The sequence below is a fragment of the Tetrao urogallus genome, assembly GCF_951394365.1.
Source record: "Tetrao urogallus genome assembly, chromosome: 2".
Taxonomy (NCBI): Eukaryota; Metazoa; Chordata; class Aves; order Galliformes; family Phasianidae; genus Tetrao; species Tetrao urogallus.
This window is the reverse complement of record NC_136814.1, coordinates 26,167,254-26,239,342: the sequence shown is the minus strand read 5'-3', so window position 1 is coordinate 26,239,342 and position 72,089 is coordinate 26,167,254. Positions and strand designations below refer to the sequence as shown.

At 40.2% G+C, this 72,089-nt stretch overlaps 3 protein-coding genes across 4 annotated transcripts; 1 reads left to right on the top strand and 2 right to left on the bottom strand.

Moving 5' to 3' along the window:
* Positions 1-26,641: 26,641 nt before the first annotated feature.
* CRIPT (CXXC repeat containing interactor of PDZ3 domain) lies at positions 26,642-30,348 on the bottom strand (the record flags this gene model as incomplete). The annotated part of the gene is made up of 4 exons (XM_079550299.1): positions 26,642-26,706; positions 28,509-28,612; positions 29,363-29,417; positions 30,174-30,348. 4 exons carry the CDS (start codon positions 30,346-30,348, stop codon positions 26,642-26,644), a joined length of 399 nt encoding a protein of 132 aa, XP_079406425.1.
* Positions 30,349-30,560: 212 nt separating this feature from the next.
* On the top strand, positions 30,561-49,220 carry PIGF (phosphatidylinositol glycan anchor biosynthesis class F; the record flags this gene model as incomplete). Its single annotated transcript, XM_079532463.1, has 5 exons — positions 30,561-30,788; positions 32,491-32,582; positions 33,397-33,513; positions 37,784-37,892; positions 48,664-49,220. 5 exons carry the CDS (start codon positions 30,561-30,563, stop codon positions 48,775-48,777), a joined length of 660 nt encoding a protein of 219 aa, XP_079388589.1. The 3' UTR covers positions 48,778-49,220.
* A 21-nt stretch (positions 49,221-49,241) lies between these two features.
* On the bottom strand, positions 49,242-64,734 carry RHOQ (ras homolog family member Q; the record flags this gene model as incomplete). Of its 2 annotated transcripts, none has more annotated exons than XM_079532461.1 (5): positions 49,242-49,397; positions 50,107-50,202; positions 50,803-50,967; positions 64,399-64,457; positions 64,593-64,734. In XM_079532461.1, the coding sequence occupies 5 exons, from the start codon at positions 64,732-64,734 to the stop codon at positions 49,242-49,244; spliced, it is 618 nt and encodes a 205-aa protein (XP_079388587.1). The 2 variants fall into 2 exon arrangements, with proteins under 2 accessions (XP_079388587.1, XP_079388588.1); XM_079532462.1 differs by having other exon boundaries at positions 49,361-49,393.
* Positions 64,735-72,089: the final 7,355 nt, after the last annotated feature.

Sequence of the window (72,089 nt, the reverse complement as noted above, 5' to 3'; positions counted from 1 at the left end):
ATGCTGTCTCTTGTCTGATCTTTTGCCTTTTACTCCCACAACGACAGCTGAGGTGGAACATTCCCAAACCATCCAGGCTGGAGGAAGAAAATCAGCACGGACTGGGACCCCAAAGGGGGAGGTGTTAGAGAAAGTGTAGATGAGTGGAACAGGGGGTTTCTGTTGCTTCAAAGAGATTAATGGAGTACAGAGCAGGAGAGGTGTGTGGGATTGCTGACAGAGCAGCTTTGCTACTGTATGTTCAGCCTGAAGCTGCTGCAAAAAAAATGAGGTTACCAGTGGAGTCCAGTGGGACAAAAGACAGAGTATGCTGTGATTTAACAGCCATAAAGACCTGGAGAACCAGAGAATCTAAAGCCCAATATTTTATTTATGTATCGTTAATGACAAGCATTCAACATTCATGAGGCAGCACCCCAAAATCATAAAAGTTTGTTGTTAATCCTTTGGGTTTTTATTTTTTACTTTGCCTTTTAGAATGTGTAATTTTTCTTTACCATTACACAAATAGGTGTGACACTAAATGATTCCAAGACTTAGATTGAGGAAACTGACATCACCTTATTGTTGTCAGTTACATGACAAGATTATATGCTTTTAGAATAATGATGAAAGTTTCAGATCATTTCCATTTTATTTAGTTCCACTTTTTTCATGGAATTGTTTGAGTTACATGGCATGAACCATATTAAATCATGTCTGGAAGGAGATTTGTAGATGTAGAAATGAAACTTGCAGATCACACAACCAGTACATTCTTCTCACACAATGGCAAAGTTCTCACAACAGCCTACTCACGTTTAGATGAAGAGAGTCTTTGATACTACTGAAATCTAATGAATTCTTAATCAAAGCACCACAATGCCTTTCACTGAATGAAGGCAGTCAGGTGACATAAAGACTGACACTCTTAAATCCACAGCTTGCATATGAGTTCTAGACACACTATATACTTACAGTTTTCAGTTGCATGTGAGAGCTTGTGACTTTCTGGGCCTTCTTTCATGTGTAAAAACATGAAGGACTGCTTGTTCTTCTAATGATCCATTTAACTAAGACAAAGGAAACCCTTTTATCCTGCTCAGAAGATACAAGCTTTGAACTTCAAATGTATTCCATTTTCCCAGTTAGGCAGACATCTTGGGAATGATCAGGACACATCTGAATTAGGGATCTGTGCCATTCAGATGCCCCAGGTTGTCCAAGGCATCTTTGTTGGTCTGGCAGGTATACTAAACTTACAGATGTGAGCACTTCTGCAGCAGCAATTGAGGCCGGTCAGGACATAAAAACAACTAGATGCTTATGAATCATCCCACATATAACGTTCAAAGCTGTACCTAAACAAGATAGCTGACAAAATCCATACATTTTGCGTAGTTCACCAGCTCCTGTATTGTATATGCAAGCAATGATTTTTAGAAGAGCTGCTGATTTTACACACAAACATCTCAGGGACCGTGCCTTATTCTGGAGCCAGCAGTGATCAGTTGCCTCTCTGTCCTTTATGTTTTTCTCATTAATAGTTCATGAAATCTTGCAAAGGTGATAGAAAGCACAGACAGAAACCAGAGACTGAAGTAATGAATGCCATACCACGGAGCAGACATCAGAAGTGCTATGCGACAGAGCAAGATTACTTAGGAGACATAAGCAGTGATGCAGGATTGGTAAATCCTTAGGCAACAACTCCAGTTTCTTTTCTGGGATGTTCCATGCCAGTGCCAGGAGGAATCCTCATAATCCCTGCTTACCAACAGCATAGCCCCGGAAACTCTGTCCCTGCTCTGGGACTGCTCAGAGAAACAGTGCCTCCTATGGATGCTACTACTTGATGAGAAAAATTCCTATAATAATTCAAAACAATAGAAAAACTCCTCTTGACTTAGCAGAAAAAAAGATTTAATCCTTGGAGAAGCCAAAGAGTAGCACTGTATTTCAGGACTAAGCAGCTCTTATCCCAAGGGACTAGAAAACACTTCAGCTCCTCAGTGGTCCAGAAGTGGATGCTCAGGCAGAGCTCTCTGTTTGCTTGAAATACCTGATGGAAATAACCAGCATCTGACCTAAAAACAGTATTTAAAATTGGGAAGTTACTCCTGAACTTTGAATACATCTCTCTTGACTATAACTAATGACGAGAGCGGACAATCTGAAGTAAAGTGGACATGCAGCTACAGAGAAATCAGCGGTCATGAACGTTCACACTGCTTGTATAGTCACATGCCTATTCAAAAGTCTTAAACTCCTTGAATGCAAACACTTACCAAACAGTCTGGGGGTATAAAGTGTGGGGGATGTGATATAGACATCTGTCATTGTGGTAACACAAGTTAACTACTTTGCTCTGCCTTCAGCTTTCTGATGATAGAAATGGAAAACAATTTTCATTTTCCCAACTGGATTCTGAGTTTATTGTCCTGGGAACATTCCTTGCAGATGACAGCTAAAAAGAGAATAAAGTATCCTAACAGATGTAATTCTGGTTCTTTTACTATTTATCCCTCCTGTCAATTTGGAAGCCTCTTTATTTGGTTTATTAAATGCTACAGCTTACGATTTAAAATACCATAAAGCAGGACAGAAAAAACTACATGTTTAACCACTACATTACCCTTCTTTCTTCATCTGTTATCTGACAAGGTCACTACAGAGTGTAGGCACTTATAATGTTCAAGACACAATGCAGCAATAGATTATTCTCCTTTTAGTAACAGCTGTAAAATCTGCAGGATGACGAAAAACTATGAACACCTCATAAAATGGGGTAAGAGGATGTGATACTGGATTCTGTATGTATATTCTATGTTGGAGGCACAGTTTCTGTAACTGGAGATATATAAGCAAATTAATGGGAGCATATGAAATGCTACACTATTTTGGCTCCATTGCCTCTTCCTCTTACCAAATGATGGTCACCATTAGAAATCTTTTTTCCTCTTCCACTCCTTATCAGAGAGAAAGCTAATTACTATCTTTGTATATCTGTGCAGCTGGAGAACTTCTCAAGCATTTGCTTCAATAAAGTGTAAACTTCTGTCCTTGGGGTCCCTACATGCCGTAATTCAGTGAGGAATGCATCTTTCACAGGACTTTACATTTTGTATTGGTCTGTACATCAAAAATATATGCGATACAAATATTTAAATAGTTTCAGTGTATGTAGTTTTTACTTTCTCTTTATGGAAATGAGAAATTACACTGATCAATGCCCGTGTGATAATAAGAGCTTTGACGTGACTGATCTCAAATCTTCTTTTAAGCATACCCTAAGGGGGAACCATAGAGTGAGCATGCAAGCTTTCAGCCACATTAAAAATCCAACATGTGCTAAAGTTAAAATCAGAACCTAGTACTTTGTCTTCAGTGCTCTGAAGGATGAAGGTCACAGAGTCTCACCCATTTTGGTATCCCCTATAAAAGACCCTCACTGGTAATGCTAATGGCACAGCTTTGGGCTCCCTCCTACTTCCAGCCTTCTCTGTTCTCCCATCTCTGCTATTACTGCCACATGCTGTGTGGACATGAGAGGACAAGAGTGAAAGCTACAATATGCTGTTTTCAAACTCAGAACTAAGAGAATGATCCTTTTCTAAGTAACCATCAGTTCTTAAGGATAATAAAAGTTTGCACAGAATTCTCAGAAACATTTGCCTTCACCTTCATCTGAGCCACACTAGTGCCAGCGTTCTAGTTCATTTATATTTCTGAATTCTTCAGTCGTATTCTAACAAGGAGATAAATGGCAGGAAAGTGTGTTTGCTCTTTTTAGTTGAAGTAGGTAAGTGCACAGACACAGTAGATCAAAGCTTCTTTCCAGACGATTAATAAAATACAGTCAATGAAACAAGGAAGATTTGCAGTGCAAAACTAAACTTGACAGTCCAAGATCATTTCCAGGCATTTCTCAAAAATATATTTATTTCTGTTATTTATAAACTATGGATTTAAATCTTCACATTGTAAAAATGAGGACAGTTAATCGGCTTGAACATCATGGATACTGGTAAATATTCAGAGAGAGCTCAAAACAATTTAAAAATAATCCTTGAGAATTTAGTAAGGACTGCAAAAAGAAAAGCAGTGATTTATACAGAACAGTCTGGCACCCTTCTACAGTCCTGCTGTTAATTACTTGATTTCTGTGCTTTGCCAGTTACGACATTCCAGACATATGCAACAGGATACAAAATGCACAAAAAATGAACTAAACTAACAATGTTAAAAATGACCCTGAAAGAAATTCTACAGGAGAAAAAGCAACAGCCTTTCCATTTGATCCTTCCTTCCAGAGAAGGCCTCAGGCCACCTCTTTACCAGAAGCCTTAACCCCACAGAACCTGTATGGTTTGATATTGGCTGACACCAGTGTCATGAGAGTACATTCTGTTTATTTGCCAGGGGCTGAATTGAAGTGGATAATTGGTGTCTCTCAAGAAGATGTTTCTGTTCAGGTAAAAGAAAGGCTAGATGTTCCTGGCTAACATCAAATGTGTATACAAATACATGCCAGTTGACAGCAACAAAAGGTATCTTCTTTCTGGAGCATACCAGATGTTTTCAACCAGCTTTGGAAATCTTACAGATTTTTGGAACAAGGGGAAGGCTTAAGCTCAAGAGTTCCCCTTTGCAAACTGTTATCCACCAGACCTTAATGTTTGAAGTAAGGAACTAAGCTGATCTCACCAACGTAAGAGCCAGAAGAACAAAATCCTCAAAGGGCATATCTATTTACAATCACAAACACAAACTCAGATGAGGTATAAAATATGGTTTTGATTAGAGTGCAGCTGTAGCACTGTGGTCTAGCTCCCATACTCAGCATCTTAGATGGATTCTGCAGTTTGCACTCAAGTGCAAAATACAACTGCTTGTACTTCTGATAATAACAAAGCTAACTGTATGAACCCCGAGGTTCAGTCACTCCAGCACAACTAAAATAGGTATTTCCTACAAAGTTAGCACGATCTGTATGTAAGTAGAGATTAAATGCACTCTATGTATGACACAATGCAGAGCACAGGCACACCTTCCTTTTCTGTTAGCTTGGATTACCTTTGTTCTGGTGAGGAGTGCAGTGATCCAGAATGGAAGTGAGAAATGCAGAGAGATGCAGCAAGGTCCTTGACCAAGGAAGGTATTCGCTGGCTGCTAGTCAGGCACAGGGGGGTTCCAGCCTCCACCAGCATTTGCACATCCGGAGGCAGTCAAGGAATGCAAGTTCTACAAAAAAAAAAGAGGTAGATATATTGCTAAACTGATGGGAAAGGTCACATCTCTGTCACTTTGCCTGTGTCAAGTAGATACAGTTTTTCCTGAAATTTGACAGCATTAATGAGGCTTAGAGATCTGTAGCTGGAAGGCATTTCCTGGTATCCTTCAGTCCACTCCCTAGTACTGACACAGAATGAAGCATATCAAGCTATTCCTGACAGATGCTTATTTCATAACAGCTTCCAGTGAAAGTGATTGCACTATTACCACAGGCAGCATCCTCTCACAATATTTCACATCTAACTCTTCTAGCTAGAATTTTTTTCTAATGGCTAATCTAAGTCTCCCATTACAAATTCAGATAATTTGTTCTTAATTTCTTACCTGCACTGGGCACAGACAATAGTTGAATCAACTTTATAACAACTGAAAACATTCTTAGCAGTTTGCTGTATTTTTTCTTCAGCTTCCTCTTCTTTTCCCCTTTTTTTTTTTTAGCCTAGTTTCCTTCTTTTCTTTCTCAGAGTGCAAGTTTTCTGACATTTCTACTGCTTTTCTCTCCACTTTCTAGTTTTTCATCCTTTTTGAAACACGGGACACAAAACAGGGCACTCTATTCTACCAGCAGAAGAAAAATCCAACACCAAACAGACCAGAAAAATGACCTCCTTTGGCTTAAGTACAGCCCTATTATTAACATTTCCCAGAACATCATCTACCTGTTTTGCAGTCCTGCCACAGAACTGACTCATATTCAGTTATGATCCATGTAACCCCAGGTTTACTTCTACAGAAAAGACTGCATGAAAATTTTGAGCTCACTCTGAAGGGCAGACAAGGGTAGATCAAGTTGTCCTGTGACAGCTGTGAAGAAAGAGAGCCTCAGGGCCTGTATTTGCCAGCCACAACCAGACTGGACACAGCTTTAAAAATCTGCACCAAAAGCTGGGAGACATCAGTCCCCAGAGAAAGTCTTGATCCTGCCACCTGGTTTATAAGTAAATTCTTGCACTTATCAGACTACTTAATATTACAGAAGTGCTGAAACAAATGTAAATGGAGCCCATGAGCAGAGAGAAGTGAGGAACAGAGATAACAAGCATATGCACATCATTTTATCCACTTAAAGACACTGGTGTGAAAACTGTCATGCCTATGACCTTAACCCTAAGCATGATGAATAGAAAACAGCAAAAGCCACTAACTGTATGTTTTCCTTTAGGTGTCTTCTTCTCACTTCACTTCTGCCTCCAACTTAGTACAGGTCTCGTCCCATCTAACTGTTCTCAATCTAGCATAACCTCTAAGCTTGCCTTTTAGGCCTCCTCTACAATCCAGGAGTGGAAGAACTACCTAACGAACTCTAGATTCATTCCACTTCAAATTAAAAGTCTTAGATACATGGAGTGAATCACCTTCTGAAAGCACTGTCTCTCCATTGACTAGCAAAGAGTGTAAAGACCAACCAGATGTCTAATTCTCTGACAGCCATAGAAAGGCAATCACAATTACTTCCTTAATGGTGGCTCAGGCTCTCTAATCCAGCTGATTGCTTTTCTAAGAAGGCACTTGTAATCTGTTTTGTGCATAGCCAAACTCAATATATGTATGAGGATCCACAAAGTTTAATTTAAATGCTGAATATCCTCTCTGTTCTTTGTCTTCCACACATCCTCTGCTTCTATCTCTAGTTGACTATGGCAGATTGTCTTTTCCCAGCCATTCCTGGCAATACATCAACAACCAGCAGCTGGGTCACATTCATGGACTCACAAGAACAAGAAAAGCTATCAGTTAAAAATGATATTACCTCTCCCTGGCTTTCATTTGGCCTGGCATAAACTGACAATGGGGTATAATTTTTTTTCCCTGACTACATTTCTCATAGCACGTAGAAGGAAGTGTAATTTGCTCTCACAGCATTATTTCCCTTTCACACTTGGTTAACCATACTGCATTTCACGCACATCTTTTCAGTCAGCTGCTGCAAGTCATGATCTCAAGATATCAGAAGCCAAAGACTATGCTGCCTCAGCTTTTTTAGAAGCCATAGGACTCTATGCTAAAACTACAAACCTTTCACTGATTTTATTAAAATATAGTCTTCGTAGCAAGCTATATTCATGAAATACAAAATATTGACAGAAAATCTCTGTTGGTATATTTCTGAAGAACAGAATATCTGAATTGATATAATAGTTCCAGTGCAATTTCATCAGACGACAAGGGACTGAAAGGCATAGAATCACAGAATCATAGAATCACCACAGTTGGAAAAGACCTCCAAGATCATCTAATCCAATTGTCCACCTACCACCAATATTTCTCCACTAAATCATGTCCTTTAGTACAACATCTAAACAGACCCACGAGCTGAGACTCAACACTCTTTTGGAAAAGAAATTTTTCCCACTATCCAACCTGAACCATCCCTGGCACAACTTGAAGCCATTCCTTCTAGTCCTAAGCCACAAGCATGTACAGGCATATCCTGCTCTTGTATATTTGTATGCTGTAACTGGAAAAATTTAATTCGATGGAATTAATTAGATGATTGTTCCCTGGACCAGTGTTGGTGGTTTTGCTTCTTGGTGGGTTTTTTTTTTTATTTATTTCTGTTTTGTTTTGGGTTTCTTTTGCAGCTGAAACCTCTTTTTGAGCTCAGTAATGTTGGTATACATTTTCAAACACTAGATGGTGCCAAGGGTCCACACATAACGAAAAACAGACTGAAGAAGCAAAGATATTTAATTTAACGGCAATTTTAGTGTAATTGGTTGTTTGTCTATTCAGTGAATTAGTTTTAAGTCTACTATTAAAATGTCTTGTTGCCTTGGAAATGACAGGAAAAATTCTATTCAAGATGACAGTAACTCATGTAAGCTCATGAGAAATTAGGTGCTGGAGCATGTAAAGAGAACAGCAGTTCAGAAGCAAAGTTTCAGTACAGGTATATTACCTGCATAGGCAGGTCCAGATTCATTTGGTCCAAAGCCTTTTCTCTGATAGCGTTCAATACAAAGTGATTCAAAGGAATTTCTAAGAGCCTCATGGCATGCGAATAGTGAGACTCCTACACTTGGTCTTAGCCTGGGTTCTAACACCTACAAATTGGTTCTAGCAGATGAAGCCAAACTTTCCAAAAGGGTGTTTCCTATAGGTGTCTTCTCTTCAAAAGGGCATTTCTGATTCACAAATTGGATATTCCTGCTAGATATATAAATACTATATAGTTGATCTATTTTATGAGGTTAAAAAAAAACCCCAAATGTTGCAAATTTCTTAGTAACAGATTCAAAAAATCTTCTGTTTCCCAGTTAGTATTTCCTTGAGTAAAGAATGTTATTTTTGCTTATCTGTCAGTGTTACTGATCTCAGTATATATGAACAAATTCTTTAATTAGATAAACAAATTTATAATAGTTTTAAATTAGAAATGCATAATGTCTACCATGTACTACTTTAGAACAGTATTTGGGAATATAGGTGTCACACCTTCCTGAAGGACTTCCTAAGAAACTCCTGTCTGTGAGATAATCACATCCATAGTTTGCAGGAAGTCTGCTATTAAGTTACCAGCAAAAAAAGGGCAGAGTGAAGGAATATACGACACCTAATTAGCATTTCTATTCTGATACACTTTTGTTTCAAGTTACTGATGCTCTTTTCCCAATATGTATATGTCTGCATACTGTTAGATTTCTGTGGAAAGAGGAATTTACGCCTGCCAAGGATATGCAAGAGGGTGCAATTGCCTTTCTCTGGGTTTCTGCAGAAGAGCTCACTCAGTTCATGGAGTTATTTGCCAATACATGTGCTGGATCCTGTCCACGCTACCAGAGGGGTTATCAGAAGGAACAGCTACATGTCACTATAGCTGGACAGAGAGTCTGTTTTATGGACGTCTGCACAGTGCTGTGTCTCAGTGTCTTTTGTGGGAGCAGTATATATGTAAATAAATCAATTTACTTTTAGAAGATCGGTCTTCTGCAAGACTACAGATATCTCTTACAGTTGCCTCTAAAGCACATTCACGAAGAGCAAGGCCGAGTCCACAGTTAACAGAAATGATGTGGTGTAGCCCATCTTAAAGGAGAATGGGCAAACACAATGCACTGTGTCTCCACTGCTTCTGTATCCTGCATTTACTAGAACTATGCTACCTCAGCAAACTCATGTACTGGAGCTTTAGTGGGAAGGTGCACAGGATAGACAATACTGAGAGGAAAACAACAGAACCCAAGCTGAAATCTCAGCCTGCGTGCGTCCTCATTTCCAACAGCTGTGTGTGTAGTTCATGTAACTAACATTGTGCAATGATGGCACCAGACATCCAGGGAAGACCCAAGTACATATGCAAGTGCTGTCGACTACAATTCATGCCATCTGAGAATGAGCACAAGTTGGAGTGTAGAACTCCCTTTGTGGGCTAAGTGCATCTTGTTGCCCAGACACTGAGCAGTCCTGCCTTAAGCATTCCTTTACAGACAGAGCCTCATTTCCTAGCCAAAGACTGATTAGCTTCACAAGGCCGACTTCATTTTCCTTACAAAACCACCTACACAGCATCAACTGAAGCCCAAAAGCAGGAATCTTCAAATTAAACAGTACTGATGCAGTGTTCAGTAAGAAAGATATCCCGTGTCCCCCCCCCCCCTTCCTCCCCAGCAAGAAAAACATCAAACAAGCAGTTTTATTTACAAGTAACCCTTCTTAACTAGAAACAAGAGAAAATGAAAAATAACAGCACTGATAAGCCTGGAGAGCATATAATGACGACAATCACATCGCTCCCAATTTAAGACCAGAAATATATTCACCCTAAATCTCAAAAAGCTGTCAGGGCTGACTGAGATAAGCAGCTACTGCTCACAGCTCAAAGTTCAGGCTGAAAAGTGATGAGCTGATGGCTGCTTGAGCATCCTGTAAAGAGGTTGCTCTTCTAGACTTGGCAATCAGCTTGCTAAGACAAAGGAAACACATGATAATTTTCCATCTTCTAGACAGAGCTAATATGGAGTAATAAAAAATTGCCCTGGGTATCAGAACTGCATTTCCCAACTGTTTCTTCCTTTTTCCCAATTAAAACCAAATTTATAATCATACCATATATTTTAGCTTTAATAACATAAGCTTTATATACATGCTGACCTAAGAAAGGGTGATTAAGTAGAAGTAAGTAAGAGTTAAGCTCAGAATAAGAAATTGATTCAGATCACAGCTCATTTACCAGTTTATGACCATTAATGAATTTTATAAGCTATGTCTGACTTTGTCACTTGGAAATAAACCTCTTAGTACTTACCTGTTTCATAGTGGAGCTGTGGTGTCTAATCTATTAAACTCTGAAATGCGCTGAGAGCTCCAGAAGAGGTCAGGAACAAATAAGATACATCTGAAAGTGCAGAAAATGATCTGAACAAAAAACAGATTTCGATAAATTAATATGGGGAAAATATATTTTCACTCTATTAGAATGAATGGCATTTTGCCTGGAATATGAGTCATAGGAGAACTTTATATTCTAAGTGTAAGACATCGCTAGGCAGGACAGAAAGAGGAACAGTAATCCGAAGGATAAATTGCAGAAATAAATAAGTAGAAATATACTGAAGTGATGGCAATAATGCATGAAGATCTACCCTACAACAAAAGGTAAATTGTATCTTATTACTTTGAAAGCCATTCAAGCTAGAATGCTCAATGATTCTGCTGAGAGAATTTCAAGGCATGGAATATAACACGTGAGAGCTTATGACAATATGTCTCAGTCTGGGAGACCTGGCTCTGGAAAGAATTTTCAGCAGAGGTTGGATGAATCACAGCCTGAGCTCTCATGAGTCACTGCAAAACCTTCATTAACTCCTGTAGACCCAAATAAACATTTGCAATACCAACAGCAATTTGCAGAGAACAATGATGGAATAGCAATAATAGCCTCGTCCAAACCAAAGCTTTGAAGGAAGTGAAATGTGAGAAAAAACAGAGACTCAGAATCCATGAGGAGACTTGCACCAGCCAAGGCATTATACAAAAAAGGCATTCTGATCCTGCCATGGCACAAAGGCTGACAGCGGGTAAGTATTTTAGCTGAAAAGTAATGATTGAAAAGAGAGAGCTGCAAGCGGAGAGAGAAAGTCCAGTCATAGCAAAAGATCCTTGCTGCGCTGTGGAATTCCTCTGATTTAAATCAAACACAAGATTGTACCAACAGAACTAACAGCAAAAAGGATCTTGTGGCTTGTGAAGTCTTTGGTGCTGCAAGAGATCAAAAGGCCAGCACATTCAGCTGTGCTCTACACTGAGAACTGTGGAAAGGCACACAAAAGTCTCTGGTGCATTCCCTTGGGTGCTGCTCATCAGCACAGGTCTGCTGGCTGCACAACTCCAGCCCAGATCCAGCTTTGAAGAGCTGTGCACAGACAACACTGGAAGGAGCAGCAAGGCCAGCTGTAGGGAGGCTCTCTTCACTCAGCAGACTCTCAAAGGCAGTGAGCCCAACAAAAGCCTAAATACTGCTATACAGCACATTTAACTAGAGCTGTGCAGAAATGCTTTGAGTGCATCCAAAAAGACACCACCAAATCTGACAGTTGCTACAGGTTAAAGTGCTGCTTCTGTACTGCTACCATATTTTCTACACTGTGATAATTTGTTCATGATCTAGGACTCACCAAAGTTCCATGTATATCCCTCAGAGAGATACGAGCATCTTTTTGAGCCCTGAGTTTTATCTATTCCTCTTCTGGCATGCTAGCAGTGATGACATTTATGGCAACATATTAGCTTTCACTTGCTTGAAGCATTCCACTTGTTTAGAGGTTGAAAATCCATTTGTTTGCTATTGAAACATTATTCATTACTTTTATAATGGACCTCACAGAATTGGTGTTGCCATTTCCATCTTTTGTGTAACCATGTCTGCTCCTGTGGTGGCTGGAAGAGAACTCTGGCTAACAAGTAAGACTGCAGCTGAATCTATACAAGTGAGTAGTGGTATCATGAACAAGGATATAAGGGTCATAAGAAAGGTAACCAGAGATGGGCTTGAATGAAAGACTCGTGAAGAAGAATCCCAAGAGCAAAATGGGTGGGTTGATTTCCCTAGCAGCAGAGGAGGTAAGCAGATGACTAAGCCTCAGGGGAGAACATTGCAGTCAAAGGGTAAGGGAACATATCAGAAGCAATAGAGAGGGAAAGAAACTTGAAGAAAATGTGAGGCATATTTGGCCATCAGGCTTTTGAAAACACAGCAAGAAAAGTCTCAGATGCAGGGTACTCTGGATGGAATGAGAGATATGTTGGAGGCAAGGACTGGGATTAACAATTCCGTGTTATCTAAATCTCACCTGCTCTGGAACCACACTACAATTACAAAAATCTCCACAACTAATTCTTCAAAAGTAAGGACATAGGAAATACAAAAGCATGTCAGCTTGAAATAAGGAAAGCTATGAATAACATATCCAAGTGACACTGGGACAAAGCAGATACAGTGCCAAAGTACAAATACTACACTTTATCTTTACTGCTTGCCAAATGCAGCCCTGTGCAGTGTCATTAACAGAAGCCAGTCTTAATAAATGTCATTTATGTAGAGTATTCACAGACTCTGATTCAACATAGTTATTGCTAACATTACAGCAGTTCTGCTTCAAGTCATTTTCTATTGAATGTGCTTCAGACTGCCAACAGATCTGCAGATATTACTTCCACAGAACTCATGGAGAATTATTTCTTGCAACAATGACCTGGTCAGAAGTGGTATCTAGTACTTCCTAGTACTTTTTACACAGCCTAAAAAACCTACACTTTTTAAACAGCCTAAAAATATGCTTGATGATTTAATTTAGGTTCGGCTTGCTACTATATTTAAAATCTACTCACTTATGCTTTCAACAACAGAAAATTCCTCCACACACTTTGACGCACTCTGCCTACATTGTTTCTGAATAAGGCACACATGCCTTCAGAGTTTGGGGTTGGCAATACATTAAGCTTATTACCCTGGATCTCACTCTAGGCTGTCAGCTTTATTTAGATTCCATTCCGTTTTTCAGCTTGATTTATCTGACTTGGTTCAGTGCCCAGCAAAGTTAATGGAAAGTTTCTATTGACCTGAAAGGAAGTTAAATTAAGGCACGTTCGTCTGTTTAGTTGTGACATTAAAATTATTTTTCCCTTTATGTTCTTCACATTTAAAATGAGTTAGCAAACTGTCACAGAGTCCTGAATTGTTTTCTGAATAGAGAGAAGTGAAAAAGAATACTGCTCAAGAAGTTCTGCTCCAGCTCTCATTTAAATGAGCAGAAACTGTTTCATTTCAGCAGTGGAAATTGAGCTGGAGCTGAATATCACAGTTAGGTTTATTTTTATTCCAGGATTTATTCCAAAAAGTGAAAATCTAATATGAAAAACAGATGGTTCTGCCCTTTCTGGGTTTTTATTAAGTTGAAGAGAAGGTAGGATCTCAGAGCTGTTCACAGTTGCATGAATTTCCTCACATGCAATTTGTTGGCTTCAATTTCCAGAGGTCTATGAAACTATCAGCTTTCATCTTAAAAAAGGACACTGAACAAAAGGTAAAATGTTGGTTAACTGCTTTGAATGCTGCAGAGCAAGGTGGAAAAACCTAAGTCCTAAGACCTCAAAAAGAAGAAGGCCAGGTCCCTGCCCCCAAAGTGACTTGTGATGAAATGTTACGATTTTTAAATCAGCTTCATACTTTGGAAGTCTGCTTCACTTTGAACTCTTGGGTAATGCTAACGCCTTTGTCTCATGCCTTTGTGCTGGATAATTTACGCTCTGTGCCACGACATTTCCAAAGACTCGGCAGAATCAGTACTCCCATCATGCCAGAGGCTGTCCAAAAAAAAAACCAGTCTCAAATTTTAAAAGGGGGAAAGACATACAGAATGTTAGCAAAATTAATTTTATCATGAAATAACATGAAAATTGATTGAGAAATTCTGTTTAAACAAAAACATCACAGTCTGCCTTGATTCTTGCATAAATATCATGCAGCAGATATGATATGATTTTGTGAAAAAATGTATACGAAGGAATCAGGATATTTTTTTCTAGAAGGAAACCTGTGTCAGATATAAAATACAGTGTAGTTTAAACAAACATTTCTCTATGTGAACGTTTCTGCATGTATGAATAGGTATTTGAAATTCCAAAGCTCAGTAAGTGGTATAGGTGTGATTACTTATCGCCTCACATCATTCTGTATATGATATATTGCTCATCTGCTGTATCCGAATTTCTTCAACAGAGATTATTGGAAGAGCAGTTTCATAGTATACTGCTCATAAAAATGTCTAAATACTTTATTAGCTCTATATACCTGGATGTCTGATACTATTTTGCTATGCATCACAAAACTGCATTCACAGGAATGAATTTTGGTGCTGCCTGGGCAGTTGCAGTGCACTCTAATCCTCAGTGGGCATGCAAACTGTCCCACCAAATCAGGAGGTCACAGATAAAATTTCTAGGAACTTATTGCACGTTTCTTCTCATGCTTTATCACTCTGATTAACACTTAAGTTAGCAAGTCAGGCTAAAATATTTTATCTCATCTTTGCTAAGTAGGCATGGATACAATATTAGCAGTAAAAGGAACTACTGTTTATGGTACCTGGCCTGTTTTGTGATTAAGTGATATTCATTAATATGTGTGGCTTCAAAGTTCAGAAGAGGTAACAGACAACATATTAGAAATCCATTCCCAGAGCCTACTGCCAGCTGATTTCATTGGCTAGCTGACAACAGAAACATGCACCAAGTGGGGCATTACTATCTAAATATCCATCCGTTACATGCTTTCATTTTCTGTACATCTCTCCCTGTCCCTTCCAAAAAGCACTTGTTTTTAATTTCTCAAGCCAAATGGGGAATGAGAGGGGGATGAGAGGAAAATTCACAGAGGGTTTGAAAGTTCGGTATGAAGACTCCCCTGAGATCCTCATTTAAACCTGCACTAGGTGCCTGCGTTTCAACCATGGGGTAATTACAAAATCATCTTATGAGGCACTTCTGTCACGTGCTACCAGCCTGCAGGAGCCATTACAGGGGAAAAAACATCACATGCACGTCTAATGTGAGATGAATCACACCCTGGAAATAGATTTTTTCTCTCCACTGATGGTGAGTGGAGACATGGATCTGTTGGAGTGTGTCCATATGAGGGCCACAAAAATGCTCCAAGGGATGGAACACCTCCCCTAAAAGGACAGGCTGAGAGAGTTGGAACTGTTCAGCATAGAGAAGAGAACACTCCTGGGCGACCCAAGTATCTGAAGGGAAGCTGTAAGAAAGAAGGGGACAGATTCTTTGGAACGATATGTTGTGATTGGACATGGGAAAATGGTTTCAAACTAATAGAGGTGTGATTTAGACTGGATATAAGGAAGGTTTTTTTATAATAAGGGTGGTGAAGCACTGGAACAGGCTGCCCAGTGAGGTGGTGCATGCTGTGTCCCTGAAGATATTCAAGGTCAGACTGAACAAGGCTCTGAGGAACCTGATGTAATGTGCCCCTGATCAGTGCAAGGAAGTTGGACTAGACAACCTCTAAGGGTCTCTTCCAACTCATATGATTCTACAATTCTGATTCTATGAGGGGAACACAAGGTGATTAACTCAAACTTGGCATCTAACTTTTAGTTGGTGTATGATGAATCACCACAAGGGAAAAGGGGAAATAGCAAGAACACAGTAGTCTAGTGAATGTATAGGGAGCCTAAGCTGACTAGCCCATGTATATATCTTTATGACATTGATATTTATATTTGCTCAGACAAATCCCACCTTTCTAAACAGGCCTGGCTTCCTCTCCAGTTGACCAGCCGGTCTACAGTTCTTAAAGCAGGCTCTTGTCTCAGCTGGGTTTCTGTTACATGTGACTCACAGTGCAGCTTCCATCTCTTGAATAAGGTTTCTCCTTGCTCAGCCTCCAGGCTTCATAAACATGAAAGTCAGCTAAAGGGTCTTTAGACTAACCACAAAGGTACTTGTCCATTTTCTTGAAAAGTTCCAATGAAGACAATTTTACAGCATGCCTATACAAATTATTTTAGCACCTTACATGGCAGAATGATGAAAACCAATCAGCTTAATTCACAGCAAGGAGCATATATGCATGACATGAACTATTTTACTATTTTAAGGATGAAGACCAGCCGAGCACTACATTTTGCTAATAATCATTCATGCATTGGAAAATAGTTAAAATCTCTACATGTAACCTTCTCTTTATTAAGTGAACAAACTCATTCCTCTAGCTTTGCTTTGTGTTCTCTAAAATCTGCCATCAGAATTTTCCATCTGAGTGTTTAAAAGGATCAAATAGAGCATAACAATTACATGTTTAAAATAATTAAACAAAATCAAATTAAAATACAACAACTCTGCCCATTCAGCCTAGAATGATGCTATTTAGTTGTCTCATATGTATTTTGTAAGATACTTTGCTCCCACAAACATTCTGTATTGCTGATAGGTGGTTATTTTCTGTATATATGCTACTGTTTCTTCCTTTCTTGCCAAGCTAACTATTCCCTTAAACAAGAAAATTGGACTGGTTCATCTAATGACAGATTACTCTGGGGGCTTGTGGGTGGACTGTTATCAGTGTCTTATGTCACATACATTGATTCTTCAGTGTTTTATTCCAAAACTTCTCCATGGCACAAAGTTAGGCTGATGAGTCTATAATTTGTGACTTTTCTTTGCAGCTGGATAACTACCATTTCTTTTTTCCAAACCTTGCAGGTATCCTTGCAGCGACTAATTTCAGCTAATTGTTTGAGTAAAATGAAAGTCAATAATGCCACACGTAATGCATACAGCAAAATCAGTGAGCAATTGTAGATAATCTGCTGTTGGACACAGAACAGTCACTCCTCTACATAAAGGTAGTATCTCTATCCAAAGTCAGACAAACTTAATCCAAGTTTTATACTCACTGGATTAATCTTGAAATCCTTCTACAACTGAGACTCCCATTACATTCGTTTGTTTTTTTTTTCCTTAGCTGCACACTTTGTGCTGCTTACCTAAACCTTTCCCTTTTTATAGCTCCAACGCTTACTCCACGTTAATCTATAGCAGCTTGTATCATTTGCCATGTGCAAAAATACAACTGCCTGCTTTCTGCTTTAACAAAAATCCTGCTGTGTAGGATGTAGATCCTCAATGTAGACCTATATGAACCGTGTCTCAAAGATGACTTATTTAATCATCTGAACCTTTAATTATGATTTAGTTTCAACACGTGAAAATTCCTGAGTTGAACAATTACTTTTATCTTCTCCTCTATTTCCACATTTTTGTAATTTCACCCAAAAAGTTTTCTTCTCATTCATTAGTAATGTAGCGTTCATTTGCAGCAGAATGTAGTCTCTACATTGTCTTCTTTTTGCTAATCAGTAAGACAACTTTTTGATTTAGACAAGCCCTCATTCAACAAAACTGGTATTTCTTGGTGTTTATTTATTTTTTATTCCTGACTAGTGTTATGCTACATTTAGCTGCACACTGGAATTCAATGATAGCACTAAACATGAAGAATTTAAAAGTAATGTTTTATTACTTATTAAAATGAGATTAAATTCCTAGCTAAAGAAATAAAGAGTTGATACTACAGTAGTGTTGTTCCTTTGAGAAATGAAAATCTGGCAGATAGCTCTGCTGTGTCTCCTAAGCTGCAGAAGAGCTCAGCTGCCAAGTGCATAAATGAAGGTCTTCCTCTATCCCAAGTTCTGTGAATGCCTTCTCCTACCCACAGCAGGCAAGAGTCTTCTACGGACAACAGGAACAGTGCAAACAATCTGCAATTTGCTTACACCCCTAACAAAAACAATCACAGTGATGTCAAAATATAGACACATTTTTGTCGAAAATTAGAGCTTACATTGTTATACTTTATGTAGTTATCGGCAGTTGTTTCATAACATAGTTTTTCATACCATGGAAATGCTGTCTTTTCTAACCCTATTTTCCCATCAGACTGTTTGAAAGAACACTTGCCATCATCTACAGGCTGAGACTGGCAGGAGGGCGTTCAATGTGAAAGGTGCTTAATTGAGGAGCTGGCACCTTAGCCTGAACTGAAATAGCCTCATAAGCATGCTGCAAATATTTTCCTATTGCCCAGACTTCTCAGCAGGGAGGGACTTGGCAGAGAGCTAAGGCCTGTGTGAAGGGTAGATTCTGTGATCTATGTAGTTAAGAGCTAACACCAAGCACACTTATTTTACTGGCAGCTGCTGATGGCCCTGCTGGTCACTTGCTACTTTTGCCAGATTAGTTTTGTAAGCAAAGCAAGGAATACCTACATCTGAAAGCAAAACAAAACAAACAGAAAAATCAAATTACAGCTCTGCACAATATAGAGACAAAAACAAAAATAAATTTGTCTGTGATCCTTTTGTATTTCTGCTGTGCTCTGAACTGCAACTCATAGATATTAGGGACTGCTTTATAATTGTGATAGCATGCCTGATACCGCAATAGAAAATGGATCATGTTGGTAAAATACGATCTCTTTGTTTCGGCTCACAGATGTCTCAAGGAAAAAGCAGACCTTTACACATACTGACTTCAGAAGATCATAACTACATTTATAAACTAGATGGATTAAAACAAACGGGTGCTGGCTTACCTGCAGACTGGGCTAGTGAGGAAAAGAAACTGGGTTCAAGCACAGCTGAATCACATAGTGTGACATGTGGTTCATTGGCTTATGGTAACAGTACCAGGTGTTCCTAATGCCTTTTTAAAATGGAGCATACCTGCAGTGCAGCAGAACCACCTCAGCATTGCTTCACAAGTAGTGGCAGTAGTAATGGGGTTTACAAGATCCCGATTTTCTTCCTGTAGTTTAAGAGCAGCTTACCAAGCAGTGCTCTTACAATTACTGAGGCTCTGAAACATACTGGTTTTCCCCCAGGTTGTAAAATCGCTATACATACTTCCCAATATCTAATCACAGTGCTTGGTGTTAATATCATGAATAGCTGCACAGACTGCTGTTTTGCCCTTGTTTCCTTCTGAGAGAGTTCAGGTGACATTCTGAGTCAGCCCTTAAGGCTGATTCTGCTAATGACACTGATACAATGACCTTGGTGAAATCATTTGCAGCTGGCTCTGCAAGAAACTTTGGTGCTCCAGTACTTCCTTGTTAGGTTAAATCGTGTGCAATGGTACTTGAGGTGGGCACTGCAGTTCTCCTGCACAAAAGCCTGTGTGTTGTTGGGTGCTGAGGGATGGAGATCCTCAAAAGCAACAAGCTGTCTGAGAAGCTACCTCAGCAGGATAAAGGTCTTCCCCGTTAAGGGTTGCTAAGTATCTAATTCTTGAGATAAAAAAGGGGAACTTGTCTTCAGTCAGGCTTTCCCTATGAATTCCATTCTAGAGATAAAAAAATCTACAGATAAGACAAAAACTATTCTTATAGAAAACACAGTGCACGATTTAGAGGTGTCTTGATTAACTGACTCTTTACTACTGATTATGGAAAATAGCAGTTCATTTCAGAGCTGACAGATACAAGTATTTAATTCATAGCTACACAACAAAGAACAGACAAGGTGTTTTCTCACTCTTTGTGCACAGTGCCTACCTGGAGTATGAATGACCCATTCATTCCCACCTAAGAAATCAGACAAACCAACTTATCTTAAGCAACAACTAACAAAGACCGCATAAGATAAACTTAAAAACAGATCTCCAAAGGTACTCCAGCATTTAGATGAGATTTTCACTCAAATAACCACATTTGATCTTCTGGACAGCCACAAGACTCAGGACTGATGCAATGTGTTTTTACTCCATCCTTCCTCCTTTCTGTCTGGCACAACTGGAGAGCAGGATGAAATTCCTAAGTGGTATGGTGAAATACATGCCACACTGCTACCACAAATAGCCCTTTGGTAGTCTGGTGAGCTGCCCTTTGGAATTCATACAGCACTGGAAAAAGAGTAAGACAATTACTTGCCCATTTCCAAAAGTCACTAGCAGAAATACATACAGTCATAGAATATCCTGAGCTGGAAGGGACCTGGATGGTCACACGTGCCTCAGGAGTAGTCTGGTTAGCTGTGTCAGCTGCTGTGGCCAGTGAGGCCACAGGGGACATGGCTTTCTGCTGGGAGGGTGCCATGACCAAACTGCTGGAAGTGACAAGTGACAGTGCCTTACTTGTGTGCCCTCCCAGGTGATCCGTGATGCAAACTGCTGTGCCACACCGTGACTACTGCACCACACCCTGCTTGTTCCACCTGCTTGCAGCATTCCCAGTCACTACAGGTCCCTAGGGATGCTTTGTACTTTCAGATATAGCTGTGTGCTCCTCAATGCAGTACAATCCTACTGACTCATTTTTTTTATAAAATGTCCTACAACAACCTGGATATGCCTTAAACTTTGGTAGAACTGTAAGAATATATCATAACCTGTAGGTGTCCAAATGACAGTAAGTTAAACTGACTTTGTTTTATATATGTAATGTTTAATAAATATTACATTCCCTGCCTAAATTTAACCAGCACTGAAAATTGAACAGTTATAAAAAAAAAATCTTTATACAAATTAAAGAACCGTATAGCTCAAAGTATTAAGTTAATTAAATAATTAAGTTAAAAAATAATTAAGTAATTATTTACTGGTGGTAAAACTTGCATGCACACAAGTGAATATATACATACAGTCTTATGGAAAACTGAACACACAGGAAAAAAAAACTATACAAAAACTATGCTCTATTTGATTTCTGAATTATTCAACTCCTGTATCAAACTCTTATCATATTCTGCCCTGGACACTTGGTAGATTATATAATAATAATACAACAAAGACACAGACACAAGTTACCTCCTGCTGTAAGGGAAAATTAATGCTTAACAAGTGCTCAAGGAGAGAAGCGTGCATTTGTGCATCACACTCTTTTACTGTTGCTAGTATTACAATTCCCTCCCTCGATTAAGCATTGACTTTTCATTACCAGTACAAAGGCAGGAATAAAGCAAGAGCATATGGAAGTTGATGGTAGAGTAGTTGTTATAAAATTTCATTTCACAGCTCGTACACAACAGTTAAGCTTGAGTAAGCTATAGATTCATCTCCAAACAAGTCTTTTGTCATATACAGGTTTATATGGAAAAGGATCTGAAACTTTTATTAAATTGTTTAAATATATCAACCTTTCAAAACCTTTTCCCTGGCACCCAGCTGCTGTATTTCTGGAAATGAACAAACCAAACAAGAACAAAAAAAAAACCAAGAATTGTTGGCTAGATGCCAGATCCCTAGCAGCCATGAAAGCCTTTTATCACACACAGCCCAGTGACACTGATGTATTTGTGATCAGGAGTATACACATCAGAACAATAAGTGTTTGTGACAATCTGGGATGTACAGAAACAAAATTCTCACTTTTACGTCAGCAAAAGCAGTAACAGAAAACTAAGGATTGATTTTCTGTAAAATAGCCCAATAACCACATTATAGTTACATGTGAATAGACCCATTAACCAATAGAAAATTGCAACTATGAGTTCTACGTTTGCGTATGAACTGAAACAGTTAAGCAATAGCTATATTTAATCGTAACTACAATGAGGCAGAAAAAAAATGTCTACATTTCTTTTCCCAATACCACCTGGCAGACAGGCATATAGTAAGTGCATTTGCTGGAAGCACTTATGTTTTGCTCTGAAAAACAGCCTTAATGAATTGCTAACATTGCCAAGTTCAGTCTGCGTCTTTCAGTGCAAAGAGAAAGGCTAAGGAAGGAAGAAGCAGTTTCTTGAGCTTTTCTACTATTTGAAATCTAGTCTGGAAATGCCTGCTTAATTGGGTAGATTGACTGTCACTTCCACGATACCTGAAAGCTCAACTTGCTATTTACTCAATTTCAGAAATGTCTCAATGAACCATGTCAGAAAATAATCTTCATCAGCAATATCCACACGGAGAAGACTGCCCTCAGCTTTTCCCTTCAGCTTTTTTTACAGGATTTCAAACAAATTCGTCAAGGCCCCTCCACTACATCCGCTCTTGTTGCCCTGACGTGGGTGAAATGAGCCCTCCTTATCCACAGAGAATTCAAGTCTTCTGCTGATGTTAGACAGAGATGATGAACATGTGTATGCCTCATGCAAATTTTGTTAAATGAACTGCAGCTTCCATCCATAAAAGTTAATGAAAAAATCAGGTTCTGATGAAGTTCAGATGATAACTTCTATAAAAGCAGAAGTCTGGGAGGAACAAAATTACTTTAAAGCCAACTGCTTTTCACAATGAGGCACATTTATAATCCTCACTAACATAAACATTTGGCTCTTATTTGCAAGGGCTGCCCTCATGCCTAATCAGATTGTCCATCCAGTTCTACCATTGGGGATGGCAAAAATAGTTTTGTTTAGTGGCAAACCTCAGCTGCAGTGTGGCAACGGTGTTCATTCTCTAATGATATTCCAGGTCAGTTTTCCTGTTATCAGTATACAGTTTTGCACCTTGCAACCTAAATCAGTGACCTGGTAAGACAGAGGAAGCAAGAGACACAACCACAATCCCATGCTGAACAACTGCTCACTGAAAAGATAGTTTAGTAACATCTATTGAGCAATCAGTGGGCACAAAGGCACTGGAAACAAAATTTCTTCATGTAAACAATTAACAAATCTCTTTCAATTAACCAAATGCTGCTTGCATACCTTAGAGGCACTAAAAAGCTGTACTGAAAGACATTCAGAAGCATTATCACTGCTTAGTTTCAGTAGCACTGTCTGAACAATTAGAGGTACAGAAGTTCTCACTGTACATTTCATGTCCATCATGAAAGCCTTTTTTACTTCCTGACCCTAAGAAATCTTACACTGGCTTTCTTGTCATCTACAGACAGTTTAATGTCCTCTGATGTAGAGTTTTCTCCTTCTCTTGGCTTGCTGTCTTTCAGTGAATAATGAATTTCTCAGACTGTGGTCTGTTGTTTCCATGGCTGGGAAATGTACAGCTCTGTTAGCAAAATATAGTAATGCAGTTCATTGTGTTACTTCATGCAGCTTCTAAATTCAAGCTATTGTTTATTATTTTTTTGCACGTAACTCTTGTGTTTACAACTACAATTTACTCTTGTGACAATACAAAAGAAGCCCTAAAGTACTCTGGATAGAGCAATGCCCAGCCAGTACAGCACCAGGTAAAAATGAAAATAGTCTTTATGCCTTGGAACCGTATTTCCAAATGACTAACCTGGGTGGTGTTTTCTCTAGCCGAGGCAGCAGTAAGAATTGGGCAAATCAATCAGAGGAACAAATGGGAAGGATGGGACGAATGCAAGGGCGAAAAAAAAACCTCGTCAGTGGTTTCTGCTCAATTTGTATCTGTTTGGCTGCTGCACGCACAGAAGCATTCTTACAGCTATTCCCTTCATTTCTCTCAGAAATCTGCATCAAAATGTTGTTTGTACTCAGTAAGTAATAGCTCTAGCCAACAAACATGCTGAAAGAGCAAGGACAGTAGAAATTCAGCCCTACTGAGGAAAATTCTAATCCAACTCAATTTGGCAGCACAAATCTCTTACATAACTTGTGAACTAGAGGACAGTCTGATCAGCTGGGAACATTGATTTGTTCTTCTCAAGACATTAAACAAAAGTGGCAACTTTCCATAACAGATTTTCCTTCGCTTTTCAAGGCATAATGTTGCAAGAAAGGCATCACTGCTAATGAGACATTTCTAATATAATAAAAAAAATGCTTTTATATGACAAATCAATTATACTGGAGTGGTATACAAATTTATACCATAATGCAGAGAGGCAGAACAATGCCTGATACACAAACTTATAGTAGTAGGTCTCCAAAGCAATGATTTCTGAAGGAAAAAGGCATTTCTGAAAGCTGACTGCTTACATGAGAACATCTTACACAGGCCTCACTGAACTTCTCATGAGAGTAAAGAAGACTGAAAGACCCCAAGCATGTGCAAACCACCAACTGAACAGGCACCATCTGTAACCACTTTAAAAAGTAAAAAACAAATAATCAAACCAACAAACAACTCTCTCCTTTTTCCACCTGAGATACACAGCAATAGGGCATAAAAGCTCCATTCATAAACCAATTGTCAACACAGAGTCATATTATTTACATGTTGCAAAATGAAGTACGCATTTACTGAATACCAGTATTTACAGCGTGAAATAACCCTGAACTGATACAATGCATTCAAGAATTACAGTCATATTTTTGAAATAAAGATGCTGGAAAACATTAGGAAGGCAAGAAAAACTTATATACAGAATGGGAAAACTAATCTTATAGAACAAATACACAAAGAATGAAGAGTTTGCAGAATGTCAGAGGATCCTTCACTTGAAATCATCTCTAATAAGTCTGATCAAAAAGCTGAAGGTGAAGGCTAAGTTGATGAAAATTGTCTAACTCAATGAAGGGAGAAGAAAAAAAAGTAATATGTATACACACACACACTTATCTTCTAAAAAAACCACAGGAACTCCTACCTGTGACTTACAGAGTACCTTAAAAATCCCCAAACCATTTTACCTGTGATTTTTAGATTTCCTTCTCTAAATGTGGGAGTTTTTGCAATTGTTTTAAAATACCACACCTACCACAAGAAGTGACTTGCCTAGATGTCCAGTTACATCCCCCCAGTTAATCCCTTCACATGATTAGAATTACTTGATTTACAACCTTCACTTGTAATAGTCTTCATACCTTTAATGCAGTACTGCCAGTGCAGTAAGTCATACCAATTGCACAGAAAATACAGCTGTAGAGAACAAAAAAGAGGCAGTAAACAAGTATTTTCAAGTGAGACCCTTCAGCACAACTGCCTTACGTAAATCCAGCAGGCAGTAACCAAATTCGGTCACCTCACCACAAATTATTGTTTCCAGCATGACAGGAAATATTCTGTAGAACATACACTCAGCACTAACCATGATCTCATCTGAGCCTCTTGATGGTTGCCAAGATCTGTGCATTACAGAATTGTTGTTACATAGGACAACGATCCATATGTAATGTTAATTACTTGGTTTTCACCTCATAATTTGTTTGTCAAATGGTTGAAATGTTTTTACAATTGTACTGAGAAGCACTTGCTGCAAAGCATGAGGTCCATTATAGACATTTTTTCATCTGTACAAGGAATGTGCCACAGTGATGTACATCAGAATTGGTGTTACTGTACAGGAGCTATTCCATGCACTTTCTGTTCAGTTTTTCACATTAACACAGAGAAAGAACAGTGACTGCTTAATCTCTAGTACACATGCAGTTGTAGTAGATAAGAGAACAAAAGGAAATTTAAACTAGAAAATCTATTCACAGGGAAATTCCTATTGATATTTCCCCCCCTTATGGTTGAAAATAAGTTGCAAAACTGTAAGAATTTGCTAAGAATAGATGGCAAGAGGAATAAACAAAAAGGTCTAGTTAAAATCCTATCATGAATTCAAGTTATTATTCTTTGTAGGAGAAATTACTTTCTTACACAGAATTCACAAAAGGATAAAAGAAATGCAGCCTCACATGTTCACAGGTGCTTGCCTCAGTCTTATCTCCAAACAGTGCTAAAGGGAAGGCAGTCTGTTTTGATCTTTCAATCTGACATTTATATAAACAATTATACATCACAGAATTCAAGAGCCAGTTTCAAAACAAGCGTTTAGAAACCACACCAACTTAGGAAATAAGGAGACTGAGACCTGGCATGAGAAGGCGATGCTCATTATTTTATTGCCTTGGGCCACCAGATGCTGTATGCAAAATCTGCTTAGGATTTGACAAGGGAATAGCTAATCAATCTCACTCTGCCAGTTCTTACTTTTGCAGCAATACACTGCATTTCAGTAGTTTAACAGCTTTCAATTCAACAGACACTACTGTTGGATCAGAACAATGGAATTAAGCTCCGAAAAGCAGCACTTCAAAGTGCAGGACATAATAGTTAGGGATGAGCAAAAATATAAATACCTGTAAGCACAGAACTAATTAATGATGGTATTTTAAAGATGTGATATAAGCTCATATTTTATGCATCCATTAAGTATTACCACCACACAAGCAGAAGATTCAAGACAGGACAACAGACCAGTAAGTGCTAACCTCAAGGATCTGATATGATAGTAGCATAGTTTCAACCTATCACTATGAGCTGCATCAGCTGCTGCAAGCCATTACCCCTTAAATATTAATGTTAGTGCCAGAGCAACAAAAATCAAATACCGTGTTCATTTCTACAGAAACAACCAGCCTGTCTTCTTCCCTAAACTCATCCCAAGTAAGTGTATTATCTTCCAGGAAGTAATATTCATCAACAATATTGGACAAAGGTAGATGTACAAAGATGCAGAAGTCAGAAGTTCATGAAAAACTGATCAATGTAATCAGACAGAAGTTTGCTTGTAGTTCTTCGTATCCAACACCTTCTTGCCACACATTGAGCAGATGCCTACAAACACACAAAGGTGTGTAAATTATTAAACAGCCATTATCTTTTCTAGTTAGTATGTTTTTGTAAGGATAATTTTCAAGAAACTGTTGAAGATTTCAAATTGACAATCTACCCATGCACCTTCTCACCAGATACAGCACGTTCAGAAGTAGTAATACGATTTTTAACACTAATTAATATTTGCAGTACACATGTAATACTTCTGCTTAAAAAATAAACTCTGGGAGCATTATGATTCACAGCAGCACCTCAAGCCTCTAATTTGCTGAACTACTGAAGGACAGCTAGGAAAGGATCCCATGGGTAAAAATAGCATGTTACCAAACTTTATAATTCCTGTAGCCTGAGATGGACAGAAAGTAGCTAGGCTAAGGAAATACAGGCACCAAGAAACTGGTTGCTAAATGAAAGATTAACTGACAATTGAGAAAGCTGATAAGAATACACTTTCAAAGAATTAAGCTAATTACAGAGTGCAAGAGAGAATTATAATGGACACCAAGAATAGCTGAGAGTTGAAGTAGAGACAACTAACGACCCAGAGGACTTTGACCTAAACACAAAGAGTGGTCAGAAAACTGGAGCAGCAAAAAGTACACAAGTTCGGCAGGGACAGAAGGGAGTGTTTCCTCAATGTTTCCCCCTTTTTCTAAAACAGAAAGGTGCCAAATATTCTGTCCAGTAGGACGCATCTTGCTTTGAGAGATCAGCAGACCAAAAAAAAAATAAAAAAATTAAAAAATTAACTGACAGCTATTTCTGTTGCATCTCTACAAATCATGACTTTACATATAGGCTTCATTTGATTGGACACACATCTAAGAGTCCACTAGAAAAGAGAACAGCGGGGAACATGCTTTGTTATTTACTTCAGAGTTCAAAATCCATCCCATACAGCGTTCACTCCACATCTAAAGTGAGGAGCAACAAGCTTTTTAAATGGTATCTAGATTTCAGAGACATGCAACAGTTGAAGCATCAAGACTGCAGCTGCTTCTAGAAATATGCTGCAATCTGAGCATCTTTGATGTTCAGAATCAGAATCTAATGTATTTCAAGTTTAACTTCTGATATTTTTGAGGTTTCTACCTGGAAGGATGCACAAGCAGACAAAGATAAAATCCTGATGCCCACCCAAAATGACAATAAATTTAAGAAATAACAAGGTTCTATCATATGGAATTCAGACAGCCATCTGGTGAGCATATAACAACTAGAAAAGGCAGCCCTCCTTTAGCAGACTGCTAAACCACTCAGTGACACAGTGCGCAGTTGTAGAACAACTAACATTATTCCATAAACAAAACTCATTACTAGTTAGCTTTGACTCTACATCTAACAATTTGTCCACCCCATGTCTGCGTGCTAAGTGAATTCTTCAATATTAATAAGGTAACTGAGTTCATGTTGCTCTATTTCCCCCCCCCCAAATGGATTACAAGTTTGAGCCCTTCTGCTTACCCTCTCAAACTCACAAGACTGATAAAGTTTTATATTCTCCAGTAGAGATTTCATAAGAGTTCTGAGTCACTGTTATTACAATGTTTGACCACCCTCATAGTGAAAATTGATTTATTTATATGGCATTTAGGACTTCTACACTCTTCTCCATCACTGTGCACTGTGATAGAATCAGAGAGTCATGACTCTCTGACTCCATCTTTTCTACACCTCCATATTAGTAGTTGAAGACTGAACTCATCACAGCATTCTCTTTGCAATACAGAACAAACTCAAGAGTTCTACTTGTCTCTAATTTCAAACCAAAGTGGGGTAATATGGTACTCAGTGAAACTCACCTTTTTTATAGGCACATCCTTGACAGTAGTGAGACCCAGGCTGATGGACAGAACTCTTACAAATTCGACATATTGCAAATTTGTTCTTTCCATAAGGATCAAACCTGGAAAAAAGGAGAAGTACTTTATTTATGCACACTAAAATAAAGTACTTCCTTCACCTCATACTAAAAGCGTTATGTGAGAGGACACAGACAGAAACTCCAGCAAAAACTGTAACCAAGAAAAGGGACATAAAGAGGTCTACTCTAACAGTCTACAGAATTCCTATAGAAAAAGTCCCGCTTTCTCCATTATGAGAGATTTCTTGCATTACAGAGATAAAATTAATAAAAGCTGAACTAAAACCATATATTTTTATTAAGATACAAGCCTATTTTGAACTCAAAATACATTCCAGCAGTGGCTTGCTCCTGGCATAGGATAACAGAACATGCTTTAGACATAAAAGAGATGCTCAAGAGATTGAACAGGCAATATTAGCATGGAAGATCACAGAATCATTTGAGTTGTAAGGGACTTTTAGATGTCACATACTCTAACTCTCCTGCAAACAGGGACAGATGGCCTTTTCAGCTCCTCTCCTAACACAAACACCAATTCCTACCAATTTTAGGGATGCCTGCAGCAATACAGCTACCTAGGCTCTGTAATTCCACAGAAAGCCTCCATGAAATACATACAGACACACTTTCATCAAGGAATAACATGTTGTAACTCTCTCCAAAAAAAAAAGATTAAGGTGTATTTTGGACAAGTTTTGAGGAGTTACCCTGCTTTGTGAGAAGTGAGATCTCAGTTACAGAAAATTGCCTCTTTTTTTAAAAAAGGTGAAATCAGGGTCAAATACTAACCTTGCTTTCTTTGAGGTCAATGCCTTGTTTTCATTCAGCTTTCGGCCACCGCTTTCTATAAAAAGAATACAAGCACAAGGCAATACATACATTAAATAATAAATACATTTCTACAGTTTGAAGAACACTGGAAAGAGCTCAACTTCCAGCTGCCATACGTGTGCACGTGTGCTCAGAGTGACGAGAAGCACACAGCACAAAGAATGGGTAGGCACTGTGTATCATTCTTCAATACGAGGGAAAAGATCGTCACAGAAACACAGAATCATAGAATGGCTTAGGTTGGAAGGGGCCCCAAGGACCGTCAAGTTCCAACTCCCTGCCTCAGGCTGGGCCACCAACCTCCAGATCTGGTACTAAACCAGGCTGCCCAGGGCCCCATCCAACCTGGTGTTGGGAAGGGGCATTCACAGCCTCTCTGGGCAGCCTGTTCCAGCACCTTACTACTGTAAGTAGTAGTAAGTTCTGTGAAGAACTTCCCCCTGACATCCAATCTAAATCTTCCCTCCTTGAGCTTAAAACCATTCCCCCTTGTCCTATCGCCATCTACTCAAGTAAAAAGTTGATTCCTCCTCCCCCTCCTCCCCCCCCCCCCCCCCCCGTTTATGATTCCCTTTTAAATACTGGAAGGCTGCAGTGAGATGGACAAGTTCAACTCCAGAAAGCTCAAGGCAAACAAACAAACCTTCACTGCGCTCAAAGGAAACTAGAGCAGCGAAGAGCCAACCCAGTAACTACCGCGGAGGCCGGGGCTGCGACAGCCCGCGCACCTCGGTTAGACCCGCGGTGAACACCGCGCGGCCGACGCTACCTGTGGTGTTTCTCGCCCCATCCTTCCACGTATCAGGAGTGATCACCGTGCCCAGCTTCCTCTCACCTGCGGAAAGAATAGCGACGATTAGAACTGCGCTGCCCGCCGCCCTCAGCCCCCGCCCGACGCCGGGAACCCCTCCGAGCCCACCACACTCACACTTCTCGCACACCATGGCGGCTCAACATAACAACCGCCTCTTCCGGGTCCGCCCCGGAGCTGACGCCACCCCGTTGCCGGGCGGCCGGCGTCCCGTGTAAGGGCCGGGTTGTGAGAGCTCGGGGGTCGTTATTCTGCCACGAAAAAAAGCCCTTTTGGCCCCCTGAGCGCTCTGAGCGCCTTGCTGGCGCCGCTCGCCCCGCTGCAGGTGGGCGGCGGCGCGGCGCGATGAGGGAGGCAGAGCTGAGGAGGCTGCTGGCCGCCAACCTGCTCTGCGCCGTCTCCATCGTCCTGACGGCACTCGTGCCTGCTTTGTTTCTGGACGGGTTCTCGGTTTTGGGCACGCACCTCACGTGGCTGTGTGTTTGTTCTGTTTGTGTTAGCGTCCTTAACGTAACCTTGTGTTTAATCCTAAAGCCAAATCCGTCTTCTAAGAGAAGCTCGCTGTCTAACAAGGTAAGATTTGGTGGTTTTTTTTTCTTAAATTCCTACCGAGTGATGTGGAGAGGATGCAAAGTCTGCCACCGAAATGATGGGGTGGGAAAGAATTTACAACTTTTGATGGTGAATTCTTGTTTTCCATGAGTGAGCACGTGCTGAAGCTGTTGCACAGTTTAATTCTGTCTGGACCTGCCAGCAGCCCGCTGGGATGAGCCATCCCTGCCACTTGTTGCCCACGGGCTGTGGTTTGTAGCCAGGAGACAACGCTGGCCACCAGCAGTTTTCCTGCTGGCAGGATTCGGGGAGCACCAGAATGGGCACAAAAGCCACTTCACATTCTAGGCCTGACCTTCAGTATTGCTAAGAGATGCTTTAGTCTTGCGTAGTTTCTCACATGTAGGATTTGAGATGGAAAAGAGGGAGCAGCTCGTTACTACTTAAAGTTGATGAGGCAGTGACAGCTGCCCAGAGAAGCTGTGATGCCCCATCCCTGGAGGTGTCAAGGCCAGGTTGCATGGGGCCGCAGACAGCCTGAGCTGGTGGGGAGCAGCCCTGCCTGTGGCAGGGGGTTGGAACGGGGTGGGCTTCGAGGCCCCTTCCAACCTAAGCTATTCTGTGATTCTCTGAAAGTTGGTAAAGTTTCAAAAAGTGAAGTTGAAAGGTGTCAAAATGATTGCATTTCCTTGAATGACTAAATGTGCACACAGAAGAATCTGGAAGATTTTTTTGTAGTTACAGTTTGTGACAGGACCATTAAGGCATGGATCCCAATATAACAGGTTAGAAGAGAGCACGTTTGGAGTAAAACACAGCTGGATCAGGAGTGGTAGAATACAATCTGAAGTCAGCTTAGTCGTGCACTCCCACCAGCTGAGTCAGACAGTGCTCTTACAGTGATTCTTAAAGAGTTAAGCAGTCATCCAAGAAAGTGGTATCTTTGTATGTAAAACTGTTAACTGTTGACAGAGGGGATGTAAAATACATGAAATCATCATGGAAAACAAGTTTTTTAACCATCTTTTATTTGAAAATGAAGTAGGCTTATGTGTTCTAGGTGAGGTTTCATCCCAGCCTAGTATAAATAATAAATATCAAAGAAGCGGACAAGTGAGATATGGATTTCCATTTGTGACCCGATCAGAACAGGCCTAGCCAGATGTGTTTATCCAGTGTCCGTCCTTCTGTATGATATAGTGAGTACCCAGAAGCTGTCATTTAATTTCCTAGACAGTTACACGTAGATCTACAGATAGCCACAGACACTTTTCAAAAGGATTTAGTATATACGATGCCAAGTTGCAAAACAGAGTGGCTTTAATTACTTACGGTTTTAAATACCTCTTTTGATTCTGAACGTCTTTTTTTCATACTACGTACTTTCTTACTTTGAAATTTTTTAAACTTTCATTAAAAGGCAGCTTTCACAGAATGTGAAACCATCTCTGGTTATACTGTCATTTCCAGTTATTTACTTTATGATTGTTTTATTATAATAAGATGGATGAAGAAACGTTGGATGCAGTGAGTGTGGTCTTTTTTAATTCATTGTTTAAAGGATACCTGTTTGAATACATACTGTGCTGTAGGTAGCTAAAATTGAATATCGAAAGAAAGAGTAGTGTGTGATGCTGTTGATTAGATACTATAAGCTAAGTATGTTATTTATATTCTCTTTACTTTTGAAACTTTATTCTGATATTTTATTGCTCTTTTTTAGATATCCAGATTTCTAAAATGCTGTATATACTTTTTCATGTCTTGCATACTATTTCATGCGATTATTGTTCTTTATGGAGCACCTCTCATAGAGTAAGTCAGAAGACCCTATTTTTCTCTAAACGCTTTAAGGGGGAGTTCTCCTAGCACATATTGGTATAAATCCTTACATATTATTTGGTACATTACAAGTTAAAAAAATAAGCTCTTGGCTGGAGGAAGCAGGGTGGCTGTCTTTATAGAAGTTGGCTCTTAGACTTTTATGTGTTTGAAGATCTGTTCTGTGAGACAGTTGAAGACAACTTGTTTTACTTTAATATTTGTTCTGTGTAGGGGTACAACTGTTTTCCATGTTTCACGTTTGTATGGGTACAAACGCTTGCTAAGTTTTGTTTAATTATTTTTCTCCTGATTATAAAATACACATCTTGCATACCTTTCATCCTTTTATATAAGTAAATTTTTAGGCATAATTAAATAAGGAAAATAGGAGAACCAGAAAGCAATCTGATTTCTGAGAGAGTTGACAAGTTACAGAGTAACAGTGGTGTTTGGTTTGATGGCTGCTTCCACAATGTCAAACTAGAAAAATGAGCTGAATAATGAAGTAAATATCCAAGCATTCAAAACTGACGTTCTGTATAGATAAACCTGTATTTAAAATGATACAGATATCAGGGGCTAATAAGCTACATTTCAGTCTTTGCTGAGGCAACAGATGATAGTGATTTTCTTCTACCTTTTTGAACTGTTCTAGAATAATAAGAAAAAGCTTTATGCTTATACGTGAGGCTTAAGAAAGCACGTGTGCTTTCACAAGTTGATTGAGAATTTTTTTTTCCTAAATCTTGAAACTCTTAGAAAATTAGTATTTATAACATAATTTTGTTATATTGCTTCTTTGTAGGTCAGTGACTGAGACATTTTTGTTTGCAGTTCTCTTGTCTACCTTTACTACTTTACAATGTTTATGTTTGCTGGGACCAAACATACAAGCTTGGATACGAGTATTTAGTAGAAATGGGTAAGTTCTGTTCTATTCTAATTTTCAACCAGGATAAAAATTGACTGAATTGATGTGAATATCATAGAGTTATTTTTATTATTTTACTTTGGGGAAGGAAACTCTCTGAATTGTTGTGTCACTTTTGTAATTACAAGCCTTTGAGAGCTTTTCTGACAAAAATAGTATTATTTATTTTGAAGACACTGGTTCAGAAAACTGGCCTTTTACTTCTGGTATCCAGAGACCAAGCCTTACTTTGTATGTGTTTAGAGGAGGTAAAAGTTTCAAATGAGCATTTTACTGGCGTGAAAGCATCCTGCAGTCCAGTATAATGATTATAATAAAGAGGAGACTTGTGAGTGAGCTGTAGCAGGAAAATCTCATGCTTGATCCAATGTTAGCTCTATAAAAACAATTGTTAGAGTAGGAATAGCAGCTAAAATCAGTATTATTTTAACAGTATTTTTAACTTGGATGTAATTGTGAAAATAATATATGATCTACTGTCATCTTAATTATGTAATCTTTGCCCTTGTTCTTTTTCAAATTTAAAGCAAGCTTTCCTCAGTGTCAGGTTTCTTTTTTTTTTTTCCAAGAGCACATTTAAATGAATGTAATTTTTTTTTTCCTAGTAAAAGCCATTACATTAGCATGGGTAATATGTTCTCCAGAAGTATTCTATCTCTTTTGCCTTTTTTCACATGCTAAATAACAGGACTGTTGAAAGATTGGACTCTGAAACAAAGAAGCTCCACATACACTTGAAGTTTAGTAAGATGTTAGTGTTCGTTCCCTTATAACAGCTCATAAGGGCAACTTCTCATCTCAGAAGAAAACAAAAAGTTCTATCCTCCTGCTGACTGAAGGGAGTTACATTTAGTTACTCTGCATAGAGAAGATCTGAAATAAGAAATTGAAAACTGTTTACAGTAATTTATATATTGGCTTTTGTTTGTATGAGTTCTCAGCTTACGGAGAAGTATCTAAATCCTTGTGCACGTTGGTTATGCTTGGTTTTTATTTTCAGTGGAACGAGTGAATAGGGTAATAAAAATGATACCTCGCAAGAATTTAATGAAATCATAGTGTTATTTAGCCAAAACAAATCATTGCTGATTCACTTGTTAGTCTGTGGAAGTTTTGCAACTGGAGAGAGTAGGTGAAATCGAGTAAGAAACGTTTGACAACTGCCAGTCTTTATGCCAGGTTAGATTTTAAATGCATGTCTTTCTCTTTCCTAGCCCAGTTCTTCCTGTTATTTCAGCATAATTATTGCATAGGAAACAGGACTGTCTTGCTATGATGTTTTTGTACATACTTGTTAGTAGGGAGCCATATGACTTTATCTGATTAGATGTGCATTTAGTAATGATGTTTGGTTATGCAACCCTTTCAATGGAAATAGATTATGGAGAAATATTGTAGCAAGTTTTTTATGGGTCATAGTAAGGTGCCCTTTTGAAAACAAGTCTGTGTTTTTTCATTTAACTTCATGAATGAGTTGCAAGTAACTTAGATGTTAACTGAGTGTAGGAATGATTTATTCAAAGGTTATATCCTGGCTTAACCACATGGAATGAGGTGGGACTGGTTAAAAAGGGCATTTAGGTAAGATCAGCATGGCTGTGTGCCTTGAAGGAAATGTTTAGAGAATTGAATTGCAGTGGCACAACAAGCTGGAAAGTCTGAGTAGGAGTGTAGTGTAGAATGAAAGAGGAATTGTTTAAAAAGTATGTGTACAACTTAGACTGAAGTAATCATTGATATTCATGTTTGTTGCTGTTGTTTGCAGTATTTGTAAGATTGAGATCAGCTGTGCCTTTGTCTTTGCAGAAATGTAGGAGAGGGCATCTATAAAAAGAAAGTTTATCTTAATAAATCAAACATAAACAAGTAATAGATTTTAATATTAATTAGCCAACAGTTGTTCTAGATAGCTGTAAAATCTTTCTGCTATGTTAAGGTGGTGGTCATCCAGTGTGAAAACACTGTTAGACCTAATATTTTCTTGGAGGCCTATTCATAAGATTGCATCCAAGTAACTCATGCTATGTAATCTATTGCATTGTAATAGCTATGGTACAGTTGAGTCATTCAGCATAAATATCTTGGAGGTAATCTTGCCAAGTGCTTATTTTTTTCTGCAGAGGTACTTAGCTTTCTCCATCTGCAATTGCAGCACTTCTAGCAAAGCAGTCACCTTGAGTAAAATCACTTTCAGTTAGAATTCAAAAAAGATCAGTCTTTAAGTCTGCTTGCTTGAAAGGGTCAGATTCTGTGTGGCATTGCATGGTACTGTGTGATCTGTGGTTTGTTACATAAGGGTTGGGAGATATTGGTGGGTCAGGGACACATTGGAATGCAGAAAACAGTTACATGCAACACAATTGTAGCTCTGATAGCTTAAAAATATCAAGTGTGTGGAAATTTTCCAAGTAGACTTTTCGAGCAATTAAATAAAGTGAAGTATAGAAGTGCTTTGTCCAGTTTTCATTTCTCCCATTTAATCATTTGTCAGCATACTGCATACTCACGGGTTTGGAAATGTCCTTTGTAAAGGTGGGGCAGCAAAGGTGTGTGCTGCTTTGCATTTCAGTCCTGCTGTGGTGCAGAGTTCATCTTGTCTATCCAGGATCTATCTCAATACATTATTATACATTAACTAACCTCTTAATTCAAATATTTTTTAAAACAGTTCTCAACTTGTATTATGAATAAGGTTTGAAATGATCTGAAGTTTTAAAATGTTATTATGCCACTAATCATCATTTGCCATCTTCAATATCGCTAGTTTTGCCTGTAGAATATTTCAGTTATAGTTTTCTCAGTAGTTCAAAAATAGAGAAATAAGACAGTTTTCATATGAATACATACAGGTGTATATAAAGCTCATATATGTTGCTCCTCATACTAATGAAGGACTTGTGTGGTGTGTTAATGACCACCTAAAAAAACCTGATAGCTGACACTCCATGCAGAGCAGTGAACGATCAATGCGTTGGTACTGCGGTATGCTGTTGGAGGACAAGTCATGCCAGGTTTGAGAGGTTTATGTCCATGCTTTGTCTGTGTGGATGAATTAGAAGTTCAAACTGTTGCCAAACTACCGAGAACTGCTCTTTACTTGGGCACTGTGCCTTGCTCATTCTGTTATTTTGCTTTTGGACTCAATCTAGCATCCCCATATGGCACAGCAGTATGTGCTTACATTTACCAGATAGGATGCCTTGTGTGATACAAATGTACCTCAGTCAGTCCTTAGTATATTCTGCTGCCTCTTTCACTGCTTTAGGGCTGTAGCAAATGGTTTCCTCTCCACATTGGCTCACAGCTCAGTTACTCAGCTTCTGGAAATAATTTACAACTTTTGGTGTACAGACTAGTTTTTTGTTTTGTTTTCACATTACAAGATAGAATTGTGTGCTCAAATCTGGTGTTCTAAGTTACAGCAATGGGGTTAGCATAGAATAAATAGTGTTGTTTTATGCCCAAAATGTCAGCATTACATTATAAATATTACAATCAGTATGACTTCTATTATGCAAGCAGTAGAAACTGTTTGTTCTACACTTCCTACACATGGTTCCCTCAATATTGAATGCAGCAGTGAGTTACATGTTTTAGACTTCTGAGTAGTTCAGACTCTTCAAAACAAGGGTTAAAGGTTTCAAGCTTTCATGTCATACAATCTGAACATCACTTGTGAAGCTTGGGGTTTGCAGTTCATCCAGACTTTTAGCTGTGAAAATGCCCATCCTTTTTCCTTCTAGTTAAAGCTAAATTTGTGTTTATAATCTGAGATGAAGCAAATTTAAGGTTCAGGTCTTGTACCTTACTGATTTGGAGTAGGGATTTGAAGTCACAACCCTCTGTATGATGCCCTGCAGTGTTATGAAATGCACAAAGAACTCAGAAATCCATGGCTTGAGGAAAGCAAAATAATCACTCAGTAAACTACTGATGGACAGTAAGCACTTACCTAATAAACAGAAACCCAAATTTTACAAAACTTTTGAAGTCACTGCTTCAAAAGGTAGGAGGCTATAAACTGAGAACCAAAGTCACTAAGATCCGTTGTCATACACTGTATGCTTTGATGGGCTGTGCAAAAAGAATTCACCAGCATGCAAGAAATTCTTCCTGACTCCTGTGCAGTTGAATTTAAATGCAACGTAGCTTAAGAGGTGTAACATGCAGTCTGTATTTACTTTGCAGTGTTTAGTTTCATGTCATTTTAAACTGGTAACATTTGCTCCTGCTGAAATCCTGTAACACACTGTTTTTACAGAGCTATGTCCATCTGGGAAAACAGCCTACAGATTACTACAACATGCAGTATACTAGGAGGTTGGTTTGGAGCATTTCCTATTCCTCTTGATTGGGATCGGCCCTGGCAGGTTAGTGTCTGCATCTTTATTATAATTAAAAAAAAATTGTTTTCCAGATATACAAGCTACTCAAAATTGCTCTGAAACTAAACAGATATATTAGATTTACTTGTAATTTGTTTCTACAGGGTAGTGCCAAACATTTAAAATACCATTGGAAGCACCTTTGCTTACAATATAAGCATGTAAAATGCATGTAAAACCTCCCTTTTTAAGATTCTTTGTTGTAGTTTTGTGAGCATGTGCTGCATGCAGATTTTATCACAAAATAGAGCTGCAAGAATTTTGATATGAATGACCTAAACAAGGGGCAAGAGAAATGTGAAATGATAAAGATAGCTCCGGGTTTGTCTACCTTCAGTCTGGTATCTTTTCTTTCTTATAAGCAGGGAAGAAATGATGCTCTCTGCCAGTTTTAGTTCTGTACAAGCACCTAGCAGAATGCATTTAAAATAGATTTGAATTGACTTGCGGAAATGGTGTGGCCAAAGAACTGTACTACAGTCTTGACTTCCAATTTCAAAGGGAGGCAAGGATTATCTTTGTATTCGCACAGTAAAAAAGTGCTGGCACTTCAGATTTTGTCTTTAGATGAATTCAGATGTGTGTGTTATTTTCTTTGTATTTTGTTTGTCATGGAGAAATGGTTATATAACAGTGAAAAACTGCATTTGCTATAAAATGATGATACTGGTATCAATTTGCTCTAAAGATCCTCAGTAGGTATCTTCTTTCCTCCAGTTACCAAACTCAAAAACTCTCAGCTGCACAGTATCTGTCAGGCCTGTTTGTAAGCAGACAGTTTCAAAGGTTTATTTCAGAAATCATATGACAGACAACATGCTTTTCTTTCTGATACTGTGGAGACATTGTGGCTTAGAGCTGCCATAGAAATTTGTCCTCCTGAAGTAGCTAGCAGCCTTATGCCATCAGCCTTCCTTTACACCATTGTAATGAGACATTAAAATTTCTATTTCAAAAACAATAGTAGAGGAATAGGGTAATACCTTGCATACAAAATTAAGTTTTCCTCTCTAAAATGGCTTGGATTTATTTTTTGCAAGATACCTATGTGAGACTGGTGGTAAAGTATGTGTCAGCAACTAGTTAATTGTTGGCTGACCTTCCCTGATACTACCTAAAACAGACAAGCAATTCTTCTCTTGCTTAACTATGTTTAAATGGCATGTTGCATCTGGCACGCCATTTTACTTTACTCTTACGCTTGCACCCAAGATTTGTCATAGTGTGTGTCTTCATTCACTGGCATTTGTGCACTGAATCAATCTATGTAAGTTTTTATCAAAACTTGCATTTATGTAAGCATATAATGGCATGTTGTCTGTTTCCCTGCTCTGTTGACATTCCTCAGAAAGAAGTTCTGAATGCCCTCTGTCTTTTAACTTCTGTGAATTACACCAAAGAAAGACTCTAAGAGTTGCATTTCCTAATACACAACTTGATCTCGGGTAAAAATTGTGTGCATGAGTGTAGCAGTTGGACAGATCAACACGATGGGAAGATCAGCATGATAGGAAGGTGCTGTAAGGGAAGAAGATTGCTTACCTGTATGAAAAGATTGCAGGTTCACAGGAGAAAGCTCCACCAAGAAGGGATCTCCAGGAAGAGATCCTTCCCCAGTGGCAGTCAGCCTTTAAATGAAGCCTAAGAGGGTGCAGGCTCCACCCCTTCCAGAAACACAGCTGAATTGCCTTCACCTGTGCTCCCAGGGGTGACCATCCTTTCCCCAGCTGCTCAATCAGTGGTTCCAGTGGTTCAGGCCGTAACTCAACAGTTCCCTTACAGTGAGTTATCATTCTGACCAATGCTTTTGGAAATTTAGAACTGGAGTTCAACCCACATGCATGAGTTTTGGGTGATACTTGGTAGCCTAATCATAATATTGAGTGCCATCCAATGCATCAGAAACTCACATAGGGCTGATGGCAGAGGACCTAGAGGAAACACGTCACCTTTCAGAGCAGTAGCTGGAGAGGAGAGAGCATAGTTAGAATGGCACTGGACACCTCAAGTTTAGACAAATGAATACCATCCACACGTGTGACTACTCATCTCTTTTATGCTGGTGCAGATACATTGCATGCATGTATACATGCACAAAATCTCAGAAAACACTAAACTGCATGTATAAAAACTTTCTTTTATGCACCAGTGATATAAGAAAAACTTAATAAAAGTCAACAGGCTCTGATTAAGACTGATAACTTCAAGTCCATTTCATTTTTGATCTGTCCTTCCCACTGTCTCCCCGCTCTAAGAGACACAAGTTTGCTAACAGTCAGCTTTTTCTGTTTGAAAAGTCTTCAAAGTCATACAAGCTGAACATAACAGACTTACTGAAGTTAAGATCTGGAATCTGTAAATCTAAAAATATATTATCTGATTCCTTAGAGCAGCAAAGAATTGGCAGAAGCTTCAAATATCATAACTTGTCACCAGTTGTTTCTGGGGGCATGAATGCTCCCCGCTCCTCCACCTTTTACCTTGTAGAATTTAAAATAATGGGGTGGGGGAAGAAATCTTAATTTCCATTTTGAGTCTGAACTGCTTGATCATTAGTTGAATCATCATCTGAGTAATTCAAGAGGTCAGATGAATAGAGAAGTTTGCTTATCAGTTCTGCAGGCTACCATTTCAACAGTCTTTGAAAACTGTAATTTTAGGTGGTTTTGTTTTGTTTTGTTTTTTAAGGATCTGCTTTGTAGGGAAAAATGTAAGAAGTTATTCTTAAATGCCTTTACATTTTATAGTTGTATTGCAGTGAAGCATGAGAATGGTAACAAGTCTTGAAGGTAGGAGTGGAACTTCTTTAAGGTAGCTTTTTAGAGGTCCTGTTCACAACTCTGAGAAGTTTGCAATTATCTATTTATTTATTTTAATTGTTTTGGTTTTATTGTTTGTTTTGTTTTTCCTGAACATGATCTCTTAAGTGTTGCTAACTAAAGAGGACAGTAAAAGTGTAAGTATCCTAGGCAGGTATTTTCAAAAGCTGCCCAGGAATCACATCTTTCCAGTTCAGCCAAGCTGGCTGATACATATTTATGAACCAGCTTCTCTAGAAACACTGTATTTCATACAAGAGTTTACACGACTTTTTTGTCTTTCTGTCCCCACTTAGTATGGATTCAACATCACAGGTATTGACTTGCATGTAGCAACTGTGTCCTGCTGTATTCAGAGCCAAGAGATATTTCTGTCATTCTTCAGAAATTATGTGTACTAGAAACAGTCTCTTTTTGGAATAATATTCCTTTTGCTACCTGATGGCAGGTAATTATGGAAGCTCATAGTAGATTCTCTCACAGTAGCAATTAAAGGGGAAAGGTGCTGTAAGTGTTACCTTTAGCTTAAGGCAGAGAATGGTGAATGGGCATGATGGAATATTATGTAGTTGTAAATCTACTTGCTTTATGAAGAAAATATTTAGTGCAGGTTGACTTCCTGATCATAAAAATATCTGTACATAACATAGTTACTGAACAAGGTTCACGGGAGGAAAAAGAAAAGACCGAGCTGGGAGTGTTCTGTGTAGAATTTAATCCAGCTGGCATGCTTACAGGAACACCTACAGATTAAGTCCTTGACAAGGTGTGGAAAAAATCATGTAGATATTAACATAGGCTTAAAAGTACTTACAGCCCAGTCAAAACTCTCCTGGTGAGGCCTCACCTGGAGTACTATATCTGGATGTGGCATCCTCAGTACAGGAGAGATATGAAACTGTTGGAGTGTGATCCAAGGGATGGGAAACCCTCCTTACCAGGACAGACTGAGAGAGCTGGGGCTGTTCAGCCTGGAGAAGAGAATGTTCTGGGGAGACCTGATGGGGACTTTTCAGTATCTAAAGGAGGGCTTTGTGAAGAAAGGGGACAGGATTGTTCAGTAGATTCTGTTGTGACAGGACAAGGGAAAATGGTTTAAAACTAAAAGAGGGCAAATTTAGACTGGACATAAGGAAGTTGCTTTTTTTACAACTTAAGGCTGGTGAGGCACTGGAACAGGCTGCCCAGTGAGGTGGTGGAAGTTCCATCCTTGGAGACATAGAAGAACTGGAGTAGTTTATAGTACCATTACCTATTTCTTGCCTTATTAGAAAATCAGATTTCAGTATGTCTGGTATATCTTTCACTGGAATTCATTTTCACTTCAAAAAGATTAAGATTTCAGTGGAGCAAACTTCATAAAAAAATTAATTAAATTTCATCATCAGGAGTTGCAATCCACGTCCTAATGGCTAAAACAAAAATGCTGCTTCATACTTTATTACCCATAAACCAACTAAAAACATACTGGTTCTTTATGCATACCTCTTGTGGCACATAAGAAAAATAAGATAAATACAGATATCTCAGAAAATCTTCACTTTATTTTCCACGTTCATACTGTGAAAAATATTGCATACAGGGGATATTCAGATTAGTGGCCCTACATTTAAATATAATTATGTAAAATGTGTGTATTGGCATATAACTGACAACTCTTATTCTAAGTAAATGAAACTCAGCAGGAATTGAATACTATACTGGAAATAAAATGACCATTGTCTGAATAATGTTTCAGAATGGAAATTAAAAATATGTAAAGCATTTCTGTTAGAAGTATGTAACATATTGCTGAAAGTCATTTGGTATCCTGATTCATTGTTCTCCATTATTCTGTTGATATTCATAAAGTAACTTTTTAACATAGAGTTTGGCCATGCCTGTTGTCTCTCTGCTACTTTTCAGTAAACTTTATTTTCTAACTGTGCAAAACAGTTGATCAGGGTAACCTACCAGGTGGTTCTTTCTGGTTATAGAAGAACTGAGAATACTGCAGAATTAATCCAATCTCAGACAAAACTGAAGATACAGGGACAGCTGTACAGGAAAGCAAGTCCCTACATTTACATTTCTGTATCAAAAAAGAAATATACTTTTCACGACATAAAAAAGACAGGTAAAACTCCTAGAGAAAAAAACGTCATATTGATAGAATGAGTATTTTTCAGTGTCTTGAGCCTGCTGTCAAATTCCTAAGAAATTCTACAAATAATTTGTGGGGTTTAATTGTGACCACTTGACTATTCTAGATGATGATCAGTAGTTTTCAAGAGTTATGCATCCATAGCTAGTTGCCTCTGATGCACGGTTGTGTAAGGATTGGGGTTAGTTAGAATAGTTTCAGCAAAGAAAAAGGAAATAACTCCTGCTGCAGTTGCTTAGTTGTTTTCTTTCCAGATTGACTCTTTCAGGTTGATGCTGCAATTACGTGTGATTAGGATCCGAGCTTTGTGTGTCATTTGAGAAGTGGCACCTCAAAGCACAACACTGCTGAAACTGAGTGGGATAGTTTAGGTGGTACTAGGCACAAAGTGACACATCCTTTCTTTGCACAGTCTGAGGTAACTGAGTTGCAGAACAAGATGGTGTAATTAATGATGAAAACCTGATCAGTATACTCTGTATGCTGTAGAACTAGTTTTCCAGACATCCTATACATCACTCACAAACGTTATTTAGCAAAGAGTAAAGTTCCTGGCTTTCTTGCATATTTTGACACCAGATTTTTAAAACATCTTAAGCTGACTGTTTTCATGTCTACCCATTTTTCTCATAGCATAATTTTGATCTGTAGTTATTGATGATAAAATGTGACTTTGAAATCGTATCTTGTCTACAGTGTTTTTGTATCATATGTGAAAATGACATTGAAAAATGAGTTCCTACTTCATACTGAATGTCTGTAACATAACAGGTAGTGCTGATATAACTTGAGTTGCCCAACTGCCATGTAGTTTAGCCAATATGACTCTGAAGGCTGGCCTAGATACGTTTTGGATAGTTGCAACCTGAAAAAGAGTTGGTGGAGAATCATGGGCACAATTTTTGGTGGTTACTTAAGTAAGCTGAACCAGAACCATAAACTTTCATGCTACATTGTTATTCTTAAGTAAGCTGAGGGAATATCATTCTTGTATTTGCTTTAGCTTCTATTAACTACAGCCGATATTTTGATGTAAAAGAAGTTGCTTCAGAAGAGTAGCAGTGATAATATCCACTGGGATGGGGGAAGTGTTTGATTTTGGGTGGTTTTTTTTGTTTGTTTTAAAGAGAGGTAGAAGCTCGTTCCACTTCAGTGGGGTAATCATTGTTTATTTAAAGGTATGTTTTCTTAGTGTAAACCTTAATGGTGAAATCAGAGGCAGCCATGCTTGCTAGGTCTTTAGAACACAAATCCACAAAACCAACTTCTGGTTACAAATGCCAGCCTGAAAAAGTCTTCACACTTTCCTCTCCACAGCACGTGCTTGTCAACATACACATTCTGTACAATGTGGTAAGACACTTTTACTTAACATTCACACAACCAAAATGGGTTAAAAATATGTTTTGAAAATTTTAAGACAGTGCAGACTAAACAATCTGTAATTTAAGGCATGTTAGAAACAGAGGGAAAATCATTGTGCTCATTTATTCAGTTCTTAAGTGAAATAAAAATCTTACATAGCTTTGTAATTGACAGCCAGAAACAGATCTTTGGAAATAATAACAATACAAAAAAAATCCTAGTGTAGGCATATGAAAAAAGCACTTATCTGCAGGATGGGACCAGTCTGTTTATTTTTTAAATAATAAATGCAGTAGATTACCCCACTCTGTCTGTACCAGCAGTCACCTGCTTACTTTGTGATACCCTTAAAACCTTTATCAGGGTTTTACTGCTCTGCTTTGTAAGAAGCTGGCCTTTATGTCATTATCAGTGTTGAGATGCTTCCTATTGCATGGGATGCATGTTGTGGACTCACAGTAGAGAAGAAAACTGTCATGCAGCCAGAAATCTGCTTTAACTAGCCATGTGCATAGTGTAGCAGAGCAAGGATCATCTTGCTGTGATTCTGCAACATGCTTCTCTTCCCATGCAATATGTTAAGTATTCTCAAGTCGGCTCACAGGTGTTCTGTAGAGCACTTAGGAAACTAGCTCATTTATTTCCTGAAAGGTTGGCAACTCCTCATTCTTAGAATAAGTTGTTAAATATACTAGAAACCTTGCAGTTCTGCAGTATCTATTTAGCTAGCCTAAAGAAATTCCTGTTAAGTCCTGTCAGCACTGACAATTGAAAAAAAACAAGGCTATAAGGAAATTGAAATAGCAGAAGTCAGGATTGCTTTCTGTTAACTACTGGCTTCTGCTCTATCCCTTAAAATTCAATTTCTGTGCTTGTTAAGCATGCAGGTGGGATTTGTTGTTGCCAAGCCGCTGTTCAGATTCTCAGCAATCACATATGCATTGTTAGAACTGGCCTGGTTCCACATGCATTTGGTACATAAACTGACTGTTTTTGTAGTGGGCTGTGAGGATGGTAGCTGATGCTTCCCAGTTGCTGGGATACACAAGGTATTTCACAACAGTTCCCTGAAGAATGTTCTGTCCTGCCTCCTACATTCCCCATATTAATCTCTGCAGATCAATTTCGTCTCCTCTCCCTCAAAAAAACTGCCATTAGGTAATGTTGCCTAATATCTTATTTTCCTGCTGCTGACCCACCTACTCCACCCTAAGCATGATGTCAGTGATGGAGTAGGTTATGTCAGCTTCCTCATAGCAGAAAGGAACACAGAGTAGGAGAAACTGAGCTGAGCAGTTTTCAGAAAGTGAAAAGAATATATTACGAGTTGGGTACAAGTGAGATGGAGGGAATCTCTTACAATTGGTAGGTGTCTATCAGCTGCTTAGATTTTTATCACTTGGAACTGAGTCAGGAACACCAAACCAAGTTTAAGAGAAAATATGCAAGACAAGGCAAAAGTAGATTGATCAAAGAAGTCAATTTCACTTAAAAAGGGTCAGCAGAAAGCGACTGAACCTCAGAAAAACAAGGCCAGCACCTGATGAAAAAGAAAGCACTTCACTTTTTTTGGTGGACGCGATGCAGTACATTTGCTACAGTCTGTAAAGCATACAAACGGGCTGTTATTTCAGTGCAGCTGATGAGCTTAAGAACCACATATTAATATTTCTCTGATTTCTTTAAATACACCATATGGCATTGGTCATGAATAAAAAGTGCAGAGCTTGTACCATTACTTGTTTTTTGTTTTGCCCCGCCTTGAGAGGTGACATCCAGACAGCTACTCTCTTATGTCCAGGCTTGTAGCTCCTGTGCTTAGGGAGTTTTCAGAAGGCCAAAATGCCTTCACAACTGTTTGGGCCATTTCTCCAGCATAAGACACATGGGCCTTTAACAGTAATAAGGCACCTGGTAACACTCTTTTTTTCTATAGTACCCTTCTTTTCTATGCCACTAGAAGGATGATGTTTCTTTTTCGATCCCATTCACAGTCAGTGAGATGAAGTGTTGTACGGTTTCTCCCTTTTACCCCTTACCTTTGATATCTGCCATGGGTGAGGGATGGATTTCAGAGTTCATGTGTTAAGTAAGACAGCCTGAAAGCCTGTGAGGTAACACTGATTTTTTAAGAAATCAAAGCAAAAACTGAACGTTTTGGAGGGCAAACAGAGTCATCATCAATATTAAGTTACATAATTCAGGAAAACTATTGAGAAACTGTGCTCCAAGTTGTGATTCAATCAGGAAAAAGAAGCTACAGCATCAACAGAGATCATTTTAATCATTTCAACAATTGCTCGCTATACATACGATACCAAAAAATACAGAGCGAATGGGTCATCAGAGATATTGACCTTATACTGGCTAAGGGAACATGAAAAATCAGTCTGACATCTACTCATACTTCTGAAAAGCAATTTGGCTACAATAGATTCACCTAATGTAGGTAAAATTTAATGAAGGATCGTTGATCGCTCATAGAGAATTTGATGCAAAAGAAGACCACTGAGTTATGAAGCTTCTGTTGTTAGTTTTGTTAGAACGGTATTTCACTTCACCAGTGGATAAGAAAGTTTGACTGCCGTTTCCATTGAACGTTTCTGAGTAACTGGGGTCTCAGGGACTTTTTTGCTTTTGTCCTTTAGACACTTAAAATAGCCTGCAAAGTGTTAGAAATAACTTGATTACATTTCTTTTAAAAGTTGAAAAGATCTACCTGAAGCATAAGTTTAGCCAAGGCCACAAAGTCATGTGAGTTTTAAATATACATAATATCCTACTGTGCCAAAGCATCTCAAGGCTTTTTATAGAAGATCTACAATGCCACTGTTAGCTGAATTGAAACAAGCAAGTCTTTGGTTTGAGAGGCAACAGCCAAAACATTCTAGCATTGAAACCAAATAGCAGAGATAGAATGTTTGGAAATGGAAGAATGAAACAAGGTCAATAAAGAGTACCTAAGGCACCTTGTTTATAGTCATCTTTGCTACACTCCTTAAGACCTCCAAATAATATATAAAACTGCAAATGCTAAGGAATGTGAAGATGAAACAGCAGAGGACAAAAATAAGTTACTCTTATTCCTAGTTAAAATTCCCATGATTGAAGGACATGAATAAATCTATTTCTTCCTGCGATAATGGAGTAAAGAAAATAATCAGATCTAGGAAAATGAGAAACCAGTACCATTAAGAGCAAGTTCATTTGATTCTCATGAATTGCCTGTCAAAATGAAGTAGAAAAAAAGGCTGGACACTGAGATGTGGATATTTTCTTTAATGTCTAGTGCATTTCTCAGTCTCAAGTACTATAGAAGGGGAATATCCCCCTTAATTTAAAAAACAAAGAATAGGACAGTGCAGTCTGTACTAGATTAAGGACTGTACAGCAGGATGTGCAAAACTGTCCCTGCAATATACAATGGAGAATTTTGAAGAGAGGTGGGAATTCAGTTTATTCTACAATATTTTCAATCACCAACTTAGTTGGGACCTTCATCAAATGCAACACGCAGTTGACATTAAAATATGCTACATCTGAGTACAGAATGGTTACAGTTTTGTTTTGGCCCATCCTCCCTGAAAATCAATTTGACGGTGGTGGTGGGAAGGATTCCATTACTTCTTTGCCTCAATACTAGATGCTTTGTGTGAGTCAGCTGTATTGAGTCAGTTCCCTGTTTTTATGTTAGGAAATAGAGCCTATAATGAAAGCTCTCTTGCAGTCTTCAACATACTGGCTTATTATATTTTTCCTGAACTGGGTGCAAGATGTTCAGTCAGTTTCCAGACTTAAGTTTGCTTCCTTCTTCTAGCCAGAGGGGAATTCATCCCTCTGCCTACTTTTCAAGCCTAAAAAAAAAAACAACCCTCTATTCATCTCAGTTTCTGGCCTTATTGTATTATTAGGTTATTTAGACACACCTCTGAAAGTTTCAGAATACCATGAAAGATTGGAAGGAAAAATGGAAAAAGGCAGACTTAGAATAGAATAGTTTCAGTTGGAAGGGACCTACAAAGATCTTCAAGTCTAACTGTCACAAAAAATAAAATCTGTAGGTTTCAAGGTGTGTTCAGCAGGACACTAAGTTAGCTGAACACTTCGGGGGATATAAATGCTAGTAAGTTTTTCACGTAGTTTTGGGAACATCAAACTAAGATCTGCAACAGCCAGAAGCCTGGTTACATTTTAATACATATTAATATAAAAAATAACAAAACTGTACCACGGCATTTAGTGTTCATGAAGATGCACGTATGATTGTTATACTTGTGGCATTTTTAGGAAAGCACATCAAGCTTTAGAGTAGAATAAGACTCCACTGTCTTTCAGTACCTAGATTACACGGAGAATTTGTGCTCACAAAGTACAAAAAACACAAACAATTTTTCTCATTGTCTGCTTTTCCCTTGCATTCTCCCCTCAGGTATGGCCCATTTCATGTTCCCTCGGAGCTACCTTTGGCTATATGGCTGGTCTGATTATTGCACCTCTGTGGATACACTGGAACCGCAAGCAGCTTACATACAAAAGCAGATAACTGGCGCAAAGAGAGACAAGGTATTTCTTTGTGCAGATTCCATACAGACTGTGCAAAAGTTTCTTTTTTGTTGTTGTTTTTTTGTTTTTTTTTTTCCCCTCTAGATATATCTGTATATGTGTAGTCAAAGCAGACGACTATCCAAATTCATTTAGAGTATTACAGGCCAAGCACCTCCACTCAATAGCATCATACAGATGCTGTTTCAACATGGTGCAGTTTTTGCTTCCTCTAGACTATGTAACCCTGAGAGATTGTACCTTCCAGTCTGAATAAAATGTTTGTAACAGATGTGGTGGCTTCTTATTACAAAGTTCATTGATTTTGATTGTATTCCTCTGGATTTCACTGGTTGTAGAAGGCAGAATCATTATTTTAGCTTTCAAACAAGTTTTCTGTACTTAGCGCGTTGTATTTAAATTCAGTAGAATTTCACAGTAAGCCTGGCCATTGTCAAATGTATCTCACGTGATCAAACAGCAGTTTATGCATCTCGAACCTATTCTCTTCTTCACCGTGTGTTTCTTTGGAGTTAGAATGGCTATAATAGCTTCATCAAAAACAGTCTTCAGTCCTTTCTGTGTTAAAGCTGAACACTCCACATAGCAGTAGGCTCCTATCTGTCAAGAAAATAAGTTAATTCAATAGCAACATATTGCAGCTGTTCAGAACTGTGCACCTCAGCGATTTGTTTCTATAGTGAAAACCACAAAGTTTGGCTGCGATCTTGCAAATTTTTCTGAATGTGCTTCCTCCTGTAGAAGAACAGAAGATTTGTATTCTGGCCAAAGATAGGGCATTTCTTTAATTTGGTTTGTCTTCTAAAGGAAGCATATTAAATAAACTCTTTGGACAGGCAGTGAGGTCCTCCAGGCATTTTCAGTAACTAAACAGCAAAAAATAACATGACCAATTTATGTTTCAAAAGGAAGTCACAATAGAAACGGTCACAGTATCCACACAGGGTGTTAAAATGGTAATACAGCATTCAGAAATAATTTCCTACACATGGTTCCAGCACCTTGCTTCAGCATGGGGATTTGACAAGATGACCTCCAGGGTTCCTTTCTAACCTCAACCATTCTGTGATTTCAACTATCTCTGATTAATGCTTACATAATTTTTACCGAGTTTCTATTCAGAAAGTTAGAATAATTACTAATAAGGAAGTACTATTCCATAGGTCTGCTCCTTAGCTACCAGTTATGAGGTTTCCTATATCAACTGGTAAAAGAAATGGGTAAAGCTGTAGAGGAAGAAAAAGCCAATTGAAAATTGATGTTTGTTGCTTCTTTGCTATGTCATTTCATTTAGGAGTTTCTAGTTTACCTCTTTTGCTAATTTCTGTCCTTGTTCCACAGATAAAGGCTTCTCTTTCATATCATTCAATCTTGCCAGAGTTTTGGGGTCATCACGAAGATCAATCTAGCAAGAAAGATTGCAGACATGTTGGAATAGCTTTTTTCTAAACAAAAGTCAACTGGTTGTTATATAAATAACCTCTTTTTAAAGCATTAAAAAAATGAAATCATGTCACTGTTCAGATGTTCAATCCTAACTGATGCAAAAGCCCTGGAAATGTAAGCTGTGAACTGCTTTCAGTCCAGAAGTTCAAAACATTTACTCCCTAATTCAGCTCTTCAATTAAAATACTAGAATGTATATCTAGCAGTGGCAGCACAACAAACTCAAACATAATAGCGACAGGTGGATCACTTCATAGCTGGAGTCCAATCCACTGGCTACAAGATGCAGGAGGAAATTCTGTCTCACTTCTCCGCTTGTTCCTTAGCTTCCATAAGTAATAGATATGACTGATAGTTGCAGACCAATGCATTTATTTCAACAAAGCAGAAGTTGCTTATTAGAGAACAACACAAATTTAAAGTTTCCAGCCAATTGTTGGGGTAGTTCTGCAAATCCAGAAGGAGGTGCTGCTCAGATCCTGCTGGACTTGAACTCTGAGCCCCAAGAAAGGGCATAAACAGTCAAGTGATTTATATAAACTAAAACAGAAACAGATACCTGTGTTCCTACTAGTAAAAAAGGAACATTAGGTGCATATTCCTTCAACTCCGGTACCCATTCTTCCTTCACGTTTTGAAATGAAGCAGGGTTTACCACTGAGAAGCAGATAAGGAAGACATCGGTCATAGGATAAGATAAAGGTCTCAGACGATCATAGTCTTCCTGAGAAAGAAAAATTCTGTTATCTTCAATGCTAAGTTGTTGCTTGTATTTAATTAATTTTATATTCAGGAACTATATTTGTATTTCAGGAAGTACGTTGAGGCAAACTTTCTCAATGTTTACAACTGTTCCTGGTTAGTTAGTGTGGAACAAAACCTCGATGTAAGAGTAATTATATGTGAATATAAACAGAAATACAATCTCTATGTTAGTACTGACAGAAACTTACCTCTGTAATAGAATATACTGAAGAGTATCTTTATAAAATGTTTTGATTTAAAGGAAAAAAAATTCTGTTCCAAACGTGCTTTCAGATCAAAAGTTAGTATTTGTTTGACCAAAGAGCGCAAGATGTGACTGCTATAAAGTCATCTAGGTTATACAAAGCTAGGCTAGATTGAGGCTATTTAATACACTTAACTTAAATGTTCCCTTTAGATCATATGTAGAAGTGATGTTTAAGTTCCTCCTTAAAGTTTTCTTTCGGCCAAAGAAATCTTACTGTCCTGTTGCTAATGATCAGGACAGGGTAAGAATCAGTAGGGAGCTCCTTTGTCCAGACTCTGCTTTCTGTAAACAAGCTCAGCAAATAGCAGCAAGAAACAGAAATTAAAGATTAAGAACCCTCTCAGAGAAACATTAGTGTCCTTTTGGGGACATGTTGGAAAAGATTACTGTTTGGGTCATTTAGAGCCATAGCATTTAAAGCCACCAGTCCTATTGCCAGTGCACACAGGAACAGAGGTACTTAGAACATTATCCCTACTGTAAAACAGACATAATCCCTCTAGCAAGAGGAAGAAAGAAGATTTTGCCACATATTTTAATTAAAACCATGAGGGAAGATGCCCCAGCTTATTTCCGCCAGGATTCTTTTGGTCTGTAGCAGGAACCAGTGTCCTACTATTCCTGCCTTAGTTAGTTTTTTTGTTTTTTAGCATAGATAACTAAGACTGATCCCGATCATTGCCAAGACAAGTGAAAAATGACTGTTTTGTACCTTCTCCACAATAAACACCAGTGCGTGGTTAATCTGTAGGCTGTAGCAGCCTCCCTCTTCCGCACATAAGCTCCCCATCTTAATTAAATCTCACAGATATTGGAATAATTTGTTCATTAAATATAAACAGAAATGTAATTCAACTCCATGGTTGAAACAGACCAGAAAATTCAATTTTCGTTTCCTTGGCAGCTGTCACATTACCAGATTATTAACCTATAGTTGCACCCTCAAAAAAGTGCTTCACTGATTAACTGTTACGTTTTTAAGATTGCATCACTAGAATTTCAGAAATCGCGTGAGAATTTCCTCAGAACAGTTTCTGCTAGACCTCTCTTCATCTGAAAGTCAGCAGCTGTGGGAAGAAGACTGCTATCTTCATCATGAAACGGAGAAAAGGTGTGGCAGCAAGCAAGCACTGGAGGAGATTTTGCACTAGTGAGGAGGCAACCATTGGCCAGGCTTTTCTGTGCTCATGTGCCATTTTGGTTACACAGACTTTAATGCCAGCCCTATTTACTCTACAGTTTTGTCAATAAGCCAGAGTAAGCTGAGCTGCAAACATGCGCACACTATTTCACAACCTATAGCTGAAACCACTGTGAAACATTTGACAGGCCATTTGAAGGTCTGCTCTTTCTCTGCTACCATCAGGGTCCTATCTTGTTGCACAAGAAAGACGTAGTAAGCAAGTCTTCTCAGCCACTGTGGCTATTCACCATAGAAGGCAAAAATAACTTTTTTAAAACAAACAAGCAAACAAAAAAATCACAACAGCAACATGATTTTGGTGGTGTTGTTTTTAAGTGTATGCTTTATGTTTCCCTTCTATTACTGAATGTAGTTAGAGCCTGCTCAGAGTTACCACACTGTTCTTTAGGGTGGAGATCAAAATCCTAAAAGAAGGTTCCTAACTGCAAATTAAACTGGTCCCTGGAGTTCAGAAATCTGCATGCAAGAACACTCGTGTGGATCCATCAGTGACTCTCTAAATCAGCTCTACTAAATCGTATGCAAGATATTCTTGAAAAGGTTTTGATTTTCTTTTTTACAAAAATAAATCTAGTTTATAGTCGTAATTTCTACCACTGAAGAACTGCCTTTACTAAACTCTTCAGTTTTATGAAAGTCTCACACCTGGGTTACAATAATTAAGAGTACTACATGCATTAAATATTGGAATGGAGAGAACTGTCACCAGAAATTACTGCGAGTCCACTGACACTAAAATATGTACGAGTTAATTCATTTCAAATTACAGACAGACCTTTTATTCATGGCAAATACTCATTTGCTCATCCTAAAGACAAGTTACATTTGTCTGATTTACTTCCAAACTATTTAATTTTTCTATTTTAAATCCCATGGGATACAAATCTTTGTATGTTCAGCCACATTTTGGTACAGCATCTTTCTTCCTCAGCATCTATCAGCAGTCATCCAGGAGTGAGCGATTTCACTGCTCTTTAAGGAGCGTGCAGTGCTGATCTTCTTCCCTCTGCCTTCCTCTTTTTATATGCCTTTTGATTTATACCCTGCTCCATCTGGGCAAGCTGTGGGTCCACCCCATTTAAGATGTTAAACAAGTACAGAGTGCTTAGATACTTCATGTACCACAGCCAAAGATGTACGTGGTATTCACTATAGAGATTTCACTGCATTGATGCTGATGTAAATTGACAGAAAATTTGGCTATACCCACCAATCCTATTGCTTGAAGCAAGGTCAGTGCTACCAGGCTGTCCTTTAAATCTCACCTGTGCTATGAAAATGATGTTCATATTGATACTAATAATGGCCCACCACCACTTACTTTAGTAAGACACATAGTTAAACTGGTCCCAGGTCCTCCTCAGAGAGAGCCTGGCTTAAACACTATGAGCACTGTGTAAGCTGCCTGTGTATAAAGGCTCCTTCTGCTCCCCAACAACCCCCTCTGAAATAATAAAACCAAATCTGAAAACTTTCTCTGATGTATCAGGTCTAAATAACTGCTTGCACTCAGTTAAAGAATCTGAAATACCATATGAATTTAGACTATTATTCAGAATATCAGAGAAGCCTGGAAAAAAATCTGATTGCTTCAATTATAGTTTATTTCCTGAATCTAGTGTAAGGGAAATAAATGTGCTTTATTCTAAAATTAAATGCAGTGGCAAAATCTAATTATACAAGTCAGTCAACATAAATTCCAATTTGAGTGCATGTACACACCATGCTGTACAGCAATTAAACTTCCAGACTAAATGGGGGAGGCAGTTTTTTGTATGTTTAGGCATTGCAATATTTAAAGAATTTAAGTGGAATATTTATGAGTATAAATAAGATGGATAAGAAAGCCACTAAGAATTAGAATATACAGTGAAGTCTTAATTCCAGACATACAGTCTAGTCCAGTCCATAGTACTTAGACTAGTACAGTCTAGTGAAGTCCACTCTGGACTTCAAAGTTTTTCACTGTTTCCCGAAAGAGATACATATAAATAAGAAAAAACATGCTGAAAATGTAGGAACTGTAATAAATTGAATGTGTGTTGGCTAAATTAACACGGTACAGTGCTGTGGTATTATATGGACACCATCTGGAAGATACTACACTGCAACAGGAGCATTCATCTTTTACCTAGCATCTCTGCAGTAAGCAAGGACAGCTGCCAATGAAGAAGAGACAAAGGAAAGAAGATGAGATGGAGGAACCAGTGATTCATCTTGGCTTCTCAACTACAAACTGGGAAGGACTGTTTTTTGGTTTTTGTTTTGCTTTTGGGGGGAGTTGTTTTTAAGAAGGGAGAAAGGAAATTCATACTTGCAAATTCTCATTTCCCTCTAGTTTTGGTATTTTACAGGCAAATCTAGCATTATCTGTGTCCTTAAAATCTTTCCTTTAGGTCTCTTTTTCCATCTGCTACAGTACCTAACAATATCCCTCTCTCAGGTTCTCTGCTGCCTTGGCTGGCATACTGAATCACTGATTTTCACTGTATTTTGGATGACTAGGTGGATGTGTTTTAATCTACAATCCAAAACTTGGCTACTCCTTTTCCTCACCTTTAGATACTTAAAAACAGAAGTCTCGAAGAACTCCTTGCATGAAGAATGGTCTTGATATTCTGCAACAGCATATTGTTCTTCATTTCAGGATTTTGCTCAGACTAAAAAAACCCTGTGCTGTATTTCAAGTTGCCTAATTCCATGGATATCAGCTGGAAGACATAGTTAAAAACACACAAACTGCATTCCTAACTCTGCTGCTGACATAATTTGTTGCCCTGAGCAAGTTATTATCCTCTCTCTGCTTGCATCTTCCCATCTGTTAGGGTGCCCCATAGGGGTTTGCTAGCTTAATAATGCATTAGTCTTTGCAAAGCTTTCCAAAAGCTTTTGGTGCCCACAGCTTACAGTGCGATGGGTTATTTAAAAAACAAAAACAAAACAGCTAAGACAAACTGCATACTCAATTTCTAGACAACCTTCTTGACTCACAGAAGCATAATTTCCATTTATTTATAAGAAAATTGAAGTCAGAGGAGTGGACATAGCTGAGATCCCACAGTATTCTTTGTAGCTTCCCTGTTTTATGGTATCAATGGCCAAGTAAGAGCAGTGGGGACAGAGGTCCTTACCCTCCTCAGCACAATGTGAGGCCACTGGCTTCCCTCTCCTGCGGCATGGAATTAGGTTCTCTCTGTTCAACTTGGAGACATGAAGGATAATCAGAGGAGCCTACTTTGCAGCAAGTACCTCCCCACACCTTGACCAAAATGTCTAGAGAAATTCACACCTCTAAGATCTGCCGTACTGAAGAAGACACAAACCTAGATCTGTTTGTTTTCCTTGCAGATATCTCCATACTTACAGACAAAAAGATCAGCTATTCTATATTCTGAGGAGATAGGATCTGGATAGAGGGGAACAAAATATGGCTCACACCACGCTGGAATTAAAACTGGAACTTGACAACTCCAGGTTTGTGCTCTCTGCATTGGCAACCATCTGTTGCTTTCACAGCTTACAACAGCAATCATAAGAGGAGGTTCTCACTCCCAACCATCTGTTTTTAGACAAGAAGCCAAAAATAGATCTCAGGCGGAGTTGCTAGAGGAATCCAGCTTTCATGTAGTGCAGGGTAATGACAACTGCTGCTCACAGTGAGCCACACACAGATCACTGGAGGTGGAAAGTCAACCCCAGCTGTACGTCCAAGTTGTAACCTATTATGTAGTAGGACAGATGAAAGTTTGCTTTCCGAAAAAATCACCGTACTTCAAGTTCACCATTTTTGGAGCGAATTTAATTGCTATCCTTCAACACTGCATCATTCATAGTTTTCCTCCCTGAAATTCCCAATTCAGAAGGCCCCCTGCAATATTTTGAAAAATGTAACAAGAACCATAATAACTCCTGCAACAAGTACACACCTCAAAGACTCCTTGTTACAGCAGTGGGCAAGTCCTGCTGTCTCCCCCCAGACTATTCTGAGTTAAAAGTCCTCCTGCAGTTTTGCCATATGCACCAGGCAGAGCCTTAGCAAACAACAGCCTCCCCAGAAGCACACCAGGAAGCAGATTTGTGCTGAGGGGCTGAATCACGCTGTGGTTTCTGATTCTGCTAGAAGCCTGGGTGGGGGAGGAGAGAGTGAAGCGTGCTGTACTGCCCCATACAAAGCACTTCTCTGGCTTAAAAACCGAGCTGTTTTCAGTGTGGGCTGCATGTACTCTGTAACACTGTGCAGGGGCGCAGGGCGAAGTGTCCCCGGCACAGTGCCCACGATGCAGCATCACCGCAAAGCAAACTGCCTGCCCAGCTCTGCGATCAAAGCCTGTCACGTGCATCACTGTGTTCGATTTCTCTGGTGCCTACATCTGTAGCCCCTGGCTTCTGATCATGCACAACAAAGTCAGCTGATGTTCCCTGGCTACAGGGAAAAGTACACGACGGCCCCTCTATCTCTTTGCTAGCTGCTAGGGTTCCAAGTGAGTGCTGATGAAGAAGCTGGAGTTGTCCTGCTGTGGCTTCTAACACAGGTTTCCCAGAGAATGCAGAAAGTGGTTGATTTGGGTCCAGCATCTACTTTTTATTTATAGAAAAGGCTGCAAGAATACAGGTTAAGTGCTCTCCCATTGTATTCTAAAAATGAAGTAAGCTAATCTAAATCCATCTCTGAATTCCTGTGAGGAGGACTGTTCAAAAGAGGTATGAATTATACATTGAAAAAGACTAGAATTTGTGAATCGTGATTTTTATTCTGACAGAACTTCCCTTCTGGCATATCTGAGAACTGAGCTGCTGCTTACATGAAGCAGAGAACTTGCATGCTTGTACATGCTTACAAAAGTCTGAAAAGCTTTTCCGCATATAAAGCAATAAGCAGCTAAAAGATGAAGCCTATTAAGATGGATTTTAGAGCATAAAGACAAGAAGGACAGAATATGCCCTTTGTTATACATAAAATTGCTTTTAAGCGATCAAAATTGATCCCAGTCTTAAAGTGCGATTAAATACTGTCCAAATCCTACATCTTGGCATGAGGTGATGCTCACTATTTCCCTAGACAGTCTCAACAGAGCACTTCCCTCCATTACCACAGTAACTTCAACTTCCCAATTTCTCTTTGGTTTTCTAAAAGAAGTCATCCCCAGATTTTGTCTCTAAGACGTATTATTTAGCATCTTTCATGATGGAACATGGATTCCACTGACTGCATGCACATTTTTACTTGAACACACCTTTACCAGTTGGCCACCCCTTACGGATCTCCAAGAAAGCAGTGCAGTGACTGCCTGGGAAGCCCTTTCACTCATTATCCATGAGAAATCACCGGGCTGTGGTGAGCTGCTGTGCTGGTTTCCTGCTCACTTTCCGTGACCTTACAAACAGCAGTCTTCCCTCCCCAGATTTTCACTTTTTCCGCAAAAGGAAGTCATCCCATTTTGGTGATTGCAGCCACGAACAATTCACCGCAATTCACTCCAACACTGCATCCCAACTGCAAATCAGACCAACCAGGGCAATAAAGCAGGGAGCCCTACAGATGATCTTTCAGCATTCAAGGCTACATCTAATTTAGAGTGCAAGCTGCTTGAGGCACATTCAGTCTGTTTTATTCACCTAATGCAATCAGTTCACCTGAGATGCTGTCAGATGTTCCTTTGCTCTGAAGAATCATTCTGCAACCTGCATCTCGATACACACACCAGCAAGTGCCAACCATTGCAAAGAATTACTGAGCACATGCCACCAAATGGATGTAGCAGTGATTAAAAAAGATGAGGATGGCAGCACCTAATGCTTGGAGGTTAAAATAAGAACTGAAGCTCTGTCCCAAAGCATCCATTTCTGTAATACTGTTTTGTATAATTCATAGTAAAACCGCAGGATTTGGAATCAGTGTGTTTTATATTATCTCTTAAAGTCCAGGCTCCCATAGACTGCTGATTACATAAATGAAAAATCTCATCCTTCTCACTTGTAAATGAAAGGTAAATTTCTACTCATCCATAAATGCAGAGAAAACTTGAACTCACAAAACCCAAAGACTTCAAGGAAAGCCACTTCCAGCAAAGGGAGTCTCAAGCCATTTTCATTTCCTATGTTTTCAGGTGCTCCGTACCACCAGCATGTGAGGACAGAATTGGCTGACTCAGTATTTTGAATGCAACTACTTTTTTTTTTATGTTCCTTTAGTCTACGTGTTCTCAATAAAGGAACTGGAACAAAGCACACTGAAATCAGCAGTGACTGCCTGCTGACACGAAGCTGTGGCTCAGACCCTAACTTATACTACATGTGCCTCTGCCCCAAGGATTCTGACCAGACAAAGGAGGTCTTTGCTATGGAAGCTGTTCTCTTGTCTAAACTACACTTAAGTTGTTTGAAGGCGTAGTTTAGAGGCTGACTCAGGAGTCAGACTGCAAGAGAAAAACAGGGCGTTTCTGAGATTCTTCATATTTGCCAAAATATGAAAAACTCTGCAAATGAAACGTTTCACTCAGGAAATGTGACTGCAGAACTTCCAAAAAATTCCCATGGTCTTGTATAGCAAAGCTTGTTGTCAGAAAGCCCCGCTAGCTCAGGCTGCTCGCCCAGCTGTCCCCTTCCATCACTCCTGCTGCCTGCAGGACAGTTGCAGATTATATGACAATTTGCTGAGCACAGGTGCACACCGTCTTAAAGTGAAGTCAGGAAGCAAGAGGATAGGCCATAATATTACGCTAGAACAGTGATAATTATTGCAAGGTTTCTTTTGTAGATTGCAGTGTTTGGATAGCATGGAAACATGCCACTGTACCTCAAAGAAAGCGAGCAAGATTCAGAGAGAACCTCCTCACAAACTAAAGCGTATCTATGTCTCCTAATCCAGAAAAAGAGATGTTTTTACTTGACAACACAATCCGTGTTTAGCAATAGTTTCTCTGTGCCAGTAGACTCCATAAAAACATGCCTTTAACATACCATAAACTGATGTTTTGGAGAACCTCTCATGCTTGGTTTGCTTTGGGTTCCTTACTTTGGCCTGCTGTTAACTCACTGTTCATATGACCATGACATTATTGGTCTTCATTCTCAAAGACAACCTTTAATTTAATTTTAAGTTAACTCAGCCCCAATTTTCAGAAATGCAGCAGGCCTTTGGACATTCTGAAAATTAAACATTGGGTTTGCCACAATGGATGCTTTTGGAAACTCTGAGCAACATTCCTCATCCTGTGACTCTTCGCCTGCTGATAACAGTACTTCCCTGTCTTTCTAGGGAGGACTTGAGGCTTGCAAAGTGTGACTCACAGTTAACAATGAGGTATTTGGATGTAAAGTTTGCACTGGAATTATTATTATTGGAAGACCATTTGGCCATTCTAAAGGTAACGGGCTATTACCTTTCAAAGGAAAGTCTGTCACTGCTGAAGTATCTGCTGCTGACCTCCCATCACAGCAACACATCAGCCCACACATACTACCTCCTTAAAATCTTAAACTTCAGAGAAAGGATCTGGGCATATTTCTATTTTAAATTACACACATCCAGTTGTTGCTGCAGAGCCATTAAACCTGTGTGGCTCTCTGCATCCTCACGCACAGCAGCTTCAGCTGAGCTATTCATAGGGCTGCAGCCACCCGGGCTGCAGTGAGCTCACAGCCTGCCGGCAGCAGCTGCAGCCTGCCTGCGACAGCGCAAAGCGAGCGAGGGAAAACGCACGTGGGAGGAGGGAGGTGCAGGGACAGAATGGGGATGGCTCACTTAATTTTTACATTTGCCAACATCACATCGGAGTTTTCAGCATTTGTAACTCAGCAATGAAGGCTCACAGGGTTTGCTTTGTGGAAGCGTGCTTGCGTGCTCCGGGTTTGCATTTGGCACTCTGGCTTTGTGGAATGCGCAGATCAGAAGGAATAATGCAGTCTAAGGAAGGAAATTCCTATTCCACAACAGACTACCCCAACAGTTAGCAGCTGCCTCTCCTCTCAGGATGCTGAAGCAGTACCTGTGAAACTGCGGCTACCTTCCAGAGCCAAGGCAAACAGTTGGCGAGGATTACACAGATGACTGCTATTTCTTGTTTTATTTATAGCAGCCATTGCAAATTGTGTGTCCATCCACTTTAAAAGCCCTGCCTCCATCCCTCTCTTTCCCACAGGCTCATTCACAGTTAGAATTATTTGTTTTTACATCTGGCCTTCAGGGAAGCACTGATCTTGCTAGTATTTGAGTTTGCTTTACGCACTCCAGCTTGACCAATTCTAACATAAAATTGCTTTTGACTTCAGTTTTAACTCAGTTACAACACAAAAAAATATATATCACTGTGTCTGAATTAAGGTGGCTGCAGCTGCAACAAGAGCAGCCATCAGAGTACGCAAGTTGAAAGAAGCCAGGCAGAGGCTGTTCTCATACTGCGCTTTGCATTTTTGCAGCTTCTGTTTTGGTCACAGCTGAGAAGCCCCTGAGAATTTCACTCTGGCCTGCTCCTGCAACCTTCCTGCCCACCCTCTTGTTCCTGACAGCCCTTCACAGCAAAGCACACGAGAAGAGCAACTCTTCCACGTGTTCATGCTCAGGACATGCTGGATGAGACAGACCACACCATGAATGGAAACCCCACATCAAAGGAGAAGGAAAGGAGAATTAACCCTGGCTGCCATGTTAAGTAGCAGCCTTCAGTGTGGAGCACAACCTCCAAGAGGTAAATGCTGCATATCCTCCCACTTCTTCTCATCATTTGAGATGCAGCAAAGGGACACACAGCCCACCTTTCTGTTAATACTCCCAGAAATTTTTCTGAAAGTTTCAATATTGTGAGAGTTAGCAGTATTATGAAAGACCAAAATGATCATCACTGTTCTTAGTTCCAAAGCACTCTGCCAGGGTGAAGTCAGCAGGCTCCTGCTGGAGCCCCAGTTTCCTTCCCAGGCTTGTTTTGCCACATACCCCTGCTCCATAAAGAACATTACTGACACACAGTTGCTCTCAGAGCAAGAGAAACAACCGTAAAGCCAAAGGCACCCAAGCATCACCATCAGGTGCACTTCATGTTCATAAGCTTTGTCATGTTTCTGCTCCCAGCTCTGGGTTATGCAAGTAGGCTCCACCATTCATCTGAGGGACAACAAGGAGGAGTAAGGGGACAAAGAAACTCAAAGTGGAGGGCTGTGCAGAGCAGTAAGGCCCAAAGGAGCTGCAGCTCCACCTCCAAGAGGAATTGCCTGTGGAATGCACTCCCCAGGGTGGCATGGCCACACCGGGACCAGGAGTCAGCCTCTACAGCTGCAAAACCTAGTGGGCTCCAGGAACCTCCCCTCCCAGCTGCTGTACTGGCTGTTTTCTGCTGAACTGGGGTATTTTCAGATGAAGTCTGCCTGGACATGCACGTGGTGGGGAAAGTTTGTCTGCATATAGACTGTAACTTGTGAACTGTGTCATTTTTCCCTGCTATATATAACCTGGAAAAAAATAGGACCTTAATAGATTTATTCTCAACCTACTTTAAACTCAAAAAGATGCAAGGCATTATGTGATTGGTGCAGTTACTGTGCGCGATTCTCCCTACATTGTGAAGCAGCTCACTAGAAAAGCAAACTAGATGTCATGAACTCAGCTCACAGCCCCCCACCAAACAGAAGTCTGTCACACATTGCTAAATACATAACCATACAAGCTAACAACACCCACAGATTGGTAAGTCAGTACTTCAGGCTGATGGGCCTGCTGCACACTGGCAGCTTTTGGCTCCTTGCTCTGCCATGGGCTTCCTGTGGGAATATGGAGCAGGTCACAGCCCAAACTTCTGCACTCTCACTCCTCTTCCCACAGAAAATGAGATCTGGACTCTGCCCAGGGCTGGGGCTGTATGCACTCAGAAGGCTGCAAGTAGCTCAGATGCCACTATAATCACATGCTGCCAAGCTTTGATAAAATGATACTATCAGGCTATTGTTTTGCAGTAAAACTATTTGGGGGTGACAGGATTAGAAATAACAACACTGATGTTTGCTGGCACAGAAATCCCAACTTCAAGCTGCAATGAATCCGAGCTGAACAGAAGTCTGTACAACCAGCAGGCATGTACCAGACGCAGCATGCTGCTTCCTCAACACAGAGAAGAAACTACCAACTCCTATCTTTTCTGCTCTTAAATACATACAATTGTTAAACTTCACAGAAAGCTTTCTTCTACCCCATGGCTCTCTCAGAATGGCTCATCAGCAAACTCCGATGAAGGAATAAAAAGAACAAAATTGTCAGGCTGGAGGCTCTACATGGGTTCCTGTAAGAACCTCCACAGTTGTTCTGGGTGCTGGAATGGGGCTTCCATGGGCAGCCCCAGATGTCCACTGCTCCCCTCCAATAACCTGAACTAGGGTGAGGAAAATGGTAAAGACTTTATGATTGCTGCAGGTCTGAGTTTCGCCAAGAGCATATCGCTTTGTGACAGCAGTCTCCCTGAAACAATCTACAAGTCTAGACTTACAGTACCTTTGCTTGCTGTTTGCTGCAAATTGGCCAGCTTACTACTAGTGTTAGAGGAAGCCAAAGGTTTCTCCGTGTAGCTACCCAGATGGACACCACAAAGCCACTTGAGGTAAGATTGCACAGAGCTTACAACACACGCTCCCGTAATTAGCAACAAGCCACCATGGGCTGTTTGAGACAGCATCCACGAATAAGCTCTGCATACATACACGAGTGCAAGGTGCTTTTTCTTTTTTTTTGCTTTTTTTTGTTTTTCCAGTGCTCATTATAGAAACTGGATGCATGTTAGCAGATCTTTATTTGCCTCAGCACACTTGAACAGTATTTTAAAGCCAGCTGGGTTGTGAAGCATTTACTACAAAGCTATGGTGGAAATAGCAAGTGAACTCATTTTGCATCACTGGGACCAGTTTGTGTTTGTATCAGTGAGTTCTCAATGATGAAGTCAGTCTGTTGGTAGAAAACTCACCCTCCAGCTACTGGCTTTCTGGAAGCAAAGCTGTTCCCTGGAATTCTCCCTGAATGGATTGTGTTGCTGCTTTCAGGCCTTAAACACTCAAGACTGGCTGAGTACTGCTTCCCTTACAGCTACATGCACACTTAGAGAGGCACACTAATTTGAACAATTGTTCAGATAAGAGCAGGAATTACTGAGTTACAAAGTATGGCTTCACTGTGTGCCAGTGCAGAGAGATTATCTTCCTCGTTGTTCCTTACCACAGGGAAGCACGTCTGAGGTCATGTGAGACCCAAACACAAGCTCATGCTACAAGAAGTTTTAGTATAGGGAATATACAACTTTGCAAAAAACCACACAGCATTTCTGTAGAGGCTCCACACTTTTTTTAGCACCTCCTGCCCCCAAAGCCAGGCCCTTTACATGCTGTTTTGGTTCAGATATGCCACCCCCGAAGTATTTCAACTCATAAGACCGTGCTCAGCCAGCAGCTGCTGGCTGCAAGTTGTGATAACTGAGCAGAGATGTCGATAATAGAGCCCTGTGCTGTTCGCTACAGTAGAGATCTCTCTGAATATCCAGCATTAAAAGTGCCTCAGTCACATGCTGACATAGCGTCTTCCACTGTGGGCTGTAATAACCTTCTCAAGAGAATCACTTGGACTGTCTAGTATAGTTTAAAAAAAAAAAGAAGAAAAAGAAGAAGAAGAAGAAAGGAAAGAAAAAAAGGCAGCAAAGCCAAAAAGCCAAAGCTGAACAACAATTCCATGAGCCCCAAGTGCAGACACGGGTCCTGCAGCAGCCCACCACCGGCCGCGCCGCGCCTCCCCGCTGCCGAGCCGGCTCCCGGCCGCCCAGCCAGCCCCGCTCGGTCCGTCCCCGCTGCGGCAGCGGGCGACGCGAGGAGCCCCGCTGAGTAATGCCGCCGGGGCGCGCAGCCGCCAGAGCAACTTCGGCGCCGGACAGCGCCGGCTGCCAGGCGGCCGGGGTCTGGGGTCGCTCACTCACCTGCCCGGCGGTGTCGTAGAGCCCCAGCAGGTACTGCTTGCCCTCCACGGTGACGCTGACTGCGAGGAGGGAGAGACAAACCGGGTGAGGCCGCGGCGGGGAGAGCCCCGGCGGGGCAAGGTCGGGCGGGGGGGAGCGGAGCCGAGCCGAACCGAACCAAGCGGCTCCGCGCCGCCGCCCCCCGTCCCGCTCACCTGCGTAGTGGTCGAAGACGGTGGGCACGTACTCCTCGGGGAAGGCGTCGTTGGCGTAGCTCATCAGCAGGCACGTCTTGCCCACGGCGCCGTCCCCCACCACCACGCACTTCAGCATGACCGCGGCGCTGCCATGGGCCATGGCCGGAGCCCGCCCTCATGGCCCCGCGGGTGCGCCCCGCCGCGCCGGGCCCCCCGGCATCGCTCCGCCGCCGCCGCTCAACGGGCGCCCCCGCCGGCCCCCGCCGGGCGCGGCCCCCCCGCCATCCGCCGCCGCGCTGGGCCCGGCGGGAGCCGCCTTCCCCTGGCCGCGGCCGTGCAGGGGAAGTGCCCGCGGGAGGCGGGGAGGCGGCCCGCGCGTGGGCGAGGCGGCGGGCGGCCCGCGGGGCCGGGGAGCGGCCGCCCTCGCTCCTGCTCGCAGCCACCGGCGGCACCCGGCAAGCTGCTCGGCTTAGCCAGCCGGGCCCCCCTCGCCGCCGGGAGCGGCTCCGGCAGGGCTATGGAGCGGGGGCGATCGGCAGGGTGAGGGGTGGTCGTCTGAGCGCCGTGAATTTCTGTTGTTGGGGAACCTGAACGTGTGCGCTTGGAGCGGGTTCGAGCACGCACCTGAAAAGCTGAGAAGCGGGGGGCAGGTCTAACGACGGGGTGCCGCGCGGAAAGGAATGAAGTCACGCTTCCACGCGTGGTCGCGGCAAGCAGCGCCACGTCTAGCGGCACCTGGGTGTCATTCCAGCAATCGGCTTTCAGCTGTAGTGCTATGACATGCGCCTGGAGTCAAAGGGAGAACAATCGCCTTTTCTGGTTCGTGATTTTTTGGAGACTCGCAATTAAGCCCCATCTGATAAAAGGTACCACAAAGACTCTCTGTCGTGATCTGTGGCACATGTGAAAGTGAATGTAAATCCCACGGTGCACAAGGCTCATCCGAGTATCTGATAGGATGTGTTTTTGGATCAGGACAAAGTCTAACAGTTTCTACTTGGCAAGTCTTTCCCTCAGTTGGTGCACTCATGTGCCTTGAGAGCCCTGAGAGGAAAAGCACAGGGTCGCAGAACCACAGGGGTTGGAAGGAACCCCTGGGATCACCGAGTCCAACCCCACTGCTAAGGCAGCTCCCTACAGCAGGCTACCAAGCTGGGTGCCCAGGCAGCTCTTGAATACCTCCAGAGAAGGAGACTCCACCACCTCTCAGCAGCCTGTTCCAATGCTCTGTCACCCTCACAGTGAAGACCTCCCTCATGTTCCTATGGAACTTACCATGTTTTGCGTTGTGCCCCTTAGCCTGTCACTGCACCATTGAAAAGAGCCTGGCTCCATCCACAATTTCCACCCTTTGGGTATATTTATAAGCATTGATAAAATCCCTTGAGAATTTTGAGAAGGTTGACTTCTCCAGGCTGAACAGCCCCAGGACTCTCAGCCTTTCCACATAAAGGAGATGCTCTGGGTCTCATCATCTTTGTGGCTTCCACTGAACTCTCTAGAAGTTCCCCATCTTGAACTGGGAAGCCCAGAAATGGACACAGCACTGTGGATGTGGCCTCACCAGGGCAGAGTAGAGGGAAACAATCACCTCCCTCCATCTGCTGGCCACGCTTTTTTTAATGCACCCTGATCTCCAGATGCACTCAGCATCAACCCAACCCCTTGAGCAGACAGAAAATGGTGGTATGTCCTCAGCCTTCCAGAGCATGTCAGCTGTATATGGAAGCCACTGTCTGGAGAACCCAGCAGGCTGCCAGCACAGAGCTTGGGGCACAGGTGCAGTGGCCTCCTAGAGAGCAGCTCTGCTCAACAGGCAGATGTATCTTGCACCCATCTCAACAAGGAACAGGCCCAGAAGAACTGCTTCATAGCAGTCTGGTGCATGCTACTCCTCAGTACCTGTTAAAGGTTCTCAAGGTACCCACAAAGGAGCTGATGGCATGCACAGCCACAGTAGCCTAGGTGACACCATTTCCTTTTTACTATGCTTGCTGAGGTACAGACTCAGGAGCCAGCTGCCACTGCACAGGCAATGGGAAGTGTGCTTCCTCCCTTCTGGCACTTGCATAATTGCCAGCATTGCTTCACAAATCCCATAATCATCATTTTGCACTTGCACAATCTCAGCCAAATTAGTCTCCTCCATTCCTCCATCTCTCGCAGACAATGGGCGGCCAATCAGCTTGCACTAAATATTTAAAGCAAATGAAGACTCAGAGCTGGTAAACTAAAATGCTTGCTTGGATCTGCTCACCACATGGCATGGCTACAGGGAGTAGGAGTGGGATCTCGTAGAACTTCCTTGGAGCCCCCTGGCCAACACGTTTCTAGGAAACCACCCATAATGGGCTAGGACTGCAATGCTCAGGCTGCGTCACTCACCAAGTATTCTGAGAGGAAGAAATACAGCTAGGCTACCTTTTTATATTTTACAATACTATTTTACAATACTTACAGACTCGAAACAAACAAAGTCTTGGTGAAAGTCAGTAAAAAGGGCAATGCCATCTGAATGCCCTGTTTGCAGCATATTGTCTTTCAGACCACTCAGTTTCTCATTTTCAAACAGAGCTCCCCCTCACTGCTGTAAGCAGCAGAAGGTAATACCAGAACAGATGTAATGCAAGCCGGTATTTCAGTCTGAATGATTCATTGTCATCATCAATGGTGAGAACACTACTTCTGCAGTTTATGAATCAGATCATTACATATTGCTTGTCTTTCCAAGATTAGGTAATGCAGAGAATGTTTGTGTATATATAGATAGAGCTAATACAGAGGAAGCAAATTACATGTATCTAATGTGCCAAAAATGGATAGGGAATTCAATAGCTGCAGGTACAATTCTTTCTGAATGTCAGCATCTACTTCATTTCAGACATTTTTTTTCATCATTTACAAGAGCAGAGATACTCATTTTCTCTCAGTTTAAAATGTCCTAACTGCATTCTTGCTTCCTCCATAATGCTTTTCATAAATGCAGTGATGGTCTCCACGCGAAAGGCACACGGTCTGTAAAATTAGAATAAAGCAGGGTAACACATTTGAGATCATCAGCTGTAATTATCCAGTTGTCCAAGCACACTTACCACTTACAGTACCCATGGCAGTCACTTTACTCAAATAGGACTGACTATCACAAACTAACAAAAAAAAATGTATTCCACTTACTTCCTCCAAAAAACAAACAACCAAAAAACCCCACCCAAATTAGTATGCTCCATTATAGGGAAACCTCATGCACAGGTCTCTTCAGTTATCCAATTTTATCCTATTATGCTATTACAGCATGTGATAGCATAGTTTTATAATATCGTGTAACATAAAAGAAAAGATGACATCATTAAATATTTAAATCATTTCTCCCCCTCTTCTTTTTTTTTTTTTTCTTATAAGTTTTTTTCAGGAATTTTCAAATTTTCTGGTTGCCTCCTAATTATTGCCCAAACCATTCTGCTGCAAATCACAGGAGGTCCCTAACAGGGAGAAAGATACTGCAAAAATCCAGTGCATAGATTGATACAGTTGATTTCCCTTCAGTCTGGGAGTCATTAGTGGTGCTTTTCTCTCACTTTCTTCCATGAAAAGGTATTTATGAGATGCTCTACTCCACAGATTTATTTGTAGCTTCCAACTGTGAGATTTAAATGACTGAAATGCACTGTCCATCTAGCAGAAGCAGTGAAGATAATAGGTCTCCTGTCAAGGGGAGTGCCTGCCTCTTGACTAAAATCAAGGACAACTCCACAGCAACACTAATGAATCAGTTCCTTTGAAGAAAGAGAGATAAAACTGACTTTAAGAGGAATATTACATCACTCTAAGTAACTTTCCTAGGCAAGAGTTTTAGACAACATGGATGCTTTGGACACAGTGTGAAAAGCAATGAGCAAGAGGTTGAGGTGCCTCTTCAGACTCTCTTTTCATCCTCTGAAAGGAAGAACTTCACTGGTTTCCAGTGACATTTGTGATACCTTTTTAAGTGCCTCCTATACCATTCCTGGTGTCACAGAGGTCACTTGTCTCTCTACACTCCTACCTCAACAGCATGTAGGGACCGTGCTTCACTGAGCTCTGCAACTGTGATACTGCCAAGACTTAGGCAGAGCAGTGAGTGCTTTATCTTACCTGACGCGTCCAACTGTGTCTCCTCTTCCTCTCATTGCATCCCTAGCACATGAGCTGGGGCAGCCACTCAGTCTCCATATTATTGCACCCAATCTCACTTCCAGGTGAGCACTCCTTTTGTTGTGTTTGCATTCAGTCAGTTGTTAGGATAGTTTTCATTGCCTTAGGTATCTCAAAATACCTGGTTTCTACTGTTTAGGGTTGAGTTCTTTTGGTACTATATTCAGGGAAGGAGCCTGAACAGAATAAATCACTATGGAGTTACTTAGAGTTGAGCTGAGTGTCTAAAGGAAGCAGTTCTCTTCCTCACACCAACTTGGTGACAATTACCTGCAGTTCACCAAACATTTTGTTGGAAATAAAATCTGTTTCACAGTGGAGATTATTGTACAGCTACAGTTACCAGCATTGCCAGGCATAGAACAGAGGATTAAGCAAGCAAGGCCTTCCTCTAAACATTTAACATCTTCTTTTCAAGCTACCTATATGACTTCATACACCACTATAGTACCAGAACATCCCTTTCATCATTGCAAAGAGATGTACACATCTGTCTCATTCTATTACTTGAGACTGTGTAGTCCAGCATGGCTCCTACATACCATGGCGTACCAAACAGGAGAGTGAATGGAGATTCTGAACTTTGGCTGCATGCTTGAGACCCAAAAAGACATTCTTGTTCCATGAGTGGGACATGATTTACAAAGGGAATACTGACTCCTTCATAACACCACGTATTTTGAAATTAAACTAATCCCCTTAAATTCTAGTGCTGGAACGTAAAAAATGAGTGACTTTTATACACTAGAGATAACCGTCCATTTCTATTGGCCTTACTGGAAACTGAGGGAATCACATAATGGATCCACAGGATAACATTTCCCTCTGTGTACTTTACTGTACAGTAGATTTCAGAGGGCACCAGGATTGCTGCTGCACTGTGTGTGCTGCTCACACCTGTGATTATCACAGATGTGCCTCTTGGAGGGTAAAATGCAAGCTTTAGCATCATTTTAGCTAAATTAAAACAACCTTTGGGGAGTCAGAAATGCCACAAGCTATAACCCTTCAAGCAAACTAAATTGGTCCTGGACCTATAATGTGGTTCTGGGACTGGCAGGCATGATCTGGCTGTGTCCACAACACTGGCATCTCAGACCCTGCAGATAGAGGTCCTTTCTCAAAGCTGATTTCTGAGCAGTGCTGAAGAATTCCCTGGGACATTCCTGGTGTTATTCCTCCAAAAACTGCTCTCAGGAATGTTTTTGGGGGTCCCAGTGATGACAGCTGAGTCTTCGCACTCAGGAATATTTCCAGTTTCCTAGGATAGATGTCTTCACTGTGATTGCAAGGCCTTTGTGTTCTCAATTTTTACTGGGATGCATTAATTCCAATGCAAATTCTATTTCTTGGATCTTGTCAGCATTTGTGATGGATTAATTCTGATATTTCCTTTACTACAAAAAAACACTGACCAACCAACAAATAAACCTTCCAACTCTAAACACGCAGACTTGGAAAATATCTTTTAAATTCCTTTATTACAAAGGGCTCTGTGCCTAATGTGTATCTCTGGGTTTCTCCTCGCCTCTGATGAACTTGAGATTTGGGTCTGAACTTCCAATAAGGTCTGAACTTCTTTCATCAGCTTCTTTGAAAAGAAAATGTACATAAAAAAATAAATATGTATATAAGCATATTTTATCCCATGCCACTTACCAGGTTCCCAGTGAAATGGCTTGTAAAGTCAGGCGTCATGTAAAAGTAAAGAACAGTGGTGGATGAGATATTGAGAAGTGAGATGAATGGCAAAGAAGGGGAAAATTGAATGGAAAGGGAGGGAACATTGAGGTCCCCCTGCTCAGTCCTGCCCTGGGACTGCAGTTCTCTTCCACAACTTGTCATGTAAATTGGCACATGGAGAGTGTTGAAGGGAATTCAAAAACAGACCCAAGGACAGAAAACCAGAACTGGGGGAATCTAACATATGCAATATATAAGCTCCTCGCTGTGAAGCATGCCTGCAACTCCAGAGGATCAGAGAGAAAAGAGAAACTTTTTAAAGCATTGATAGCTTCTAAGATGCTAATGGTTTAATAAAATTGAAGAGAAGAGCCTGCTGGAAACTTTCTCAGGAAGGGTTATGTTTATCCTGATAGGAGATGGAGGGGAGATAGGAGACACGCGTTATGTAGTTCTTTGGTATTTATTCAATGGTTCCTTGGTGTAATAAACAGGAAACCATAATTTCTGATCATACTGTCAGTAATTTCACCTTCCAAATTATTCAGTAACTGCTAATAACACCTATTCCAGTATCACAACAGAGAGAGTAGGGGTTGACAATCACAGTGTTAGTTCCCTTTATTTCATCTCAGTAGTGCCATGGTTGCACCCAATGAACTCCTGAGGTCTACAAGAAATATGCCTCTGTTAGAAACATTACTTTGCAGCAAATATTTAATATTTTATGGTTAAGATTGCTCACTTGCTTTCATAAAGTCAAGTTCAGCATAATTCAAGCCTCCAAGAAACTATGAAATGCAGAACAAATCGCCAGTCTTTATAGCAGTGCCTCAATGTACCTGTAATGGAAATAATTCACCACTACTGTGAGTGCCTTTCAGAGAATACTGTATATGACTACTACTGCACAGGCAGACCTTCTACTTGGAAAAGTGTGCTGTATTTACAGTGACACTTCCTCTACATGCATACACTGACCCAATTTCCTAAAACCAATTCCGTAGTAATTATATTTTCTCTTTCCTGCTAGGCACCGTGTGACAACAGTTGGTCACATACATATTATTAAACCCATGTTTATTTTCCCTACTTTACTTTGTCCAAGTGCTAGTGGCTGAAACATCCCCGTGTCCCAGCGCTGACTCAGTGTATGCAGCTCATCAGTGGGAAGAGGCATATGGTTATCACGAGGTGCATATAGACATTATTCTTCTGTTCCCATCCACAGAAGTGATGAGCAGTGTGGGACTGAGGATCCATCTGTGAGGCATGGCCTAACATATTTCCTGCTATCACAGTTTAACCAGTCTGCTACTGTTTGTTACAGTAGTACTCAACTGAGTAAATATTGCCACTTCCCATCTGAAGAAGGAAAAGTAAAATAAAGGTTGCCTGAATGTTGACCTAAGCTCTGTATTATCTGGTTTTCAATAGTCTGAATTTTGCTGAAGGTTATATTTTGTAAGGGCTCTAGCTACTGCCAGTATGTCCTCACTGTGCATTAATTACAGATTTGCAGCAATCACTAAGAAGGGAAGATGCTTTAAGGACCAGAATTTAATTTTTTCCTTGATCCTCAAAATGTGGCTTGCATGGGCGTCTTTGCAATTTCTTGGTCCATAATCAGGATGAGAAAGA